Raw genomic sequence first — 72089 nt, forward strand, 5'->3', positions numbered from 1 at the left:
GTCAAGCAGGACCTGCCTTTCATGAACCTGTGCTGGCTGGGCCTGATCACTTGGTTGTCCTGCAGATGCCCTGTGAGCACTCTGAAGACCAACCACTCCATGATCTTCCCTGGTACGGAGGTCAGGCTGACAGGCCTGTAGTTCCCAGGATCCTCCTTCCGGCCTTTCTTGTAGATGGGTGTCACATTGGCAAGCCTGTAGCCTTCTGGGACCTCCCCTGTTAACCAGGACTGCTGATAAATGATGGAGAGTGGCTTGGCAAGCTCCTCCACCAGCTCTCTCAGTACTCTCGGGTGGATCCCATCAGGCCCCATAGACTTGTGGGTGTCCAGGTGGCTTAACAGGTCCTTAACTGTTTCCTGCTGGATTACGAGGAGTTTATTGTGCTTTCCATCCTGTCTTCCAGCTCAGGGGGCTGAATACCCTGCAGATACGTGGTCTGGCTATTAAAGACTGAGGCAAAGAAGGCATTAAGTACCTCAGCCTTATCCTCATCCTTGGAGACAATGTTCCCGGCCATAGCCGATAAGGGATGGAGATTCTCCTTGCCTCTCTTTTTGTTGTTAATATATTTGTAGAAGCATTTTTTGTATATATTTTGTATATACCACACCTGTTCCCCTTTCCCTTGGAGCAAACATCTTCTACTTACACAAATTCATGTCAAACTAAGTTATATTTTTCAAATTAGCAATTAATGCAGAATTATGCAAAACAGAATAATAAATAATCTGGCTGTGCAATCTATTCTTCCATGAAAACATGGGAGACTTCAGTGTCTACCTCTGTTTACAATTAGCACATCAGTGGGAAAACAGACCCTGTTATCAGTTAATGCACTGCAAATAAAGCTGTCAAGACCTTCAACAGCTTTCTAAAAGAATATTTAAGGTGAATTATCTCCAAGTTAATTGGAACCTACCAAACTCTAAATGCATACCTTAATGCTTATAGTAAATGTAACCCTCAAATTTAGTGTTAATGCAATAGGTAACTTGCAACGTGTGGATAACTATTTGAAAAGATTCAGAATTAAAGTAAACTTCAAATTTAAGAAACTAAATACAGAGCTTTACCATATGCCTTCTGTGAATTTTATGGGAGTAAGAACTGGAAAGAGATCTGAGTCCAGTTCCACACTTCATGTCCAAGAAAAAAAATCTCATAGCATCTGTTCCTGAATAAAGGGTTTAAGGTTTTAAAGCCTTTATATTTTTTAAGCCACAAGGTACCAAAAGCCACTGGACTGCTCTTGAAGTCGCATTGCCTCAATCAGCCTTACAAAATGCATTGCTGGTAACAGTAGAGAAATCAGCTTTCAGTACTCAACTCGCTTAGAAATTTAAAATACTGAGGGGATTTTTATTGACCTAATAATTGTTTACCAGTGTGCAATGATCTTTATGGATTTAGTTGTGAGCAGTGGCAAATCTAACCCACAGTGATATTTTGCACTCTCCTCCTTCTCATGTAATGGTGTTCTTCACAGGCAGCACATTGGTAGAAAGGTGTATCAAAGAGAGTTAATATTATGGGGGATTTTTAATGCATTTCTGTGTGTGCCGTGTGTCAGATCATCAGAAATACCAAGGTACACAGTCTATAAAAGTGCATATACATATTCATATACACATGTGCAACCCACACATATATTATGGTCAGGAAAAGAGTATAATAATAAGTGCTTCTAAAGTTCCAGACTGCAGTAGAAGAAACAGGTTGCCATATCAATAACTTTTATAATATCTGTCAGTGAAGTAACCATTCAGAAAGACTGTTATGGTTTTTCATCAAGTGTAACCATTCTCTCATGTGGGTCATAATTTCATCTGTGTAAAACTTTCACTTTTTTCATCACGAGTTATTATTGCATATCCAGGGTTTTCTTTTGAATTCAAGAAGTGAGCTTTTTCATCTTTACATGAAATTTTTAATGGCAAGTGACTCAAGAGGAATTTGCTAAGCTGAAAATTAAGCATATCAAATTTTCCTTCTGCATAATAGTTACCCAGACAGTTGTGACTGAGCAGAGTACAAACGTCAGGATAAATGGCCATATTGCATTAAGGATTGGCTGGCACCTAAGTATGTCCTCACCTGGGAAAAACATCTCTCTAGATCTAAACCTTTTGGCTCCAATCCATTTCTATATTCTGTCCTGCACTTATTCAGAAAAGTCATTGATGCCTATGGCAGTTCTGCCTAAAGATGTAGGCAAGAGTATCAATACATATTTGTGACCTTACAAAGATTAATATATCGTTTGGTTTGTGTTGGTAGCCCATGCCTTCAAAGCTGTTTCTTGCTATGAAGCAAAAACACTTTGATCTGCAATTATACATCTTCTTATATAATCTGGAAAATGTATGCTTTATTGACAAAGCTAGAAGGAACTGAATACCAAAAGCGTAGCAGGAAAACAAGCCTTCATTTTTTTTATTTTTAAATGTATTCAATGCAGTTCAGAAACAAGTTTAATATAACTCTTATTTTACAAAGTTGACAATTAAAATATTTTAAAAGGACTTATTGGCCTTTGATACATAGTTTAATACGGGACATGCATGCTAACAGGAAAGTCAGTTTTGGATGACAGTCATGTAACAGTGGAGAAGTGAGTTAACAAGAAACTTTGCAGAAAGGCTTGAAAAGATGGCATGTCCTTTCACATCCCTTCATCCAAATGCAACTTCTTTATTCTTCTGCAACTTCCCCTCCCATATCCACTTTCTAAACTTTAAACCAATTTTAGACATTAAATTCTTTAGAAATACAAATAATATACCCAATAAAATACATTAATTATGATGAATGATAAGGGGAAAGAAAATCTGGCATAGTTGTCTATGTGGTAAGGATTTTTAACATGGAAGCAATCAAAGACACAGAAAAGTCTTTTCATTACTGACATTGCTGAACTACACCCACCGTGTTTACTTCTCTCCCTTTTTCCGTCCATGCTGGTTTTGCTATTCTTGTTCGAATCAATCTTGTTCACATTGTCAGGGGCACTGCAACTGTTAGCAACCGCTGCCAGGACTCCATTCCTCTCATCTTCAGCCTCTTCATCCTCATCCTGATAGGAAACAAACCAGCAGGTACCTAAGTGCATGTTTCACCACCTATTTACTTCAGAGCTGCAGCAAATAGCAGGATTTTTCTTACGACGCCTGCTGTAGCTCACCACTTGATTTGAAGGGCGAGCACCTACACGCACAAGACAGCTCCTTTCAGCTTTCAAGGCCTCTATTTACAGGAAAAAACACTGACTTAACATCTTACTGCAAAAGCTTTCGTAAGACTGTTGAGCAAAGCTGGATTTGTTCAAATATGGCCCACTAAGCTTTACTCGATAGAGCGGCAATCCATGAAACGCACAACAGTAAGCTGCCTTCTGCTCAAGGAAAATACTGGCAAAGGTCACTGTCTAGAAAGTGGGTAAAGCAAAGCCCCAGTCTGGAGATGGAGAAGGTGAGGGAGCTGCCAGACCAGCTAGTCAATGTCTAAATTAAATTCTGCACCCCAAATCAAGCATCCCAGGATAGAAGACACTTTCCTTCTGTGCAGTTGGCTACTCTGTTCCCAGTGCTGTGGGATGATAATCAAATTATTTAAAAAAAAACAACCAAGGAAACAAAAAAGCACAAAAAAAGAGGATCATAAAGACAGACAAGCCTCACAACTAATTCAATACTAAACAGCTCATACTACTTTCTTTCAAGTCCTGAAATCCATGCTTTAAGTTCAAAGTTATGCTAAGGTTAAGAGCATTTTTATGTGCCTCACTGCATCAAGGCAGCTCTTTGGAGAATGTTGCATAAGCCTTCTGGTGGGTTTTGCTTCTTTGATTAGAAATGGCTTGGAGCCATGTATGAAATCTTCACCCTTTGAAGTCAGCAGGTTTTCTGTTACTCACTCAGATGACACAGGAGTAGACATTAGCTTCAGCTCCAAACACAAACTTTTTCTTAAAAGTTCTGGCACATTTAGTTTGGTTTGGGATATTGCAGAGATACCAGCAGATCCAAGCCACAAAAATTGTCTCCAACTTTGTATCTAAAATAAACCTAAATTTGCATAGTTGGAGGAGGGGTCATTTTAATGCTGGCAGGTCTACACATAATTTTAATTTTCTCCCTGTACTTTATCACCTTCCAAATCAGTGAGTGGAACACAAGCAAGAAAATTACAAAACTTTATTTATGAAATCTAGAACACAGAATCTCTTTCCTCTAACCAATTCACTTTTCCATTTGCATCATGGGAAGAAATAGATTAGATAAACTTTAGAAAAGTTTTAAGATGTACAGCCCTATGTATAGCCACAAAAAATTCTCCTTTAGAAATATCAGAGCTATTAAAGTCAAAGAAAGCTCATTAAGCCACCTGAGTGATCTCCATGCCACTGCAGAATTGCTCTTCTGCCCAGGGTACTGGTAGACAGCACATTTCTTGGGCCTTTCTTCATCTAAAATTAGTAATGTCCTTGAAAATTAAAGTGTAGTCTGGACGATGTCCTCAGACTGCTGTAAATCAGTGAAGCAGAACAGATGGAGCTAAAAAGGAGATTATTACTGCTTTTCATTTTCAATTTGCCAAGAAAATCCAGTATATTTTATTTGAGAGAGATAAACGTAGCTCAACACAACGTGTCAACCTAAAAATACACCGGCGACAAAACCTCGCTCATCCTCCACCTAGCCTCCCGCAGCTACGTGAGAATTTTTAAACCAATGGCAGATAAAAATCTGCCTATAGAGGATTAAAAGGATCAATCCATAAAATTCCAGTCTGAACCTCAAACAATCCCCAGGGCAGTACTAAAACTCAAAACCTGGAGTTTTACTTGGGGCCTAACTCTGTTATAAATACCTAGATCTTCCGCTTCAAAAAGCTCCCGCAGCCGCGGGAAGCGCTGGGGATGGCAGAGGACCCGTTGTCAGCAGCGTCTGGCACTTGAAACAAGGCACCGGCGCGACAGCCTAATGAATGCGCTCGGCGCTTCAGAAGTTAATAAAATAAAGAAACCTGCCAGAAGAGTCCTGACTTTCTTCCACTGCTCTCATTTTTTAGAAAGGGAAAAAAGAGCAAAACAACATCCATACTTCAAAACTGGCAGGATTCGGGGCATTTTTCAGTGTAAAAGTCTATTTGTCTCTCAGGTAGGGCTGGCTAAAACTTCTACAGAATCAGTTTTACTGCAGAGCATGGAAGGACATTGCGTACGTGCCATTTTTCTTTTCACACAACCACACGTGAACAATTCTCAGGAGGCTGCTGCTTTATTAGGCTGTTCTTAACTCCTTTCTACTCCCCAAGAGGCAGTTATTACTTAAGTAAAAGACACTGTACCCTGTGCATATATACTTGAGTCTGTTTGCAGCGTTACAAGGCAGGGCTCTCGCAGAACTGAGACGAGTTTACAGCAAAAGTGCTGTACCACATTGCTTGGAAAGGAGGAGGCTAGTCTAGACGAGAACCACAACTGCTACTTTATAAAAACCTGCAGTCTTATAAACTGGGACTATCAAGGGACTTTTCCAACTCGCTATGGAGAACCAAATGTAATGGAAGACTAGGCTGGTTTACATTATTTTAAAAAAAAAAAAAAAAAAAAAGTGTGGCGAGTGTTCAACTGCAGCTCTAATTTTAAATTTCACACTGAGTTTTCTCTGGATTCCAGCTGTCAGTGAGGAAGGGGCAGCTGGCACTAAGGAGGGCTCTGCTTGGGTACAAAATTGGTAACATCCAGGAAAGGTAAATCAGCTGAAAAGCACCGTACATGGCACATGCTACTGTGGCTGCTGTTTATCCTAACCCAGGTGTTTGCTGACATCTAACAGCCAACAGAATTGAGGAGAGCTGTCGCTTCCATTGAATAATAAAGCTGCTCAAGATTAAAAATATTCAACCTAGAGTGTTGCACACCCAGAGCTTCTTCAGTGTTCAGAAAGACTGCGCGATGCTTGCACAGGAATGCCAAGCAGGCTGAACGCTGTCCTTATAACCTTATTTTCAGTTTTCAAACCTTCCTCCTTTCTGACCAAAAGGGAGACGTTTAGGTGAAAGACAGATGAAGGCCAAGGAGGATTTCTCTGTTTTATAGGAGAGCACAATTCCCACCTTTGTATAAAAGAGAAGAAACTCAGGATTTTGGAGAGGCAAGCTCTCCGTTTAGGCAGTTTGTTACGCAGTTGATGGGAACGGCACGTTTTGTCCTACCTCCCTTACAGCAGGTGGTTCCTCTGCTTTTACCATTAGCTTTGAACCTGTCTCTGTGGGTCCTGGTTCACACGATGTGAGACGCTGCAAGCGTGGGGATATGATGAGCTCTTCCACCAGTTTATATCCTAACCTGGAGACCCCAAAGGCTTCTAAAGAACATGATATGCCAGTGCCCACCTACTTTAAAGAGCAAACCAGAAAGCAAACTAGTACAACTAATTGCTGTACAACGCAGAGGGTTACATTTTCAATGCACCTCCGACATTTATTGCCATAATTCTGAGTGCAAATTTTGTATCAGCTCTCATATGGGGATAAAAAACTAGGAAGTAAGATTTCTAATTAACCAATGTCCACAAGAGAATGCGTAATGACAAGAACACATTTACAGTGACAATACTCACAGAGAAATTTGTTAAGTACCTGCTAGACAGTGACATGAGATTTTAGCTGCTACTTCTGTCCTTGCAATGTTTTGGTTTTTACAGTGAGAAATGACAAATACAAGTCAGGTGTGCTCTCCATGGCACCCCGCTCAGTAAGTGGTGCTCGTCCTTGGCTACAGTGGGAAAAGGATGACAGGCATTTTCCTTATTCTGCAGAGTCTTGAGTTGACCTAGGACCAACCAACTGCCCCTTCCCTTACATGCTTGTGTCTGTGCCGGTAAGAAGTGAGTTAGACTGGCTTGCTCACTCCTGATGCACAGCAGAAGGCAGGAAACATGCCTGAAGTGACAGATCATCCCTTTCAGTAATTAAGTCCATCACAAAACTGTACTCTAAGTCTTCCTTCCTCATTTCAGGGCTGTATCTCCACTTACTTCCACGCACATCTTTCAAGTCCATGAGTTCCCATGTCTGCCCCATCTGCAAGCACTAGTACATGTGCCCCACATGAAAGGGCATCTGACACAGGCAGGCAAAGGCAAGGGTGGTCATACATGCCCTTCACAGAGCCAAAGATACTCTATTATCCAAGCACTGAACCACTTTACTTTCTTACCCAAAACTCCAATAAGCTTTTTTTCCCCCCCACTTCTCTACCAGCAAAATGACAACCACTTACTTCACAAGATGGATATGCTCAGAGGGAATTGTCACTGATGCTACCTTGCCAAGAAAAATTACTTTCAGGCTGTCCACTCAAATCCTCATTCAAAACGAGTGTTTGCCCATTTGGAGACATTCCCCCATTAGATGTTGTCTTTTAAAACCCACTGGGTGGCTCAGCTTCATGTTTGTATTTCAGTCCTTCACACACATAGATGTAATGACAGCTTTGAACATATCCACGTGAATTTGCAGAACCTCTCTCTCATCCAAACAACCAAAATGCCATATTAACAGTAAACCATCTAGGCACAAAAAAACCCACAACTTGGTTGATCTTCATTATTTTTAAGCTTCTCCAACTCAATATCCTGTTTCTTGAGCCTACCGAGAAGCTTTGCTTAGGCATTTGTGAAGCTCTGTTAACTATTTAAGCCAAACTAGAACAACCTTTCTTCTTCTGGCTGTTTATCCCTACAGCACTCGATCAAACTTTTTCCTGCTTTCTTTTCTGTTATTCTCACTTTCCACATCTGACCTTTTTCTCTTCATCCAGAAATTTCATAAGGTGCTTTAAATTGTCTTTTCTATCATGCATATTAGATTCAGTTCCGTAATTAAAAGCTGCAAGATAATTAGCTTCCAACTTGCTTGTGATTTCTTTTTCACTGCTTATGAAAGCAGTGCGAAACACTGGAGATAAAAGATGTGACAAAACTTCTTCATAAACCCATCCTGACTATTTCAGCCAGGTGACAACCACCAATGCCTATGTCGATTTGACCCCTTTTTATTTTAAATGTATTTCACAGTATTTCAGAGTTGTGACAAGCTCATCAGAGCAGCAAAAACTGCTGCTACAATAACGATGCAGAATAGAAAGTGAATCCAAAACTGAGCTTCAGCTGCAGCTGTTGAAAGAGAAGGTCTAACTGGAAGTCTGCAGGGATATGGTACACCTAATATGTGAACCTGCCTGCTAGTAAACTGACTCATGTACCATGCATGTGCAGAAGGTGTCATAAATGGAATGTGATACAATCTTTTTTCTTTTTTGCTGTATTGCAATAAGATCAAGTCACCAAGCTCAGTCTAATTTTTGAACTGTAAGTAAGTGTATGCTATTGTTGGGGAGACAAGAAGTACCTATGATTTTTGTGATACGTCTAAGCACATTCTTTGATAAATGGACATAAAGTACATGCCAAAAGAGAGAATCATTGTGGAAGGCTGTTTCAATTTGATTTCTTCCAAAAAGTTCCAGGTACACAATAATACTTTTTTTTTTTCCCCCTCAAGGTTATTCTGTTTTCACTCTCTTTATGCTAAAATAGAAAATTCCTTAATTTACCACTAGTGCTAAGTAAGATAATTCATTCTCTTTAGCAGGTGTAACTAAAGTCTGTTGTGTAGGTCAACAATCAAAGAATTAAAATACCTTTGGAAGTTCCTTTGAGCTGAGTCGATGCAGAGTGTAGAAATGAGCCACGGCATACTCTAAGAGTGCTCCAAAGATGAAACTGAAGCAGATACCAAGGTATACATCAATTGCCTTAATAAAGCAATTAGCATTTGGGAGTGAAGTCCTGGCTCCCATCATCAATGTTGTCATAGTGAGGACTGTGGTAACACCTGTGGAACACAATAATGTAAGTTCTCATAAAACAAGGATGGCAATGAGGCACTGTACTGCTAGAAGACGGGTTTTCCTGGCTCTGTGAACTCCTAGTAGGCCACAGCATTTAATGTGTCATGCTTTGGAAAGAGTTCTACATGAACTTGTGATTTTGAAGTTACGCACTTAAAAACACTCATGAAATCTATTTGTAAAGCTGAGAAGATTGGAAATTAAAATGAGAGGTATTTTGGTGTCATAGAATGTACATTCATGACTAACTCATTATTATTGCAATACTATGCAAATGCTCCTTTTAAATCATCCAGATGTCATTTTGCTCGGTGTAGTTGCCCACTGGCCTCACTTCAACATGAAATCTTTCCTCCTTATTCTGTAGGAGTGTTTTTCCCCACACCAACTGCAGTCTGATGAGAACAGATCTGCATTCTTTCCCTTTCAGAATCTCCTTTATTTGAAATTAATTATGTTTCATCTTTTATAATTCTCTTATTATTCATGAGCTAATCGGTATGCATCATAAACCCTCACAAAAGCCTCACAATTCTGTCTGTGCATGCCATGTGTTTGAATATGTTGAAATTGTTTTCAAAATGACTGAGTTTTCCTTTGCTTTCAGTAGCCTCCCCTGCCTCCAAGTCTCCTGTAGCTCCCGAAGACATTTTCTTAGTTAAAGAATAGCAAGGCTTTAAGCAGAATCTGCATGATGTACTGCAGATGGCAAACCAGAAAAGTAATTCCATAAAACTCAGAAGCGTTTGCAACTTCTGGAAATGGATGCCATGTACAGGCAATAAAGAAAGCATCTTAATGATCCAACTCTTGTTTTGTTTTTTCGGCTTCTCACCTATGCAGATTCTGGCTGGAACTGATGACTGGCTTATCCAAAACGATACCCAGGAGAGCACAACCAGTAGGATTGATGGTACATATGTCTCTAGTATAAAATACAGGATGTTTCTCTTGAGTTGAAAGTGAAACACTAGTTTTGGGTAATGTCCTGTGGAAAGAGCAGGGGAAAAAAAAAATCTTGTGAAGGTGCAATTCATAAAAAGTTCTTCAAATTATCAACCTCTATTATTTTTGTACATTTTTATGCAGTAAAAGCATAACAGGCTTAAAAAAAAAAACACACACACACAAACACAGTGCTGAAGAATTCCATTGTGAAGACTCCAAATTGAACCGAAGGAAAAAAATCAAATATATAACACCCAGTCACCATACCAAGAGTTTCATTAAAGTTGTCTGGAGTTGGAAATTCACTGAGGATTAGTGAAGGAAAAAATAAGTCCATCAATGTGGGGAAAGGATGTTTCATTATGTAACACAATGCAAGGAAATTTTAAATCATCTATGTATTTACTTGTAGTTATTCATAAGAATTACCACAATGACCTGCTATATAAACTAGCATAATAACAATTCCAATTTTATGAAGTTCTTATCTTATGGGTTCTTACCTTCAACTGCCTCACATATCTGGATTATTGTGCCTTTTTTTTTTTTTCCATTTATTCTTACTCAAGAGGTGGATCAAAGGTACCTTCTCTGATACTGCTGACCTAACTCTCATATTGCACTTAAAAACAAGCAGTGTCTTTGAATCTTCACTATCTATTTTTTTCTTTACATTCGTGCATTGCAGTGTTTGTGTCATTCTGAGCAGTGTCACTGTTGTAGCACAAATGGTATGCTTCTAAGCGAGTGACGTCCAGAAGATGTAAGTTCGGGCTTACAGGGTCAAATACAGAATTGGGTTTCATAAGGGGACAGCACACTGGTAAGCAAAGCCTGAATTTGTTATCCAGCTCACTAACTGAGCAAAATTCAGCTACGTTTGGGCAACAGAAGCGCAGGATCTGAAATTGTTACCAGTCCAAAGGATCAAAGTAAGGCAAAAGCCTACACTTAAATGTGCAGAACGGACTTTTTATTCAGAAGTTCAAAGTTCAAAATGAAGTGTTAAAGTGTGTAAGTTTTTAAAAACATTATTTGAACAAAATTCTTGTACCAGAATATCAGTGAGAGACTAACACTTGAATATACAGTGGTCAGAGAGCTTTGGCTTCATCTATTTTAATCCAACAAATTACGATCTCTAGGACCTATGTTTGTTTCCAGTGCCGAGTGCTGCGAGTCAGGTCAGAACTACAGAACGGTGAATGCACTTTAGCAACAACAATATATGCATAGGCAGGCTATTTCTGCATCTCTCAGGTGTGCTGTGAGACATGGAGTCAAAGAAAAGAGTATTTTTAAAAGCTTGAAGTGCAAGTAATGGATGCCAAGAAATGTCATCTTGCTCCCAGCCTAGAAAAATGGATGGCTGAATTTCCATTTTTAAAAGTATTGTATAAATTGCATTCAGAGAACAATAAGGTTTCATAGAACTCTTAAAATCAGAAAGAATCACTAGATTATGCAGTCCGACCCTAATCACAAGCTACTAAATTTTCCCAATTATTCCTTACTTTGAACACCGTCACTTTGATTGGAATAGGGTCCACCTTTCACACAGACGTCTAGACTTAATCTGAGGGTACCAAGACATGCAGTATCCACCATTTCTCTCAGTAAGCGGTTACAAAGATTAATATCATTCCAGCTGTTAAAAATGAATGCCTAATTTCTAATCTTAATCTGATTCAAGAAATCTTAATTAAGCTTTCTGCCACATTGACTCTGCCTTGTCACTAGTAGACTAAATAGTCCTTTGGTAGTCAGGTCTTTCTCCTCCTGAAGGTACAAATGCAAAGAAGAACCCTAAGTACAGTGTAAGTTCAACATACTGAGTTGAAGTTTCTGACTGATAGAAAAAAGGATACAAAGATGGACAGTAGACTTTAACTCTCCATGAGGCAGGAAAGGCAATTTATACCATTATCGTCATTTTTATGTGAAAACGGAAACATTACATTAGTGTACCTCTACAAATACTGTGATTCTTACCAACACAGCTGTTTCAGTAAAAGTCATTTTGCCCAACAAAATTCATTTTAAGTGTAAGCAGACCAAAGTAAACACTCAAAAGTTAGGAAGTGCAAAAATTACAGTTGACTTTGCAACATTACTTCTGGTTCTTGTAGAATGCAGAGAATGCACTCATCTTTGCACTAAATCAAGCACTAGTGCTATGGAAAAACACCGAGTCTGTACAATAGAAGACTACAGCATAAAGCATATTTAGGGAAAGAGAATTAGGGCTGTACAGGCAATTGTAAATCTGTGGCTTCCTAGTGTGCAAGAGCAAGCATTTAAAACCTTAATAAAAACTGTTAAGGATTTTATTAATTTTGTTTGCAATCTTCTAGGCTGCTGTTTAACTAGGACTCAAAACAGATAGTTTTAAATAGAAAGACAAGATTTTCTCTACAGGGTTTGTACCCCAAACTGTCATTACTGTGGCATGACTGCAGCTAGCACGCAAAGGACAATGGCACAACCACCGTGAGCAAGGGAAGGGTGTCAACCCAGAGCTCGTGTGAGCATGCAGAGAGTGCAAACCATCAGCAGGAAACTGAATCCTCCACAAAAGTCGTTCATCTTGTGCTTCTGTGCTGACCACAGGGAAGAATGTGGTGCCATGCACCCAGCCAAGGGCAGTGAAGAGACTGGACTATGCTTCCTGCAGAGTACCACAGGCACTTGGGGGTTCCTGTGGTTCAGCCTTACAGCTTGTTTTTGAGAACGAAGACCCTGAAAAAGCCAACACATAATAGCCATATAGCAATAACCCCTCCTTGTTAGCACCCTACAGCTGTATCTCCCATCACCTTAGTATAAATGTCAAGTGTGTACGTGGGAAGTTAGTTCAAAACATCAAACTTGAAAGTCATACTTTGCCACTTTGCTGCAATTTCCAAGTGTAGACAAGCCCTTTGAAAGTTCCTGTATTCTTTTGTGTTATTTTTCCTGATGCCAGAAATTTCTGAAGCAATATGAACAACAAAGAGAAATAGAGATGTAACAGCTTATAGCTGAGTGGCTTTTTGGGGAACAAAGAAAAGGCATTTCTCTAACCTTAAGGCTTTCTGCTTGCCAGAATCCAAAGACACATTATGGACATGATAATAATAGTGTCAGCATTCCTCTAAAGAGTTCAGAAGAGCTTTTATAATGGAAATTTTGAAGCAATCTATATATAGAATTCATATGAGCTCCTCCTGTAATAAACTGAAGGAAGAAGTACTCAAGAAAAAGTATGCAATGCATACTTATGATGCTAAAGAAAGGAGCAACGGGACAAAATGAAGATAGGGAAATATTACAGTCCTTTTTTCATCTACATTCCACATGTACAAAAAGTTATCATCTTTAAAAAGAAACAGATTTGCTACTCCTATTATGTGAGTTGCATATGAGGTAGTAATGCTGTATCTCATTGCCTTTGACTTGCACATCTGAGGCTATGGTGCCATCCATCAGATCAAAAGTGAAACAGGTTCATGTAATCCTAATCCTGGTTTTACTAGAGTTAACTCAAGTACAGCTAAAGTTAACTCCTCAAACACTGCCAAGTTTGCCCCTTGCTTGAGTCTTACTGACAACAAAATATTTGCATTAAAATGAGAAGATGCTTTTCCATTCAAGTTTCTGGTCCATGATGCATGGCACCTCAGTGTGTGACTGCTCACACTAAGTTTGATGATGTGATGGAAATAATCTCTGAGCAGATAGCTAACTCTGCAGTAAAGTCACAGCGTCAGTGCTTCCCAAAGTATTGAATTACTGTGTTTAACGGTTTCTCACATGAATGTGAACCTAAACAACTGCCAGTATACATACTCTAAACCCACCAGAAGGTGAGGTATTCTACTTAGGTCACCTCACAGCAAAAGAAGATTAAGCAGAGTTACTTGGGCTTTATAGACTTTACTAGCAGGTAGAAGTACAAAACCAGACAGTAGCTCTAATTGTAGATGAAGAACAAATCTAGATAGCAGACTATAGTCTCCATATCTAACCTAACTCTCTCTTCTGCTTTTAAAAAAAAAAAAAAAAAAAAAAAGAGAGTACCCTGGAAAGTAGAAAGAGGTGAAAGAAATTAAGTTTCAGTTGGTTCCAGCTGACTACTTTTGTTTCAGTATCATAAAAACTATACTGGCACAGACTCTTTCCCAGTAGCTGAGCAGGTGTAGGTCTAACGCAGATCTTGCTGAAGGCAAGACAAGCTAGTTTATTCTTCTTTATAACCTGCCTTTGAAGCTTGGCTTTTGGCTTCTAAATACAATATTCTAATTACAGCACTGCCTATCTGACACTTCGTATAGATCTTGCCATAACACTGGTGATTTTTTCAACACTGACTATTGCTGCACTGCCTGAGAAATAGATATAAACCTAAACAAACAGCCTTCCTTATCACCCTAGGTCATCCATTTTTTTGATTATCCCATTTTTCTATGGTGTCTGTTCCCAGGCGGTGGCAGAACGCTGCATCTCTGTTCTTTCCTGCTGCCCTCGGACCAGTGGACCGTCACAGCAGAAGCGCCTGAAGGAAGGGCTGATGCTCTACAAACACTGTCAGCAGTTCCTCACTTCCACTCTAGTCTTACAGGATGGAGCATCTTCACCACAGTTACCTTCTGTGGAGTTTTTTTATTAACTCCACTCCAGTAAGACTGCTCCACATCACTCTTTATGTAAGAAGCACTTTGGTATCCTGCACAGGGGTGTGCAGTCAGGCACAAAGAGCACATTCTTCTCCATCATGAAATATGTATGCTAACCCCTTGGGTGCCAGCTAAAATGTGTCATGTACATCTCGCACAAGTGCGTCAGTATAAATCTACCAATGCATCATTTTCTTCTCTTCTTGCACCTTTTAAGGGCACAGTATGGGAAAGCTTTAAATAGAATTTTACTGCTGAAAATGTCATTTTCAGTATGCAATTTTTACTGCTTGTTCACAATGAATACATGCATTAAGGAATGGGTAGCGCTCCCACTTTTACCAAACAAATAAGTTGTGCAACTGAAATGCAATTCTCTGACTGATGCAGGATGCTAAGTGTGTCAATATATACGGTTAATATGTTATTACAGCTCATTTGTCCCTCCCTCAGAGAACAATCAGTCTCCTGTTCTTCACAGTCAAGATCTTATAAACTACCTCTTTTCCTACTTGTTCTTCAGAGGTGAACTAAAGGAAATGAAAGATCAGGCTAGGATTCATCTTCACGAAAATGCTTTACAAAAAGTGAGCTTGAAATTCAAATTTCCTAACAATGAAAGAAACCGTTTCACGTAGTGTTTGTGTGCAGATATATGTATCCATTTAGCTTACCTGTTAAAAAAAACTTACAAAAAAAATATGCCACAGGAAGTTTTCCAAGTGTTTACGTGTATTTCTGTCTATACTACAAAGAACTTCCTGAAAGTTAACAAAAAATGCTGCTTCTTAATATCCCTGATATTCATTCCATTCATTGCATTTCCACGTTTTTATGCTAATGTAACTTTTTCAATGTATTTTCCAAAACTGTTTTCTTTCTAAACTGTTCTACATTGCCGAAGTATGTAAAAACATAACATGTTTTTATGTATGTAAAAACATAAACAAAAACAACTCATGACAGAAAACTTTTCAACATCAACTCACGTGGAAAACCTTGCTTACAAAGAGTGATTGTATGAGCTCAGACAGGTGAGTTGAACATAACCTGGTAACAGGTATATAGGCATATGTAAATGCTTGAGTCTTAGGTGAGGCTGACCAAAGATTCACCAGGCAAGATGATACTGAATACCATTCTGAGATTGTTTGTAAGCCCTGTATGACAAAGAAGATGTTCTCAGAAATAATAATTGGAGAGCAATTACAGATTATAAAAGAACTGATAAAGGGAATGAGAGAAGTTACTCAGTGTACCATACCTCAAAAAAGAAGAATTGAAAATCCTAGAAAAGTTTGACTGTTAACTAATAAATCTCCTGAGCCTTGGGAAACTGCAGATGGGCCTGTAGGACAAAGTAAGTTAATGCCTCTATTTTGAGGGAAAGAGAATGACTGATGAACATATACTTTGTATAGCAGTCTGTTATATTTGTACGTTCTCATATACCCCTCTGTACTTTAAATATAGTTTATATATTTTTTGATTTTCAGGTCACTGATTATAAATGAGAACTACTCATTACTGGCTTAGTCACGACCTTCCACCCGAGCAGACAATAATGTGGAGTGGCCAGAGGTCAGCAGTTTCAACACCACATAGCCAAACAATGTCTGACGAGACCTCTAGCCCCAGGAGGCTAAAGCAGGATTTGTGATAGACATCAAAACCCTGGCAGTGACTGCAGACAAGGAACAGCAGCCAGCTCCCTTTGAGTCTTTTTCAAGAGGGCTAGTGTCTTGCCTTTGTGCATCAAGGAGAGGAGATTGACTTGATGCTTGTGTCTCTTTTTCCCCGCTCTGTTCTGCCAAAATAATACCATTTGACTACGTCATTTTCCTGACTTCACAGTTTTCTAAGCAGGGCAGTGCACTGAGAGCCCTCGCTGCCTGACATAACCCTCCCTGCCTGCTGGGCTCAGGCTGAACACTCCGTGTCAGACTGGACCTGAGCACACTGAGCCTCTCCCTTCCTGCTGCTGCTGAAGACTTGGCAGGAGGATTGCAGCAGGGAGAGCAAGACCTAAGAAGAAAGGCCAGAAGAAAAGCTATCAACAGCCAATTAGCCTCAAGTGTTAAATGACATTTTTGCTTCTTTCTCCAATTAAAAATGTTAGTTGAGATTAATTAGTTATCACTTGCTGTGAAAACAGAAGCAGTAGGAACACATGGGGACTGTCCTGTGCCCACTACTACTCACTAACAAACGTAATGACATACCAAGTGTCTTTTAAAAGAGACGAGCGTTAGCACAATGAAAAACAAGATTAGAGTTCAAAACTATCTCAACAACTATCAGCCTGGATAAAACAAGGTGCAATTCAACAAAAGCAAGTACAAAGCCCCACACTCAGACAGGAGTTACTAGTTCCCTAAACAGAGCACATGTGGGAACATGTGGCTACAGGGCAATAAAAGAGGTGGAGTACTAGAAAGAATTGCAAGCTTAACAATGTCAAAAAAGCACAACAATTTTCTGCCTGAAAAGCAAGTATCAACCCAGAAAGGATCAAGAGGAACAGAGTTCACGAGATGCATTAAGGAAACCTTCCCTCTATGAAGGATATCTGATGGGAACAGGGTACCCAGTTTCGGGTTCTGCACATCAGCAAAGATATGAGAAATTTGATGGGAGAACAATAGCAAAGACACGAGAACTAGGAAACTGTTTATACGAATTAAAAAGAAGGAAAGTGTTGGTCCGAGAAAAGATATATCTGTCCTGAAATTGTGAAAGGGCTGCTGAAAAAGAGCAGGAAATTTTTCTTCTATATCCACATAATGGGTCTGAAATGCAGCAAGGGAGCTCAAGATTAGACATGAGGAAAATATGCGTGTAATAATCACCAGAAAAAAATCATCTAGGGAGGGTGAAGCAGACACTTTGGAGATTTGTCTAACTTCTAGAAACATCTGTCAGGAAGTAGGCTGTAGATATAGATGACCTTGCCTTGCAACATGAGAATAGATTAAACGAATTCTTAAAGTGTATTTCAGCCTTATTTCTACGATTATTTACACAAAAAGCTAGACTGTAACAGTCCTTCGTTGCTTTTATGTTTTTCCAATAAGAAAGGCAAGCTTTTTATATCACTATTTATTACTCTGAGAATGCAGGTGGTGTTGGCTAGACAGCTGAAATAAAAACCCAGCAGCCACCAAGGCACACACATTGTTTTGGGGTCGAAGAGAGTATAACGTATGCAGTATAAGGACTATAGTTAAGAGACATGCAGGAAGTGGTTCTAGCAATTAGTTTACCTATGTCCAAAATGAAATTGGTGCGTACCAAAACAAAATCAACACCAAACCCTATCCAGCAGCCTAGCTAACATTAATCAAAGTGACTTACTATTACATGGTTACAATAATGTGATTACTATTAAGTGATACATGCTGTCCTATAAACAAGATTAATCCACAACGTCCTTTTCTTAAATTTACTGAAGTTACTTATGCAGGATTTTTGCTGACCACATTTTAAATTTGTCTCTCTCAGTGGCTGTATGTGAACTTGGGATTTGCATTGTTGTACAATATTTCACTTGCACAGCAGCTATACTGTCTGTTCAAGTTCACAGAGTATCAAATCCTGACTGCTTTTTTGGCTGTGTTAGGAAATACTAAAACACAGCTCTTCTCTTGTATCTTTAGCTTTAGCCTTGTGAATAACTGTTATTTGTAATGTAATGTAATCTTATTTATAAGATATTCTCAGATACCTATTAATGATGTTAAGGAAATGCAAAGCATCACTTTTCTAAATTGATTACATAGTTCTGTAATCTGGTTGCTTTTTTCTTTTAATATGGGCTACAGTAGGCACTGTTTTCCTGAAAAAGATCTGTAGAAAACAGCTCCTAATTCATAATGGCTCAATAGAAAATTAAGAGGATTATGAGATTTCATTTTAAAAGTACTGCTTAGCACTTGATAATTTGGCTTTCTTGAACAGGAGAATTGAAACAAGCAGGTGTGGGAAATTTTAATTGAATTAAGTTGCATGTGTTAAAATGTATAATTAAAAGCGGCTTTTAACTTTATACATATGATTACTGCTAAAATAAAGGGAGGAAGACAGGATCATTTACTGAAAAGAGGAACACAGTTCATCTGATCGTGCCTCTTCAGTTATAACTGGAAATTGGTTTTATTCTAGATGGTAAAGATAACAGAATTTTTTTGGCTTTAGAGTCTGGATTCTATGATAGAAGGTGGTAAGAATTAAGCAAGTTTCCTCTTCCTCTTTCCTGTATGGTCACCAGGTCCTAATACCCTTCTGGGTAAAACAGCAGCAAAGGATTATTCTCCTTTGATTGAACCTGACGTTGCTTACTCAGAAGCTGTAAAGAGGAAGAAGGCAAGCAGTTATCACTTATTTAAGTAGCAAGATACTCTGTGATCCTGGAGCCTGCTAGTATGTATTTCATTTCTACTTTTATATCCATTTAGAGAACTTTGACTTTTACCCTGAATTAATACCTGGAATTGGAGCATAAAGTTTCTCTGTGTTGGATTATTAAAGCAGAAATACCGAACAATGGCATAGAGCAACTATATTTCTGTGATTCAGAATTAGTAACACATCCTCTGGTGAAACTACAGCTTTGAAGGATGTGTGTGTCTTCATTTAAAGATCACCCTTTCAGTTGGCGTGTTGACCTGAGCAGAAGAGAAACTGAGTATGGAGTGAAGAACAGCAATGAAGGACCGAAGAGTAACTCAAAAGAGCATAAAGCAGGTTTGGCAGGTCTTGAACTCTTTGAAAGCTCTTTAGAAATCTCTAGAAAATGAACAGGAGCAGACTTTTTCATGACTCAGTTTCCTCTGCAGTTAGAGGAAACTTTCTACAAGTTTCCTGAGATCAGCAGAAGAGAAGGTCTGTGAAAATGCTTCTGACCCTTCCTTGGGTAGAGGAGCCTCAGGTTGGGCAATCTGCGCTCTGCTGCCCACCAGGCTGGACAGAGGCTGCCGCAGATAAAGAGCAACTCCAACAAGCACTAGCCATGAAACCCAACGTCTTGCAGTTGTAAAAAGACCTAACATATTCACGGAAATTTCCATGGCTGAATAGAGGCTTTTGACTTGCGTAATAAAGCCAGAGCGGCTATTTCCAGGAAGGCTGGGAACTGTTCTAAGCTGGGTACCCAGGGTCCCTGGTGTCTCTCCAATTTAAATGCCCAACTTACAGGCTATTATTCCTTCACAAGAGCTCTCCCTGACATTATGTGCAAGAAGCAGTACCTCTCTTGTTTATCATTCTTTAGGTGATGCAGAGCTTCCAATAAAATGCTCAACAACTGTCTACCTTTACATTAGCTGGGTCTCTACTGGTAACATCTAGAAAAGTATGTATGGTTTCAAGAATGTAGTCTAGCAGAACATGAAAACTGTCATCCTAAGAGAAATCAATGTGCTCAGTTCACAGAATCATTAAGGTTGGAAAAGACCTCTAAGATTGTCAAGTCCAACCACCAACACAACACCACCAAGCCCACTAAACCATGTCCCGAACCGCCACGTCTACACGTTTTTTGAACACTTCCAAAGATGGTGACTCCACCACCTCCCTGGGCAGCCTGTTCCAATGCTTGACCACTCTCTCAGGAAAGAAATTTTTCCTAATATCCAGACTAAACCTCCCCTGGCGTAACTTGAGGCCATTTCCTCTCATCCTATCACTAGTTACTTGGGAGAAGAGACCAACACCCTCGTCGCCACAACCCCCTTTCAGGTAGTTGTAGAGAGCGATAAGGTCTCCCCTCAGCCTCCTCTTCTCCAGACTAAACAACCCCAGTTCCCTCAGCCGCTCCTCATAAGACTTGTGCTCCAGACCCCTCACCAGCTTCGTTGCCCTTCTCTGGACACACTCCAGCACCTCAGCATCCTTCTTGTAGTGAGGGGCCCAAAACTGAACACAGGATTCAAGGTGCGGCCTCACCAGTGCCGAGTACAGGGGCACGATCACTTCCCTACTCCTGCTGGCCGCACTAGTTCTGATACAGGCCAGGCTGCTTAAGGCTGCTCTGTTTCCAGAGCCATATTCCAAACTGTCCCTAGAAAGTGTTAGAAGGGTGTTTTTACCTGTCTCATATGCCGCTTCCGATACTGAGGTAAAGTGGTCTTCTACTGTATATTGTGCCAGTCGGAGTGTGTCCAAACCTCGAACTGAATCATTTCCTCTAGTCCAGTAAAACGTGACATCATTGATGTTATAACCCCCTGTAGTGATACACAAGCCAAAGTGTTTATTTTACAGAAAAATTAATTTGTCTTGAGCCCACTTATGGTTCAGCTGATTCTTATTTGTCTGTCTGAAAGTACAATTAGACATAAACAATTCTGGCAGAACATAATGCCTGTTCACAACAAAACTCCCAATAAAATGCAAAGTCTTATAATTTAAAAGCTGATTTTTTGGAGGTGGTCTTTTTTATATCTTTCGTTCTAGTATATATGACATAAACTAATAAAAGAGATTAGTACCACATGGTATTCTAAAGGTAAAAGCTATTAAGCTTTAAAGAAATACAGTTTTTATGAATTACAGCACTGCCAGCATTTGCACTAAACATTCAGTGTGCCCTTTGTTACATCCCAGGATGCTGTTCCTTGATGCAGTGCATTTGGTCCTCATTCCCATAGAAACAAAGGGGTGAAGCAGGGCTGCTGCGTGCTGGAGCTGTGCTCTGAGCTGGGCTTGGGTCATCACTTGGACGACATTTTGGCTTCGGAGCTTGGACGCCTCCGAAGGACGGCAGCTCGCGTGCTGATGTTTCTGCAGGCTCAACAGCGTGGCACGCTTCAGGGGCCCCAGGAGATTTCCTCTTAACCTTCAAGCAGTAATTAGAAGCCGAGACGGGACATGAATCATCTATCAGAAGGCAACTGTATTTCGCACACATTTGTCAATATGCGGCACAACCATAGCTAAAATACCTCTGTAGCTTCTTTCCCATTATATTAAAAGGCAGGCAATTTTCAGACTAGTGTATATGATTAATTCAAGATTATGTTAATGTAATTTACATGTTAACAGGGAGCGTTTGAACATCTTTTCCTTTAGCTTACTTAGATCAATCATTCTCGCATTTGACAGACTTATATTGTGCAAGTTAATAGCTAAGCTTAGGGGACAGAAACATGAACAGATGATTATTTTTAGACTCCAGCCAATTGTAAGTAAATTAGAGTGTGAGACAATAATGCAATACATTGCACAAGAGTATATGCTGCAAAAAGAACAAAGCTCTAGAATCATAGAAAAAGCCATGCATTAAAATAAAAAAGAACATTTTAATATTCTTAAGTTAATGGCTTTGGTTCTCGCAATGACAAAAAAGAACTGATTTCCTACAGCCCTTTAGTGTAGGAAAAACAGAAGTTCAGAAATTTCATTTCAAGGAAACACTGCTGGTTACCAATTAAAATAACAATTTCACCTGGAAGTTCTTTCCCTGACCATTCTTTAAATGTAAATCTTGCTTTCACTATCACTGGCAGTTTTCTTAAAAGGTATCATGACCAGGAACCTTGGCTCACATTACCATATTTATAGCAATGCAAGCCAAAACACTGCTGTGTCAAAAGACGAAGCCAAAAGTATGTGCATCCAAGCTAAGTTCTTGATTCCCTAAAACCACACACTGGGAAATCTCCCAGATTTGGGAGACGAAAAACAAAAGTAACATTTCCTACAAATGATTGCATTGTCCTCAGTCAAAACAAAAAGATTCATAGAAGCAGTTTTTATGCATGACTCCAAGCATGGATTCATTTTACTTTCCTTCAGTATCAATGAACTGCAGATATTTCAATAAAGTCCAAAGAACTAGAGAGTACCACAGTAAATTCTTATCTATTTTATACAAGATATTGAGTCTTCCAAGTTGTGTGAGATGGGAGAAATTCTCGATGCCCCGATGGGTGATAACAAGCATATCTCCAAATGGAGGTTGTTTTGCTTGAATAGAACCATTTTTTGTTCCAAGGTATTTTCATTAGCTGAACAGTTAGTAGGGTTTATTGATCCTTCCTCTGAAAATTCTTTGAAAATACTAATTCCAAAACTCTTATTTGTGAAGAATTTTCATGAGGAGAGTCTTCCCAATAGTCAGTAAAATTAAAGAGCACAGTACTCCCTCTGTGCAAAGTTATTCTTTATTCAGGGGATTAATATTTTACTAATTATAAAATGTTTTAAAAGTTTATAGAGACAAAATCCTTAAGCCATGGTATTTGGTTTCTACAAGTAATCTCTCTTCTCTTTACATGGCACTGAGTTTTCATTCTAACTAATTCCTCAAGCCCAAAATATCTCATGCCTGTACTTTGTTGATACAGTACGAGCAGCTAATGTCAACAGGGTTAACTCCAGGAATAGTAAATTTGGGATTAAACATTCATAATGCCTAATACAAATGAGTTTCTTTACCTTTCTGTTGCTAATTTTAATTTCCCCTGATTGTCAAGCACAGGTGAAGTGCCTTCACATGGCTCTTCACTGAATAAACGCTAAAGGACAAGTTCGTAACGGAAATAATATTTCAGAGATGGGCCCAAAACATGAATATATATTTGGACTGGAGGCTTGTGTGAGGGAATTAATGAGGAAAAAAAGCCCACAGCCCAGTGTGAATGAATGGCGATGTTCCCTACCACATGAACCCCCCAGCAGCACCAACCGAGACAGGAACCCTCCGGATCCCCAAATGCCACATCTGCCGTATCAACAGAGACTCAGAGTGGCATCGCTCTGTCCCCTAACACGTGCCTGTAGTACCTTCTGAAGTGTTACAATAACAGGGGAAAAAAAACAATAGACATTTTGGCTGAAACGTATTTTGCTGTGTAGAAAGCATTAAGTCAATAAATGTTATTAACTACTAATAGCAGAATAGCACATTGTAAAGGCCACTGGAGATGCTTTACTGCGTAAAGCCATTAATTGATAATATCATGTCATGTTCATCTTTACATTAGTAATCACTTAATAAAAGGCTTAACATTTTGTTTCAGATCAAATATTTGCCATATATTTTACGTTTTATTTAGAAGTGTCGGTATTTGTGTGGATGTGTATGTATGCTTGCGTTCACAATTCTTAATCCCAGGTAATGGTATTTGCAAGCAGTATTCTGGGATGATGTCATTATTCATCTATAAATTGACACAGCTTATCTCGTGAGGGGGCAAACACTATTTCCAGCATACCCAAAAGAAAGTATTATAGTGCACTGAAGAAAAGGGGCCACAACTAAAGGCACACTCTTTCCTTGTGCATTTATTCCTTCTAGCTTTTTTCCTCAAAACTAAACACCAATGTCATGGGAGCATTTGTGAAGACATTACTATGTTTTCCCCTTGGACAGGAGACACTTGTGTGTTGTTGAAAAAGCAGATGGAATAATTCTGAAAAATGCTTATTTTTAATTATATAGGGAATTCTCCTTTTTTTAATCCTGTCAAATGAATTTTAAGTTCCGGTGGGACATATATTTCATTCTGGAACTAGAGAAAATACTAAATTACTCATTAAGCAATGCTGTTGAAGGAAATCCATACACATTGATTTACTAATATGCTCTTCCCAACAAAAATAATTCAGAGATAAATCCAAATTCTAATTCAATCACTATTTGTTAAACATATCTTATAAAACTGCCGATTCTAGAGGGACTCCTATGTGAGGAAGTTTTTTGTGTTGATTTCCTTTGTGTTTCTGTTTAAGATGAAACTTTGCAGCAATCTTCTAATTGGTCATTACCAACAAGAGATAAAGAACACCCACACACTTCTGAAATGGCAAAGAACAAAACTTGCCAAGTACTGAAACACCTTCCAAAAGATTCTGAACTTGTATTGACCTATATTTGAACATATATTTTTCATCTTACAGGATCTGGTATCCTTTTACATTATCCCATGCAAAAGTATCTTGATAGAGTCTTATCATATAAATAATAGCAAAAAGTTAACTATAAATATGCACATTTGGGTAATCTCGAAACAGAGAGATTACCTTTGCAATTACCTTTTTTCAGTATGAAAACAGTAAATTAAGTAAATATTAACTCTATGCCTTATAAATAAGCCTTATTCTAATTTCTTTCTTTCCTAGAGGAATTGTGCCGGGGGGAGGGAGGGGTGCGGGGCAGGTACATACTATCTGAAAAAAAAAAAAATTCTCAGTTGCGCTGGAAAATGTCTGCTCACAGAACTCCCCCTGAAGACCAACAGAATAACTGCAGGATGCACTGCAAAACCAAGCCTATGATAATTTCCTGAGATTTTGTTTAATCATTAATAGCACGGTAGTATTTCAGTACTTACATGCTATTTTCAGTGAAGCCTCATGCATTTATTTTTGTATACAGATACTATTGTAATTCAGCAAGGACCGGTCACATACTGTCCCTTGGCTGCTTTGAAAATTCCAGCCTCTTTGATAACAATATCCAGTAGTCCTTGGAAAAGATCGCATATATTTTTCTAATTGTATAAAAATAGTAAGGATTAATTGTCTTACAGCTTTCCAGTTGCAAAGTACACGTCTGCTTATCCATCGGATACTTGGTCAGATCCATGCTGCACGCAACAGTTGTGGTGATCCTTCGGGGGAAAAAATAGTATTGCTAATTATTAATGGGATAAAATTGTTCATCAGGGAAAACAAAAATAAGCCATGTGTACTTCTTGAACTAGTATCTACAGGTAAATATCTATTGCGAGGAAAAAAAAAAATTAGTATTTACTGGTATCTAGTGTGTAAGAGTAATAGCATCCGAAACAGCAAACCACTCCAGACTAGCTGCGTTTAGTGGCAGTCTAAAATGGCCAACCCTTGCTCCCTTCTCACTTACAGCATGCATTTTCCTTTGTTGATATTTTGCAATACATTTTACAATTTTCTGGCATTTATCAACATCTGTTATAAAGGATAATCTGCAATAAATAATGCAAATCAATCATTACAGCTTGCTTTCCTCTGTGATGACTTCATTGCAAAACAACTGGAATGGCAAAATGCAATTCCTGTATTAGCTAAAGGATCTACTTAGGGAAGAAAATGAGACTTATCATTAAATTTAAGAATTTAATCATATTGGTCAATAATATTGCATATTCGTAAAACTACAAGACCGTGTGTATTCGACTTTTGCAAATACACCAATTTCTTAAGCATAAAATTATGCTAACCTGGAAAGTTTAAAATGTAAGTAGAAGCCAAATATAAAGGCTGGTAATTGGTATATACATACCGCAGAGCGTACAAGACTGTTCCATTAGGGTATATTCTTATGAGACGATTCTCAACAGTGATATCATGAAGAAAAGACTTTTTTGAATCAACTATGAAGGTATCTGGTACCCAAAGCATTTCCACAAGCCGACCATCTAAGCTTAAACTCTTATTACCATCAAAACAGAGTCTCTCATCAGTCCATCGCTGCCTTAGAAATATGGTAGCTGTGTAGTCCTGAAAGAGGAAAAGCAAAGTCATCACACAGAGCAAGCCTGTATTATATTCTGTTTTACAAAAGTGCATGGAAACAGCTGTTGGGCACCAATAGCCTGTGACTCTCCGTGTCCCGTTCTTAAATGCTGGCACTCTGGTAGCAGTTGTACTGGTTCTTGTACTGCCGAGTTTTCCAGCACTCGATGTGAGGTTGACATCATTAAGAAATATTATCTTGAGCAGATTTTGTGCTTACAGTCATTGGAATTTTACAGTAAAAGCTGATGACCTAAGTCTGGGGCTATAAATCAGCTGAAGTCATCAGAGCTTTGTTAAGCAGATAATCTGGCTCTGTAAATCTTTACATTTTAGAATAATTCATTGAAGTGGTTGCAAACATCATTTTGTTCCCGTAAACTACTAAAGAATGCATTTTTAAGAAAACTTTGGGAAAAGTTGTATAAATTCAGGTAGAAAAAATGACAAAATAAATTCATGAAATAGGAAGAGAATCATCTTTTAGCATGATTTAATCCTTTCAGCATCACAAGGTAAACAGTGGTGCTAAATTTATTGAGACCTTGGCCCAATTCACCTTCAACTCAAATACGCCTTGTAGTCTTACGTTATAATCACACTATTTCTTAGCACCTTTTTAATCAACTTTCAAATTTATGGTGTGTTTTTATCATCATGATATGTTCATCTTAAGTTCTGACCTTACTTCCTCCATTTTGAATACCTGTGAGTACTTACTGAGTACAGAAGGATACTAATATTCAACTTCTCTGGAAGCTTGAGTAGTGAAATGGTGAGGTACATTTATATACACATATACACACACACACACTTTTACACATATATATATATTAAAAACCACATTTTCTGATATTGCATATCTGATTAATGAATTTTGCCTTTTATTTCTATGTACCAATGGAGGATCTTTAATTAGAAAATTATACTCCATTTCATAGTTTGTTCAAAAATAAATTATACAAATGCAATGAAACACAGCTGGAATAAATTAATGTGTGACAGTAACAGTAAAAGACAAAACCAATATGAATTCAGCTGCGTCTAATCACAAGGAAAGGGAGTGGCTTCAAAGTCATGTGAATATATCTTTAATTTTCTGAAATGCATAAAGATTTAGACATTTCATCTGGAAAATAAATACTGCTCTACATGCCTTTCATTAAGATGTAGCAAACTTCTGTTTGTATCTCCGAGAAGTGTGATTTGCATCTGCAAATCTGCGTTTCTATACTTATTATAGCGCTATAACCACTATATATAGTGAAAAATAAAACTCCATCTCCTAACACACATTGACCACACAAGGAGAAAAGCCTCAAAGTCACATTGCCGGCAGCTGTAAACACGAGACATCAGCTTATCAACAAGCAAAACAAAAAAGATTGCAAATGCTACAATACCATATTTATTTCTGATATTGTATCAATGCTTGCAATATCCAGACTCATTCCAACTGACACAGGACCATCTGCAAAAAAGAGAAAGTCAGAATCTAGCACACAGTTCTTTAATACTCAGTGTTCAGGAAACTGGCTACAAAATCTTACACAATACGATCCATTTTTTCCTGAACGTTTATCAGCTTTTTTAAGTGGAAATATGCCTCACAGATTATAAAAGAATTTTAATGACATTATAACCAAAATACAGCACTTCTAGACTAACAGTATCTTGGTTTTAATAAACATGCTTTATTTCCTAAATATTTCCTATTTTCTATGATTTTTCACCACCCCACTCCCCCCAGAAAAAAGGTGCTGGGGAAAATGTTGCACATCAAGGCGTGGAAGGTACAATCCCCATGGTACATCACACCCTCCTGCTCCGAGGTGCAGAGCAGTGGAAAGAATTCTTCCAGTTGAAACACCTGGTCCATCAGATGTTAGTGAATTAAGGAGTTGCTCCCAGCAGTGTCACATGGTTAATAACCAGATGGGATATCTCTGTGACTTTATTTACTGCCTGTTTAAGAACATATTGCCTATATTGTGTCACTGCATTTTAGCATCTTGCTTTTGACCATAAGCAGCTAGCTTGTGATTTGAATACTTGCATTTATAAAGGAAAGTTAGTCCTTTCATTCTCCTTTTAATATTAGTATCATCTGAAGATTTATTCAATGTGATTAAACACCTTACCTAAGGAGTTGTCATGATGTCATTGTACTGTTAGTAGGCTCAGACTCTCGTTTCCTTGTGAATGTGCATTTCACAGTGTCAGAAGGAAGATCACCAGCTGTGCATTTTAAAATGCAGAATTTGTACAGCGCTTTCATGGAAACATGACATTATTCCTGGTTGAACATGTGCAGAATAATTAAGACTACATGTAGAAGGAAATTCATATTAAAGAAGCACATTTTTCCAAGTAATTGAGAAGCAAGAGAATGCAGTACTGAGAAATGCAGAAATACTTTAGCTATAGGTAGCTGATGGTGCCAGTACGTCACAGGCACGCTGCCGAAACCCCTGCCCGGCTCCTTGCAATGCTTTATGTACATAGCTCTTATATGCCCCCAAATGGCATCTAGAGGAAGATGAGATCCAACTCTACCCCACTGAGTAACACTAAAGAAAAAAAAAAAATGTGCCATTCTAAGCGGTATCGGCGTCTTAGTATATAGTTCCCACTTGTAATGCACATGTTAAAGTTGGTAAACACCTGGCACTCATGACAGAATCTATAAATGCTTTGTTCTGGACTCAGTTGAAAGTTCCAATGTAAAGTTCCAGCTTAAAGCAGGACTGTAAGCTTGCAGCCTCCCCTGATGGTAACCTACACGCTTCTTATATACTGTAAATTGTACCTAGGGATTAGAAGAAAGCGCTCATCTATTGGAAGACTTTGGAGGTAACTTCTGAGCAAAATTATTTGACTGAAAAGTTGTCAGACCATCGACAGCTTCTTCTGTTTCTTTCCATTCTTTTCAGGTCTTGATACTCCAGGAATACATTTATGTTCTGTCCCTCCAGGGTTAAAAACTTGACCCTCTAGGAAACTCAGCCCAATTTTCTAGGGTGCAAAAACAGTCAATTGATAACTATGCTTACCATTGTACTACATCATTATTACAGGTACAATATCGCCAGCCTCAAAAGATCTGTCAGACCCTCAAAAAATCATTCAATTTAAAAATCTGTGTTATTTATAATCCTTTTTCTGATATTTTTTTTTTCCCCCCAAAGTCTTCCTACAGATTCCCAGGTATGCCTGACAGACCATATTATTGCCAACTGTCACACAAGAATTTGGCAGGAACTTCATCATGCAAGGTATATGTCTAATGATGGACCATCCTAAGGAGATGACAATACAGTGTTCAGCTGACTATGTGGGAATCATGGCTGGGAATAATCAGACTCTATCCTGTTGTTTCATATTTTATTGGTAGGAACAACACTTGATCCTTGCCTAGTTAAGGTGATACAGATTAGGGGAAATGTTCATTAGCAGCATTTCAATATCATCAGTGCTACTGTTACACGTCTGAGGGGAAAAGATGACTCTCCAGAAAGATTACTGAAATTAAATTAGGTTTAATTTTCCTGGAATCACAGCAACAGGACTGGGTACATTTCTTTCTTTTCTTTCCTGTTGGGTATTTTTCCAAATATTATTGAGTAACCCAACAGAAGTGTAGTGCTCGGTGACTCCCAACCACCAAAAGACATCTAGCTTAGATTAAGGAATACTTCAAGCTTAAACTAATTGTCCTAGCATGGAACTGCCTTGCAGTGCAAGTGCTAAGGAGTGGTAGTATAGTCAGGACAAAACCATCCTGCTCTGCTAGCCCTGACAGTCTTCATGGCCCCAAGTGCTTGCGCTGTGCAGCCAGACTGGCAAGCCAAGCACCCATGAAAACTCATCAGAAAATTACATCCCTTCAGATAAAGCAACATGCCAGGGAGGAGTTGTGCATGAAAAAAAAACAAACAATTATGGAAAGGATCTTTACCGTGCCCAGCAGGTCAAGAGAGGTGATTTTGCCCCTCTGCTCCACTCTGGTCAGACCCCACCTGGAGTCCTTTGTCCAGCTCTGGAGCCCTCAGCACAGGAAAGACAAGGACCTGTTGGAACAGGTCCAGAGGAGGCCACAAAAATAATCAGAGGGATGGAACACCTCTCCTATGAGGACAGGCTGAGAGACTTGGGGTTGTTCAGCCTGGAGAAGGGAAGGCTCTGGGGAGACCTTATTGCAGCCTTTCAGTACTTAAAGGAGGCTTACAAGAAAGATGGGAACAGACTTTTTAGCAGGGCCTGTTGTGTTAGGTAATTGTCCTAAACTAAAAGAGAGCAGATTTCAACTAGATATAAGGAAGAAATTTTTCACAATGAGGGCGGTGAGACACTGTCCCATGTTGCCCAGAGAGGTGGTAGATGCCCCATCCCTGGAAACATTCCAGGTCAGGTTGGACGGGGCTCTAAGCAACCTGATTGAGTTGAAGATGTCCCTGGTCCTGCACAGGGGGATTGGAGTAGGTAACCTTTAAACATCCAAAGGTCCCTTCCAACCCAAACTATTCTATGATTCTATTAACACAATGCAAGCTGCTGAGAATAGCTTTGCTTTACCAGTTAATTAAATCAGAACAATATTAATAGTTAAATGCTAATTTCTTTTTTGTGCAAGGCTAAATACAATTTATGGCACCTTACTAAATAAGCAGTCTTAATAACAGAATGAGTCTTCCCATAATTATCCACCAGGGTTTCCCCAAACTTCCTCTGAAAGGTCTCCTGTTGACAGTGTCAAAAACAGGGTGGTAGACCAGATGAGGCAGTCAGTTCCTACATTTCCATATGTTTGCCAGGCATCATATGTATAATGACAACTTCAGAAGAAATCTACTGATCTTCAGAGGAAAAGTGAAGTCAGTCTGTCCTGCATTAGTGAAAGGAATCTTCAAAACATGGCAAAGATGCCAAAGGGTGTGCCTCGTTACTGCAATGGGTGCACAATCTAATTAACATACATTTTAGATTTTACTGAAATTTATGTGCAAAGACTGTTACTTTATGCATCTTACAGATAGTCAGAGTAATCCCCTATGGGAAAGAAGCCAGAATGGTAGCCGTTAGCATACTTAAAAATTAAGTTTGGGTCACTGAAATGATCACAATCTGTTAAACTTTGTACCAACAAAGTAAACCACCACTGGGTCACGTACGTATCTGTAAGTCTAAGACCTACTACTTAAGTCAATGAGCACTATGATGAACTCCTAGTGCTGAGCTGTTGGTACTAGCTCTTTTTCATTTAGTTTAAGAAAACTTAAAACAATTCTGACAAAAATATCTCAAAAGGGATGACTTTTTGACAGAACACCTCATCCTTGCAGCAATACTGGATAAAATACCATGCAACTCTAACAGAACATTAGAAGGAAAAGCATCACTAGAATAATTTATCATGGTTTCATGAAAAACTGTCTGCCTGATTGCTGGCTTTGCTTTGGTTTAGAGTATTATGGGACTTTTACATAAAGTGATAATATTATGCTTAGATTTTTTCAGTGCATTTAACTTCCCACCACAAGACATCTTTCTTGACAAATATATGTAACGTGAAGAGCCTGGACAGATTAAGATAGGCTTTCTGACCGATCTCACCTGTAACTGTTGATACAAAGACATCAGAAGACAGACCCATTTCTAGCAGGAATCAGCTTCAATTCTATTTGTTCACATCAATGATCTTTAGACAGTGATGTATCTTCACTAGCACAGTTTGCGGACAAGACAAAAAAAATCAGTGGGGATAGTAATCACAACAGCTTGTTAAAACATTTGTCAAAAAAAAAAACGTGTTTTAATACAGCCAGATGCAAGCGATTAATGTGGGGACAAATAATGCAGGCAGTATGTACAGGATAGGAAACCATCTTGGCAAGCATTGCCTTTGAGAAAGATTTAGAGTTTGTCACAGATAATCATTTCAACGTGATCTTTCTGTACTATGCTTTGGCAGAAGCACTATTGCAGTGGGGAGCAATACACAGAATTAAGTTATCCTGCAATCTAGACTGTATTGGCAAGACTGTTATGAGATTGCTGTGACAAGATTTGTTTTCCACATTCAAAAAAAAAAGTGCAAACAGCAGACAGAGTTTAGTTGAGAGAGAGAGAAATATTCCAGAAGACAAAAACTCTGGAAGCTTCATATCAAAGCTTATAACATGAAAATTTAGGATCAGCATTTACTCAGCTTGTCAAAGAGCAGATGGAGAGGTGACTTGCCCAATGTCAGTAAGCCCATAGAAGAGGTATCCAGTAGCAAGTTGTACACATTCTCTAACAAAGCAAAGCAAGATCCCAGTTTATGAAAGCTAGAAACAACGTGAAACTTCAAAGATTTTTTTTTTTTAATAACTGAACTTAATTACTGTTCATCATTTAGAGCCTCTAAAACTCAGCATTGCCACCAAACCAAAAACAAAAACTACTTTCCTGCAGGCAGGAAGCTGGGTTTGGTGGCAATGACAGTCTCATAGTATCTCTTATTTCCATGGGAAAGGAAGGAAAAATCTACATTACCGTCTGTATATTGAAGTTTACAGTTCTTCACCCAATCCTTGATTTAACAAATCACATTTTTAAGGATTCAGTAGGGATTCAGAAGATTTTTTTTCCAATATACAACTGGCCATATATATTCTAGGCTTTTTGCCTTTTTCTGAAGGATTAGACATTGGATAATTGGTACATAAAACAGACTCATAGACGACAATTATTTGGCACTTCTTTCTCAGGTATTCTATAGGCTTGTCTCACTAATTCAAAGGGTCTTAGACACTGCTGACATCCTGATACCTCCTGATCTCTTTTGGGGTGAACTGTAAACTTCTGAGGACTAAAAGACATTCATCTAATTAAACTCATGGAACTTAATATAAACAATATTTAGGAGAAAAATATGTTGACTGGTCTTATGCAGAACGCTGGAGTCAAAGATTTAATTTGCTTTCTTGAATTTAAACCTTAATACCATGAAATGTATTACTCACTACAAAGCTAAGGAAAATAATCTTTTAAATGGGGTTTAGAATAACTGACTTAAGCATGACACTTCTCTCTACCACTTGAAAGCAGCTTCCATATTCAAATATACTTGGTTGTGACCTTTTCCTAGTCTCTCTCTTTTTAATTAGAACACTTAAATTATCACATTCAATCACAGAACAAAATCTATTTGTATAAAATTATTTACGAGATTTTATGCATCCCTTAACACCTCTATGAACCTGATCCAAGGCTCACTGAAGTCAGCAAGAATTGCTCATTAATTCAGAGAGGTTTGGCATAGCACCTGAAGTTATAAAATTGGTCTACGCAGTTTCAGCAGAAAACCTGATGTCGAAATCAGCTTGTATTGCTGTGATAAAGTGTCAGGGTTATGTAGCACATTTAAGGGAAATAACTGTGCATTTTTAAACTCCTTATGTCAGCCTTTCTATAGAAGACTTTCACATCTATCTAAAAGTCTAGAAAGGATATTATTACCTTAAGGGGTACTATCTACTAACACTAGTATAGGAGTATTTCATATTCCAGTCCAAAGAACAGGTAAAATCATTCTAGATTAGGTAATTTTTTTGATTCACTAATGGAACTCTCTGGGTCTATCTGTTCAGTTTATTAAGATTTGCTTGACAAACTGGCTCAAAGATGCTATAGTAGAGGAAAGAGAACGTTCTTAATAGTAACATTCAGATGAGGGCAGAGCCAAGTAACCAGCCCAGCTGGGATTCCTCTGTAGTAAACACTGGGTAAAAGTATCCCCATAATTTTGTGACTGGTATGTGCCACCCACAACACACAAACATAAAATGCTCGGTCATTTTTACTTGTCTGCAAACTTTTGACACACTAATCCTGGCTTCTTCTAATCTAGCTTTAGACACCTAATTTAGGTGCCTAGAGATGGGAATGACAGTCTGTATTGGGCATAAATGGCAGCATTTGGGTAGCAAGGGTCCGGAGGGGTGACCTGTATGGGAGGCGATGACTAAAGTAAGGTGAGATTAATCCAGGCTTAAAATCTAGAAACCCATTAGTTCCAACCCACGCAAGGAGAGAAGACAATTTTTGTGTTATGTGCAGTCCTTGGATTCAAATGAAAAATACCTTCCTAATCCCCTCCTTAATGACACTAGCTGAGTTGTACCTGCTTAAGTAATTGCCAGTCACCCATCAGCCCCAGCACAAGGATCAAACACAAACAAATAGGCAAGTGGAGGGCTTATTAAACTAAGAATTTATGAGCTGCCATAAAATTTCCTTGACTAGTAAATATTTCTGTTTCTCCTGGCTTTAGGAAAAAGGAATCTTCATTTTATGATCATTTGTTTAGATCTAATATTTTCTTTTCAGGACTAAAAAAAACTATTTTACTAAATATTAAGGGGTTCAGTGTCACTGATTTTGCAAGAGTATGATTGTACCTTGGTAGCAAGCATCACTTCAAAAATCCCCATTTCCTGCCTGAAGAAAAATTTCAAGGACAAATAACTTGGAAATTACTTTGAATGACATTATTCTAAAATTCAAGCTAACCTCTGGCCCTCTCACTCTTGATAAAAATCACATTTCAGTGTTCCATTACGACTAGCTAACATTAAGTTCAAAGCCCTGTAGATGCCAACAAATAATACCATCTAGTTTTATGACAAATTTCTTCAGGCATATTTATGAGTGCATACCTAACTGACCACACAAATAAACAGGAATATGCAGACTTTTGAAAGCAAAGGAATCTTGGCCAAAAAAAAAAAAAAAAGGCAAGGGGGTGTGGGGGGAAGCCTCTCCGCTTAAGGAGGCAGGCTTTAGGATATTATTTTTTGGTATTTCTGCATATCAACATAAATATACTAGGTTCCCATTTCACACAAATCTTTTAATGCACTTCAGACAGCAAACATAGATCTTGGGGTTAATATGCATATGCATCCTTTTCCGTTCAAGTTTCTAGAAATATGAGTTTCCCTCTCAGAGTAAATCAGCACTGATAGGTCGACACAGTTAGAGCTGTGCTGGCTTTTATAGTAGCTAATAATCTCCACCAGTACCAGAATACCCCAATTTATGTTTTTATCATGCATTTTTTCATTAACCCAGTCAATTCTAACCAACACTTTGATCTTCAGATCCACTTCTGATTTGCAAGTCTCTTACTATTAACAGGCAAATATCATACCAAAGAAGTTAAGGATTTGGGGGGATAAGGAACATAAAAAAAAAAGTTACACAAGAGGTATAAATGACTAAACTGATACTCTGGCTTCATTGAGTATTTAGCAGATGTACTGTAGCCATAGATATAATTCTGAGTAAAGCCAATTATACTTAAATTTCTTTCTCACAAAGAACAGATACAAGGTAAACCATCTGCAAGCAGATAACGTCCATAGAAATAAGCAAAATATTACATGGAACCAAGCTAAGATAACTGCAGTCACACAATTCGGTATAATCCACTGATTTCTTAAGATGAGGATTTAGGTTGGTTTACTAGCTCTACTTCTGAGAAAAGCAATAGCTTCTCCTGGACCTGAATCTCATCCGAGCTGCTGCCCACCTTGCCAGTAACACAGAGGGGTCAGGGCTGGGCAGATATTACTCCCCACCCAGAGCATACATGCCTCTATCACATGGAAAATGATCCCAGTTGAACCCAAATGACCTTGCAAAAAGCTGCAGGTCCAAAAATTGGGATGAACACTTCCTGGGCCATCCTAACCTAAATTATGCCTACAAAAAAATCATTTCTCACAAAACCACCAACTCTGCATTTAGAAACAGCATCAGTAAAATGTGTTTTTCAGAGCCTCATCCCATTCCATCAGCAGTGGGGCTAATATATATCCATGAAAGGTTTCTGAGACACAAGTGTTTGCATGCCTGAGCTGTGGCAAGCACACGCAGCGATGCTGGCACTGTCTGGATGTGCTAGATGGGCTCTGCACGTGCCATAGACTTGATCTGTGCCTGAGCTCCTCTGGGATTTCCAGGCAAACACAGAAAGTCCTTAGTATCCCTCTGAACAAAATTCCCAGGCAGAAAAAGAGCTACAGCCTTGCTGTATTACAACAGCTGAGAAAAAAAAAATTGTCTCACGTTAGAAAAGGGAGATTCATAACTCAGAAGTGCTTTACTGTTAGTCTTAACTACTATCGCAGGATTTTGCAATGGAACTCTGTTTGCCGTCTACCAAAGCACATCCAACATGGCAGCGCCAACGTTATCTCTAGTACTAGCATGAAGTAACACATGAAATAACCATATGTTCAGTGGCCATTAATATATTTTCCATGATGCATCATCTCCAATGAAAGGGGTTAGTTTATTTATTAGCATTGCTTTTATTTTGCTGATCATTTTCTTAGACAATGTAAATACTTTAAAGCAGTTGTATCAGCAGCTGAGACAATTGCAGTAAAACCAACCAGATGAAACGGTTATTCTCCCTTTCACTTAAACCTAAAATACAGATCTATCTAAATATTTTTATGAAATGGAGTCAGAAATTGCACATGATGCAGTGTCCTTATCGAACAGGCCGATAGTCTCACCAGGCATTTGGATGGCAAGAGGTAACAGTAAGGTTTGAGAAACTCTTTAGTCAATCATTTTTAAGCAGAATATAAAGGGGTATAAAAGCCTTCATCCGAAACCCCTAACATTTCTGAGCATCTAACTTAAGAACCGTTGCCTAGCGTTCACTCTGGAAGTTTATTTTCTGACAGACACGCGGCACTGAGCATCTTTTCAACACGCAGAAAATTTTCTGTTTCAGAGTTGTACAGTTACTCCGGGCAGAGATGTTCACCCTGCCTTGTAACTCTCCAATGTTGCCGAAATGTGCAATAGCCTGAACCAAGCAGGGAAGGTATTTGTCACCGAGGTTCCAGTTGCGTAACGTTGACCGCACTGCAGGGCAGTGGAGTCATCCTTGCTGCGGTAGACTATGTAGGTCTTCCAACCTGGCGACCGTGGCCTTCTGACACAGGGAACCGACATTTTTGATTCATTTTCCCTTACAGTTCTGCAGTGAGCCAGTTCAGTGACCTTTAAGACCCAAGGCAAGAAGCATTTATTGAATAATTCTCTTGCAGTCTTATAGCAGATGCACCAAATACTTGGTATAGTAACAAGATTTGCCTGTGCTTTTAGCAACAGTTTGATATATAAAGCTTTCTTATCATTAATCAAAAAATTTTATCGTTCTTATTATTTAGGAAATTAGGGAAAATTATGTTTTTAAATAGTTAAGGTATTACAGCTTATTTCACTGGGGATACATGAATAGCCAAGTTTCTAAGAATCTGGAAGTTTTGCTTGTGAATGCCTGGAATATATAAGTTTCACCTTGGGCCACAAAAACTATTAAGCTATATCTTACTACGTCATAGTACATCATGAATAATCAGATCAGTCACTGTCAAACATTGAAGAAAAAAAGTATAGCGAAAAAACATTTGCTCTCATTGCTGAGTTTCAGACACTGCATTATGTTCTGGCTCAATCTTATTAAAAGAGCTTTGCTACTTACTATCAAAAAACGGACGTAGATACTTGTTGTATCCTTTTATTATTTTTTGTATAGTTGGAGGTAGAATTTCATCTTTTCCTTCAGCTTCGGGAATTTGCATTAACCTAAAAGGAATGATAAAAGTGAGGTTTTAAAAGAATATCATCAGTTATAGCAGAGATGACATTCCAGAAAAATGCTGTATTAGTTTCAAGGTTAGTGATGATTACTGTCCATCAGATAACTTATCATGAAACATTTGTATGCCTGCATTTCACAGCACTGTAGGAAAAAAGTTCTAGAAAATATCAGGTTTTATAATCTGTACTAGTCTATTATTTGAAAAAAAAAAAACACTTTTATACCTTAAAGTCTATCATCTGTCTATCATTTCTTAACACTTCACCTGAGAAAGTAGTTCGCTTTTCTTTAATACCTTCTCTGTAAACAGGACACTATTGTTATAACCTAGGAATGTAGGAGGGATGTTGATTGTTTATTTCAGTATTTAAAGTTAAGCTTCTTTTTACATTATGAAATACATTCAATTTAGCTCCTGGAGAAAGACAGAAACCTGCCTCAGAGATTAGTAAATAAAAACTACTTTTTAAATCCTGCTTTTACAATACAATTTTTAAACAGTTTACTGAAATAATCCTGTTGGGCGAAACCAGAGAAGTATAATCAGAACGCAAACCACTCCTATGCTCAAAAACAGCTACAAATATGATCCACAGAAGTCAAATATAAATAAGTAACTACCAACCCCATTTTTGCCCTGGGGCCCCTGCAATAACCTTACTGGGAGGTTCCTAGGGAGGACGAGAAAAGGGAGAGAGAACGACAATTCTTCACTCAGACCATGTCAGGATTCATTTTTACGCTATTTTTCTTTCCTCCCCCCCTGCCCCTTCATATTTTATGGGTCTTGGGTCATCAAGGACTTTTACACGGTAAGTAACTGTCCTATAGCAAAAAAAGCTTTACTCTTAATTTCTGCCTAACCCCTAATGTGAGCACCCGAGGGTGCGAGCAGGGTGTGTTCACCCATCACAGATTCAGGATACGCACTTCGTAAATCAAAGCACAAGCGGTACCAACTGCTTATTGCCAACGATTTGGGAAAAGGGGAGGTGTGGCTTTTCCTTAATTATGAAGGTGATAAGCAAATAATTGATTGACTCAATGAAGCCCAGCCGGCTGCAGGCAGAGGCATTGTCTCTGCTGATGGAGAGCAGTCATCTATATATTCAGCAGGAGAGGGTCTCTCTATTTTTTGCCCTATGTGCTAAAAGGGACTGGTCACCAAGAGTGGCCAGCTCTACCCCTGAGCTTTCCTACAGCAGGCACAGGAGTTGTAGCTATGATGGCTCAGCCCTGGGGAGGAGGATGTAAGTACAAATCGATGGCTGGGGGAGCGCTGGTGTTTTATGGTCTCAGTCCTGCCAAAGCCTCACTGAAATTCTTCTTCTCAATTTCTCCCAGAGCTGCTCCTGAAACATCTGCTTGCTCTTTCTGATGGTATTTCTAGGTCTCTTGCAGTCTTCTAAAGCTTGCTTCCTTGATTTGAGTTTTACTAGATTTCTGTGAGAACCTGAGCTGCTCTGTCAGGAAATGGTGGGGTTTATCCGTTAGGAATAATCCAGTGTTTTAGATGGGCAAAACTTAAGTACCAAGACTATCTCACTGAGTGCACATGGCCAAATTGCACCATGGTTTTAGATGAGGTGTCCACTGCTGCTATTGCTGCTTACTTTTTCTGTTTGCCAGACTCTATTCCAACATAAGTAGCTGTTTTTTTATTAAGTCTTATAAGTTATATAGCTTAAATATTTGAATGATCCTATTTCCATTATTTTGTCCCTGGTTTTTCTTTCTTTATTGTTGTGAACTTTGTTATTACTTTACTTCACGTTAAGTGTGGTCTTGAGTAATGCCAGCATTGAACTAAAGAATATTCCTCCTGTAAGTCATGTCCTAAAGAAACAAGCATAGCCACATTGAGCTCAAATGTAAATATGAATAAAAAGCCCAGTTTTATGTTGCACAAAAGTGTTGGAATTAGAAATCTACTTGAACTTAATTCATTTCTTAATTCATTTCTTAAATACTGTACTAGCAACAGATGTGTCTGTGTTTTCTAATTTACATATAATTCTAGCAAAGTGTTCAATGAGCTGCATGAGTTTAATTTCACAGTTCTACTGGATTCTTCCTGAATAACTTTCACATATTGTGAAACAATAAAGGAAAACTTGTCCCTTTTCCACTGCAAGGGTATACTACTGTTCTGCTGGTCAGTATGCAATTGTAGAGTGGTCTGGTATGTTATCATTAATAGCTATGTTCTGAAATATATCTTAAATATTTAGCATTATTGTATGCAAGTCCTTCTCTTAAATCACTTGTGGTACCTTTTGACATAATTCTTGATTTCATTAATACATGATGTGTGCCCTCGTATCTTTTGTCTTTGATTTTATGGTTAAGTAAGAACTTGCTGGCATGGGAAAGCTGTTGTGCAGTAATTGAAGCTGTGAATTAATGGGGCACTATCTCTTGTGGGCTATTTTGTCATACAAGCTTTGAGAATTCCTACCATGGTAAACAAGTGTCTGAGAGGAACCTGATGCCTCTCAAATGTGTGGGTGGTGCCAGCACCTGGGTAACTTTGGGCATTCTCAGAAGCAGACTGCCAGTGTTGGGGGGCAAGGAACCTACAGATGTTATGTGCCTTAAGTGGTTTTGCTTACCTACGTTATAAGGGAGGATGTTTCCTTTCAATTACTCTTCAATTCATGTGCCTCACTCATCACTAAGCAAGAGTGAGCCCACAGCTGCCTACATGCTTGCAGGAATCTTTCTTCTAAAAAAAAAAAAACTGTCATATAGCCTTAATGCAGGGACCACAAAGAATAAAAGTAAAAGCTGAGAGTCTTTCCTCTTACACATGTACATCTTCTCATCAATTCATCTAAGCTGCTCTTTTACCCAGTATTTGTGTTTTTAAATTTAGCTAATTGCATAAGTTTTAGTTCCTGCATTTTCTTAATGTATTCGAAATACATTGGCACACATCTAAGCATGGAATTGCCTTGAAACAGCTGTTCCAGCCACTCAGGAGAGAGTAGGCTTTTACAGAATAAAAATGATTATGTATTTATTTGATAGCCTGGAATATCTATCTGTTCAGGGCTGTCAACATATAATACATGTTTTAAACTCTTCAGGTTCAGTGAGCCATGCTTGCTTTTATAAAGTCTGAATTCTAATTATTTCATTTCCTCAGTTATGGCTCAAAAATTTAGTGTTTTTATAGGCTAGGCTAACCTTGGAAGGTACAATAACTGCTTGTTATTTACGATACTTTCAAGTTAGTGTCTTAACAGAATTGACTAACTAGAGGGCGGAAAAGGGAACATCTGCTCTAAACAGCAGCATGTATCACTCCTTAAAACAAAAGTACAGTCTAAACATATGCATGGGAATATTTTTCCTGGCTATTTTTTGTCAGAAGTAATGTATCATGGAAGAGTCAGAAATACCTCAGAACTGAGAGAAGGGAAAAACAAAATGCCAAACACAGTCTGAGCAAGCTTTTGAAACGCACCCCTCAGGAAAAACTAGAGGAAAAAAAGATTTTTTTAGGCAACCCACTGACAGGCGAAGAGTTTACAGATGCAAGCAAAGGTGTTACTTCTTGTTTCACACCCGATGCGCTCAGCGCTACAGTCTTTGCAGACAAATTGCAGCAGAATCGCCCCAACCGCTGAATAATTCTCTGCTTCAAAACAGCCAGTACTGTCACGGGTTTTTGGTTAATTGGTGAGGTTGAAACAGCAGCATTACATTACCACCCACCAGATACAGGAACAGATACTCTAAATAATGTAAGTACTCTTAAATGCAGAGAAAAAAAAAAATCAACATCCCACTGAATTTTCTGGATCTGGCCCTACAAACTCAGGCTAGCATTCTTTAATTTGAAAACGCCCTTCCTGAAGAAAATGGGAGTCCTTATTGGGATCAAATAGTGGATTTTCTTGAGCTGATTCCTGATAATGATTTGTAGTTTAAGTTCTCCTGATTACTCTGATAAATTTGCCTCAGTTTTTTTCACTTAATATTTCTGGGAAAGTGACCATCCAGGCAACGCCCTGGATATAGATTTTACTATGTGTGTGTAAGATGTGATCATAATGTAAGTTAAGGTCAAGTGCTGAAAGCGAGGTTAAGAAATATCATTCAAGAAGGAAGAACTAGCAAGTAAGGTGGGGACTGATAGCCTAGTGTGACTCACGTGTGCTGTGATGGATCATGTCCTCTGGGTATGAGAGGGAAGAGAGGCTCTGGCTGTCTCTAAACTTTAAAAAAAAAAAAAAAACTATGGATTATAAGTACTTGGAGGAAACTCTGACCTAGTGTCTCCTGCACATGCTCACACATTAGCCAGAGCTTATACAAGTGGGATGTCTAAGGGGATGCTTGAGGAGCAATCCTGGCCCTTGCTCTGGTGCACCTCAGTCCTTGGATATTGATCAGAAACACTTCTCTGGTTTGGTGCCAAGTGGGATAGTTCTTGTTTTAAACAGCAGTTTCACCAAATCTTCCTGACTTGTGCACCAGAAAAAGGCATTTGTGTTCCGAAGCATGATCTGGGCTGTGAGCTAGCCAAGCGGCAGAGCTGCTTCTCAGCCTGTGTTTGGATCTGGGTGCCCGTCGCCAGACCAGCCTGACGCTGTGTGCTTGTGCCCAAGCTGTGCATGCGTGTAATCCCAGGGATACCACACAGGAATTAACCGTCTCTGCTTCTGGATGCTCTTAGCCACGGGAAGCTGTACGAGAGGATTCACAAAGTCCGCTCAACAGCAGTGAAGGCAATTATACGTACAGGCTGAACTTCTTGGGGAGTTTTGCTTCCTTGTCATTTAGATGCTTCTGAAATTGTGTTGGTCTCTTAGCAGTGCTTTATTACTGCAAAACCATGAATCATACGGTGATTATGGTGTGGCAAGTCACAGCTGATGAGGAAGGAAGGTGGAATTAGAGCAAGTGTGTGTTCTGGACAAAGATCTCTTGATAGCACTGGAGAAGGTGGGGGGAGATGGATGTTCTAAACTCCCTTTCAGGGGACTGTTCCACCTGCCCTCACAACCAAATGGAGGCTTTATCTAAACGTGTTCGCACACCCACTCAAACTAAAGCTCAGGCAGAATCTTATCTTGAGGAATTTATTGGGACACCAAATAGGTTAGGCAATTCTACACAGAATTGGCTAACAGACTTTAAGTGTTTAAGTTAAAGTGGTAATGACAATTGTTTGACCTGTCAATGCTTGCATTTTATTTTTTAGATTTACTTATAAAGAATATTTTTCCCTGTTTTTATAAAAGGAATATTTTAAGTGTTCCATTTCTACCTTAAAATCTTTGTCATGGCAGCTGCACTGTTAGCAGGATTACTTGTACACAGAAGGGATCAGCTTCACCTTCAACACAACTCAGCTTTCCTAAAGATGTCATGATTTCATCAATGGGGAATAAAAAGACAATGTTTTAACCAGATAATTCTCTTTAAGACACTCTCCTTTAGCAACAAATGCAAAAGATTACTTCACTACCTCAGGCTTGTAGTACATCTAGGTGGACCTTGTGCTTGTGTCCTTGGGTAAGGTACCATGCTCCAGGCAAGGACCATGTGCCCTTCTAAATTTGCTAAGCATCTGATATGATATTCACACTTTCTACACAGTAATCCTTCATTTGAAGGATCATTTGCTTAAATTAGATTACTTTCTTTTTTCCTCCATCAGTCTTCTTGGTGAAAAAAAATCTGTAACTCAAGGCAGCTGAGATGATTCGTGAAGGAGTTCAGTCCTGAAATTCTGTTACTAATATGCAGGACATTTAATCTTTGTAAGAGGCAAGATTTGACTGTCAAGTAGATTTGACTTTGACTTGGTCAGACATATTTCTAATTATAAGTGAAGTGAGTATAAACTAACTGATATTACACAGTGAAGAAATATTTTTAGCAAATATTTCTTACCCACACAGCATCAATAGAAAAAGAGCTCTGAGACTGCTGCATTTAACACTGCACATTGTCAGGCGTGGTTTCAAAAGTTCTTGTAGGTCCTAAAAAAAAAAGTGCAGAGGTAATGTTTTACCACACGTTTGCTTTTCAAATATACAAATTTCACAAGATTTTCAACTCTAAAGATATTGTATCTTGAGTATCTGCTGCTATAAATGTATTAGTAAGTATCTTCAACAATAAAAAAAACTTCAAACCCTCCAAAAAGACATGGTATCAGTAATAATTTAACTTACCAATAGAAGTTGCATTCCAGAATATTACAGCTCTTTCATTTTTGCATCTGTCCTTTAAATACTAGGGAAAGTAATTGTTTTGAAAAATAATGCAATCATGTGCAGGAGAATCAAACACTGAGTTTTGTCTCTGCTTTTCATGCTTGTAAATGTGCATCTCTGGCATATCGGTCCACTCCTGAATGGAAAATATGTAACCCACCTTAGAACACAGAGCTGTTTAAGAGCAGCACTTCTGGTACATGAGTAGTAACAATACCTATAATACATATCTTTGGCAAGCTTTTTGCTAATGAGGAAAATTGAAATTACATGTTTCTACCTCTAGCTATTAAAAAAGACACTTTGTATATAAATAACAATATATAACCATACACATTCATCAAAATGTATGGCTGCGGCAAGACATTTTCTTCTGAATGGGATTTCTTTGCTTTTGTCAGTATGATTCACATGCATAATGGTTATTTTAAGCAATCTGTCAGCTCTAATCCATTTCTGCATGAAAACAGAATCAATAGTTTAATGCAGTCATGCCACAGAACTGAAATCCGTGGGCTGTGCGAACTTTTCCTCCGTTTCATCAAAGCACTGAGATGTTATTTGTAAGACTTGCTTCAAAACTTTTTTAAAAACCTACATGACGGGAACATTACGTACCCAGAATTTGCAAGACAACTGTTAAATATTAATAAATACAAATGAAATATCTGTTGTACATTTTAAGAAGGGATGGTCAAACAATACTATTTTCAATGTCCAGAATGAGTTTTGCAGGAGTCTCTTGCACTTTAATTTCACAATGAATTACTAACAGTAAAGAATTTGAAGCTTCACAACTTGAAGCTTTGTTTCACCATCCTTTAGTGCAAAATGCTAATGCACTTTTTTACCCCAAGGTAACTTTTCTTTCAGTCTACAGTTCTAGTAAGAGCAACGCTAGTGGCATTTACTTAAATGAATGCAGTGTGAATGGTATCTGACTTGTATGTAACAGTGGTGAAGTGACAAAACAAGCTGTTAATGTCTCCAAAGAAAAATGAAAGCCCTTTCAATGGCTTTTTAAACAAATAAAAATTCTCGGCATCTTGGATACTTTAAGCATACACCAATCTGGTAAATATTAATCTCAAAATAAATCATACACTCCTACTGACTTCCTCAGAAAATCATGCATGAGACATTAAGAGAGCCTGTAATAGGAAGATACAGCACAAATGAGCAGATGGTGTTGTCAGAACATTGCTCTCTAAATGCTGATTCTGTAACACTCCTGGTGCATATCGTGGTATCTCTTTTGCATATCTCACTTTGGGTTCGGATGGATAATTTCTACATTCACTATCTTTATCTTACAGGAAGATACGCTAAAAATAAGTACTATCTTTCTGGTTTCCCCAAAAAGCTCTTACTGACTTTATAAGTACATCATAAAGCTTCTTTTATATTTAGCTTTTGAATTGCTACTATGAACGCCTAATGTGTCTGAAGGTCCTTTATAAACAGATTAAGGAAACCTATGGATATTTCTGTACTTGTTCAGTTTTAGTTTTTACAGTACTGAAGATGAAAATGGATGGGTTGGTTACTAATCTCTTTCTAAAGCAACTGGCTTACCTTCAGATCTTAACCAACATCCAATTTAGCAATTTTATGGGGGGATGGGGTGAGAATGTTGGTCTTCTAACACGTGGAAGGTCAAATCTGTTCTATGGTATACGGATTAATTTTGTATGCTCAGGAAGAGAGAGCATGGGAATAACAGCAAGGAGATAATCTCTTATTTCTGTGTAAGAAAGACTAATCAAAAGATCTAATTGCCATGTCAGCTAGCAGCCCACCACTGCAAAGGGACACTGTATGCCAGCCAAGGAATAGAATTGCGTAGCTACTGATGTCTTAAGCAGTTTCACAGATACTACTTAAGCTGGATATATAAATCACTGCTGCATGTGCACACACGCATTTTCTCTGCCGTCCTTTTCTATGGGGCTTACTGAGCTGGTCTGTTCCATTGAAAAACCTGCCTCTTGGCATGTTTGCACATCTGGACCTTTCCACACATTTCTCTATCAAATGCTATATGCTCACAGCAGGATTCTTTCCTGTGTATGTAGACCTTATTAAATATTGGTATTTAAGACTAGTTCAGCAGGACCCATAATATTTTCCTCTCTCCCAGAGCCTAGAAAAATATACATAACCTGTTCTCTGCATGGAATATCAAGCCATTTGGTTTTACCAGAGAGACTACATGCTGTCCAGATTTTTGTGCATATGTTGACACATCTTCATGTTCTAAACATACCATTAAGCAATTGAGGTGAAGGTAACAAATATCTGCTGCAGTTTCTCATATGATGACGCAACACTTTCTACTTTGAATAGGATCAGATTAGGGCTGTAAAGTAGTATCTAACATTTTGGCATTTCTCCTGGGAATTCAGTATTTATTATCTTCAGCATCAAAGGGAATTATGCAAGTTTCACAAACCTCTGAGACTGAAATGGGATGAGGCAGAAAGCTGGCAGAGGTAGTAGCAGCATCTTAAAATTTCACTGGAGGTGAATTGTGTGAATGAATCAAAGGATGAAATGCCTGTTATACTGAAGTCTCTTATCCACAAGTGGATGCATGGAAAAGACTAAAAATTATTAGGTAAAGACACTTTGGCATATGGCAGTGGCCATATGCCTGAATTCCCATGGCTGCTGTCGCAGGCATCTAAAACTGCATGTAGAATTATCTTAAAAAGTCAATAGTGGTTTTATAGATAGCACAAGCTGAATTAGCATTGCAGTTGCATTTTACTTCCGAATCCATGCTGTTGAATGACAGTGCCTTTAAAGTGCTTGACTGAAAAGCAGCTTGATTCAAAAAAGTCAAAGAAATTTAAACTCGATAACATCAAAGCGAACATCTTTATTGCAGCGCTGGACGCGTGGGGGATATCTCCTCCTAACATGCGTGCGCTGAAACAAAAGTTCATCCTTTATATACCTTAAAGACATGAATATTCAGACATTTTCAGAGAAATCACCACCTACTACATTTATGTAATGCTGGTGTTGCAAAACTACACTATGCATGCGTGGGGGTCTCGGGTGGTCGCTTGGGGAGTCAGCCCCCTACTCCTTTTTCCCTCTTATGGTCATGGGTGTCTCGAGGATAATTTCTTCTCCTTGGATGTTTGCCCCTTCTGCTGTCCAGCCAAGCAGTTCCTTCTTACCATCCTTGTTAGAGCACTCCTGCCAGTTTGTCTCTATGCTCAAGGTTAAGATATCCTCTCTGTTCTCTTTTATCTCTCAGTCCTTGCTCTTAAACTCTTCTTTGTTTTGGTATTCATGAGGCCTGCTTTCCTCCTGATTAACTGTTTACACATAGGTACAATGTTAGCATTGAGGAAATACAGCCTAAGGACTATGAGAGTAGGCCATTAAACATCACACAGTTATTAGGCTAAAGAATTCTATACTACAGTTAAACTAATCATGTAATCAATAACCTTCCATATATTGAGAAATTTGCAAGACTTAGCTGAGTAGTTACACATGCTAAAACCTTGTAATTGTTTTAGATCCTTGTTTCAAGCTAGAAATTCAGCCCAAGTGCCCAAGTATAACTACCTGCCCTACTTTACACTGTCCAGTATACTTGCAATGTCTTCTACAACTGCAGCACACGCAATGAGTTTATGTGTATATTCTTTACCCCATCCTCTGATTGTTAGATCAGTATGAAACAACCGGAGGGAAAATACTAAAGATGTGGTGGGAGTAAGTGAGTGGATATATGGAAGGTGGTCACAAGGTAAGATTCAGAAATAGAGGGACAGAGGTTAAAAAGCAAAACCTCCAGGATATGGCCCCATAATGCCGCTGTCACTTTCAGATCCTTTATTCATTCTTCAGTGCTGCCCTTGCTTTTAGCAAGTTGGCATCTGACACTCTACTGTCATTTTTGTTGGCTTCTCCAGTTCTTTTGGGCAGTCTTCCTCATTCTTATTTCCAACTTGCATAGGAAATAATTTATGTCCCTTCAGCTGTGCACGAGCAACAACTGAAAATAGACAGCAAGTAACTTTTGGTCATCACTCAGAAAAGCCAACTGCACATAACTGATTGACAGTAGTCACTGACAAATGGCATCTTGTGGAATAAAGTGACATACTATCTGTCTTTGTATTAATCTGGATGCCTGCCTATAATAGCCCTAGTTTTATAATACTTTTTCAATTTCAAAGTCCCTGAAACACAAAGATCATGAAAGAGAAGAAAACACAAAATTTTCACACATTAAGATTATTTTTCATGTTAAGAAATGTTAATAATGCGGAGAGTGTGGCTCCAGTGAAAAGTAATAAGAGGCTTTTTATGGGTCAAATTAGAAACAAGGAATAAAACCCAGCAGCAGCAAAACTAGAGGTCTAACTGGGGAATTGACTGATGAAAGTGGCCCAATGCATGTGTCTGCATCCTATTACAAGGGGCACCCTCTTATTTGGCTGACAAGCTGGCTCTTGGTGTACCAGCTAGCTCATTTCTACACCCTAGGCACATCTGATCTTGCCTAGCATGGACATAAACCATGCAAAGTCTCCTTGGGCAAGTAAACAAAGTTAATGCACTCGGTCCATGGAAAGTAGCGGTCTTGTCGTGTTTTCTTTGCAGAGACGGGCAGTACAGAGGCTATATGTGGTGACGGTGCTATGTTAGCAATTAAATGGCTATTAAGTTTCTACAGTTGATATATCCAGCAATAGTTCGAAGTGAAATACTGGCATCCAGTTATGCTCGGATGTTCTGATCAATACAGGTGTCACATGTGCCAGGTAATACAAACAATAGCTGAAAATATTTTGGTGAGAAAGTGGCACTTGGCAAGTTGCTCCAATCTGTACAACATCTTTCTCAAGGTTTGTGCTCGAGATGTTTCTGTCAAAGATATTGTTCAACAGAAGGTCTGAAGTACAATGAATTCTCTGGTGTAACAAAATGAGCTGTAAGTGAAACTTCACAATTAAACATTGCTTATATGTATAGGGAATTGTATGAGAGTCTGTAAAATGATCTTGAATAAATCTGTATGACAAACTGGTTCATTTATTTTTTTAATTTAATTAGCATGAAAAGATTTCAGACTGTATCAGTGACAACTCAGTGATATATTTCAATATTCTGAATAGTATACAAGTTAACATGTAAAATCACGGTCCTCAAAATACACTGGAAGGTCATAAACTAGGTCAAAGAAATCCATTGTTGCAGCCTTTTTTTAGTATCAGTACTCTAGCAACAAAAGGAGTAAGGACTAGCAATATGCCACTAATACTTATAGTATTAAGTATACAAATACTTTCTAATTGCTAGAGACATTTGTTTTTCTAGAAAGAGGTCTGTACTTCTCACCAAGATTCTCTGCATCACCAATTTCATAAACATCAAAGCCTTAGAGTAACTTACATAACAGATAAACATATGAAAATCCTATTACAGGTTGTTGTTTTCGCTCTCTGCATTTTACATAGATTAGCATGTATCTTGGGTTAGCTGGGAAATAAGTTAACATTAGCAACATCTCTGCCAGTTATAGTTTTCCTGGAAAATTAATTTCAGATTTAGTACAACTGGGTGTTTAGGATGACAATACCATTCTAGGAGTTACCTTCATGGAACAAGTGCCAAGGTCCTGATTCCAAGCACCCTAATACTGAACTGAAAAGTTTCAACAATGTATAGAAATTGATGTAGTAATAAACATTCACAGAATTGGTTTAATAAATGAATATGTTCATGTGGCTGCTCTAAATATAACATTCATTACAAGCTCTGCTCCTATCTATTGAAAAATCTACAGAAAGTGTGCCACACAGCCTATTTTCTAGTAAAAAGGCAATGGATTAACTTTTCTTCACCTTGTTTTTAAATAGGCTTTTAGATGACTGACACTCAAAAGTCCAGCAGATCAGTGGCATTGGAGTCAGTTAGATTACTGCTGCTTGTAATCATCCACATTAGTCAGAAGTTTGTGGGGTTGTTAATGGTTGCTTATATGTGTATATAGACTTTTTTACTTAAATTTTTGCTTGGTATATCCTGCTTCTGCTCTCTGTGCAGGTGGACCTCTACATACACCTGCAAATGTTTTAAGGGTCTACTACAGGTCCCTAAAATCTGAGACCTCTGAGACCTTTATGGGCTTTTAAGGGGTTATGTCAACAGCACAAGGTCCTCACACCCAAACCCATAGACAGTCAGGGATCACTTTCTGCCACACCAGGTTTTGTTTGTGTTTGTCAGCCACAAGTCACAGCCCACCCAGAGCAGCAAAGAGCAGAGAGGTGCTCAGCTGTGCATGTTAAAGAATGTGTTTGAGTCAAGTCAGAGGCAGGTGACCTTCAGAGGCTGCAAATGATGAATGAAACCTCAAAGGCACCTTAACAAAGGTTTTGACTTCCCTGCAAAGTGCAAACCACTTTCACATGGTTGACACTGATGGCTTGGGTGGTCTCCCACCTGCTGGCTGAGACCTGGCTGCTGCCTGGCTGAGCACTTTGCCCTTTAGAAACTTGGTTTCCACCCGCAAGTGTGGGTTGAAAGCAGATACAGTGCTACTGCAGCACCGATACCATACTTCACTAGTTATACGGACCAGGCTAACTTGTTTCTATAGCCTGTAGCAAAATGGAGCCAGCTTTGTTCGGGCACTATCAAAAAGGATAAGATTAGTATAAATAGTTGAAAACCCAAAACATTAGACAGAATATGCTGGCTCAGATTAAGACAGTAGCAATTTGATTTGAAAAGACAAGTAAAATTATGTCTTTCTGATGCCAGCTTAAATTACCATTTGTTATGAAAGATAAGAGCTAGAAAATTCCAGCTTTTAACCTGGAGGAGAGTCTCACCACGCAGACCCTGACATCTGTGAGCTTCACGTAAGCATTCTCATGTTGTAGATACTATCTGGGACCCAACTAATCTGCCCATGGCTTCCCTCTGTGCAGCCTCTGGCGTGGGAGAATGAGGGACATCTTGCTATATGTCACTGAACACCACGCTCAAGGCTGTGAGGGAAAAAATAACAGCCCTGCGGTAGCAGATTAGGCGTAATCATATCCATCTTTTCTCCTCCCTGAATATTTTGCAATGTGCCTCAGATTTGCAACAGAATCAGCCCCTTGGTTTGCGGTTTTTGTTTGCAACTGCAAAGGCTTGTTTGGGGGTGGGGGGATATAGCCTAGTAATGCCTTGTTTTCCATGCAAATTATTAATTTGAACCATAGATTTTTCCTGTTTAGACATGCATGAAAAGTCAAGACCTCCAAAGAAGGTATTCTTTCTTGGGACACTTAATCACCAAACAACTACTTGTCAGTTTGAGACTGACATCTGTAATTCCTTGTTGAATTAGTAAGTGGCCTGAAACCAGATTTAAAAACTAGCCATTTTGAGCAGTGCAACAGGATGAAAGTCTAGGAAGGAGAAAAATGAGTTTTTCAAGCAGTTTAGGGAGTTTTTTTACAGTCTAGGAAGCTTTTGCATTTGAAACAAACTAGCACAAATTAATGTAATTAAAATTACTCAGAAACATATATTTGCAGGAAGAAATGCTTTTAATTGTACAGCCACACAAAAATGTGAATGTTCTCAAAGTAGTTCAATGTCCTGGGCTCAGCTTCACACTTCTGTACCTGCCAAGGCTGAAGTCAGTGGTGTTAATCTGACAGACGTGGAACTGAGCTCAAAGTCTCAGCAGGAACGCAGTCTAAGAGGAGATCACAAGAGGCACTTTGAAAGTACGTGGCATTTTTCAATAAAACATGCATTTCAGATTTTTTCCACTAATACAGGTTTAACTAATCTTCCCATGTGGGTAAGTGTGTGACTGTCTCGGGATCTTCCTTTTCTTTAAGTATGTACTGCTTTAGCTTTATTCTGTAACAGTCATTAGAATTACCTGGAGTTGTGTCACGCTGAAGAGCAACCTTTAAGAACCCTATTTATAAAATTTGAATAGACATTGAAATTACGCATACAGGCAGATGATTTTTTTTCTTTAGAATTAGAAAACAGCTTGCTAGAGAAAGAAGATGTTTTTCTTCAAGTATTTTCTTTCATCATGACTCAATGCCCAACAACAGGTTTAATCAGCATAATCTAGTTTCATTCAAATATTGTACACTTTAAGTACAGGCACATGGATCTACGTATTTATCTGAGGCAAGATGTACAGATTTGATAGGGATTTGGTGGGGAAAAAATGGAAGCTGGCTCTTACATTATCTTGGAGAAGTTTCTCCATATGCCGTTCACTTTAAAAACAAGTTTTTGCTGGCTTTTTTGGGGGGAACTCACTTCTCGGATATGACTTAATTTCATTCATGGCAATTTGAGTTATTCTGTCATATTTCAATCCAGCAGTATGTGTCTTAGCACCTCAAAGAAAAAAAAACCACCTAACTTTTTTAGAACAGCTGAGCAGAGGGGCAGGAATGAGGAGGGAAGGCAGGGGTACGCCCGGGCAAGGGGCAGTGCTGGGGACAGGCTCCCGACGGGGAGGGTGCCGCGTTCCCCGCGGGCCGACGCGCCTTACCTGCAGCCGGGGCCGCGGCGCCTCCGCGGCGGCGGGCGGAGGACGGAGCGCGGCGGCCGCCTCCGTGCAGCCTCGCAGCCGGACGAGCACTGCGAGGGCGCCGCGGAGCCGCGGGTTCGAGCCCGCCCACGGCCGGGGGTGGGCGGCAGTGGGAGAAGGTCCCCCCCTCCACTGTTGGTGCCTCTAAGCAGCGTTGTCCCTTCGCTGCCACTCTGCCTTTTCTTAGTCTCACTTACACCCCTTCTCAGTTCCGAGTGGGTTTGGGGGAAACAATGCTGAGGAGAAAAGCAGCGAGGGATCCCTGCCTGACAAAGATCAGCGGCAGCGCTTCCCACCGCTTCTTTTTTTGTTGTGCCCCTCTAACAAAGCTTGCATTAAACCTGCTTACTGCCTTCTTTTCCTTCTTGCAGCTTGTCGCACCCTAGCCTCCCTGGGTAGAAACATCCACCCTTGTTCTCTATTTGATATGGAAAGGTTCTGGGCGTTTTCAGGTAACACCACTCCAGCCTTTCTGGGAGTGACTGGAAGAAAAATGTTAGGTTTGCAAATGTTACTTTCCTGGCTGACAGTTCACTGCAGGACGTATCTGCAGCTTGCAGATAGATTGAAGTACCACTCTCTCTGGAGAAACACCATTCCACACAATGCAAGATGAAGGAAACCTCCCAACCTGGGCTGTGTTAGGGGAAGCAACTTCTGACAGAGTTTAAGATCTACTGTCAGAAATTGTTGCCTGTAGCTAGGATATGAGGAAAAGTAAAAGAAATCCTTTCTGACAGGGTCACTATCACCAGCACTAAAATATGGTATCGCTGGTCCGAGCTGTGGAGGAGGAGGAGAAAGAAGATCATTTTGATGACTTCAGGTTCTACTAGTGCTGCTTTTTGGGATGAAAGAGTTGACAACTGTTGAGGAAGGTAAAGGCTGAGAGGTCCCAACCCTGCATCTTCTAGTTGCAAAGACCCCCAGATTTTGTTTCCTTCCTCTAGCACATGCTGGCCTCAGTTCATGTAAGGAATAGGCATGTGGTGTTCGATTTTTTTTTTTTTAAACTTTATCTTTAAATTAGTTACTGATGAGTTGTTATAAGAGGCTCTTTGATGCCATGTGACTGCTCTTGCTGCTCTAGAAGCTCCCCCCAAGCTACAGAACATGGGAAGGTCTGAGGCCCAAAATAGGAGAGGAAAAACACATCTCTTCATGACAAAAAATGGAGCTTGCCTTTCTGCTACTGTTATTGCCTAAAGCTCTTATTTATTACTGCATCTGTGGGCAGGAGAAATTAGAGAAACACTTCCATATTCCCTGAAAATGGTGAACGTTGATCCAAATATGTCAAGAAAACGTGCTGTACGCCTACTCTGAGGTACCGCCCCTTCGTATCTCATTTGAACAGTCTGCCTAACTGTGCAAAGTGCATAGTGTTTATCTTTCAGTTGAGCAGAAACCAGTTGAAAAAAACCCCTGATTGTTTCTATTGCAGAACAGCTGCAAGTGGGAGAATCGGCAAGTTTGGTCTCATGGCATTTCATAGCATTAGAACTGAAAAAACAGCTTTAAAGACAATTCTATTACCAACTAGCATAGAAACAATGCTGATGTTTATTATTCCCAATAGTATTCCAAACATAGATTATATCTAATGGACAGTATCAGAAATCCTTACATTTCTAGGGATCTTTTTTTCTACATATGTCTTAAAACCTATTTCAAGTTCCCAATAATTGCAGGCCACAGTTTAAACAGGATGAAAATATTCTGTCTGAAAACTCAAAGCATCAACGTTCTGTTGCCTGTTTAAGTTCATAGTGCTTAGATGGGGAACTCTGAAAAACACCTGTCTGAATTCAAGCCTCTGAGGCAGTTGAGATGTATCTGAAAATCTTGGGCAGCGCGCATTCTGCTCTCCATAGAAGAGACCTGAGTGCTGGCAGTCCCTGGGATTCCAGATCACCTGAAACAGCACCTGGGCCATCAGCAACGTCTGCTGGAGACAAGCAAGTAAAAGCCAGTGCTAAAAATTAATTACCATGGCCTGAAATACTAAGGCTCTCAGTAAAACCTGTTAATATAAAACTAAAGCGTACACTGGTTTCTTAAGCTTATACTGGTCCTTCAGAGTGCCTATGGTTCTCATTTTATCTTCTGTTGGGGCTATTGCACACTCAGTGTGGGCTGCACTAGTTTATCAGCAACTGGCTAATAAGAGTCCGTCCCCATGCACAGAAGCAGACCTGTTCCCCCGAGAGCCAGCTCCTGCCCAGCCTCTCCCCGCTTTGCGCTCTGTGCAGCAGTGGGACCTCTGAGCCCACCACCTGCCCTTGAGCTAGTCCTGGAAGGGGAGGGCTCAATTATTAACCCAAAGCTTAAGTCTTTGAATAGAGCCATTCATGGACTGGGAAAATCAGCTGACTCCATCCCCAGGCTGGTAAAGAGTAATGGAATTGTTTCAGAGAACAACTCGCAGAAAAGACTCCTTGAACACACAAGGTTTGGATGCCTGTGGTGAGAATCATTCAACTCCTCTGTGCGTTTAGCCCTCTGCATCTGTCTTGGAGCCCATGTCGAGTAAGTTGTTTTTTCCAGTAGATTTTCCTCACAATTTGTAACCTCGGAGGGTTACAGCAGCACTGATTAAACAGCATTGTAATCTGTAATGGCTTTCAATAGCTGTAATGTCGAGAATAATAGAAAACACAGTGAACGTCTAGTACCCCAGGGATTGCTGGAGATATGTTAAATTCTGATCAGCAGGCTGGCTGTTAGATTTTAGGTGCTTGAACTGCTTGCTCAACAACACATAGTCCTTATAAAGAAGCCAATGTTTAACGTTATCACTTAAGTATCATATTGATAAAGTACTTGGCAATGTGGTGTGTCATAACCCAAAATGTCCCCATTTTTAATTTTATTACATTGACATTTAATGGAAATTATTTTGGACATATAAATGTAAATGCAAATGCTTGGAATACTGACCAAATGAGTTCTGAATAAATGCAGTATTGAGTGAGCACCTGAAAATGAGACCAAATAATACAATTTTGTATCTAAGTTAAATGCAAAGCAAAAAGTGAGAAAATGCCCACTGATCTATAGATTTGATTTAAATCTTGCCATTCTAATGAGGTAATGGGTAATACCAATGTTGAGGACTTTCAAAATCTGCTAATTGGAGAGAATAGATTTGAAGTTACTACAAACAATTCTATGTCATTATTCAGTGTCCCAGTGAATGTAACGGAAAGGGTGAAAGTAACACCATAAAATGTGTTCCATCTTTAGAATTCTTCAGGGGAAAAAGTTTTCTGATTACTGTAAATTATCTGGGAATCAGAGGATGAGTCAGTTGGTGTTCTAATACCTGGTAAGGTCTACTCTAATAGGAATGCTTGTCCATGAAAATCTACATTCTTATACCTACTACAGACTGCATTAATAGTTGCATTTTTAAATTATTATAATAATACTCGGTGACCTGAGGGCTACATACTCTGCACCTGTTACAGATTATCTGAGCAGAAAAATAATGAAAATATAAAATGGTTCATATTTAAGAGTTCATATCTTCCCTTTCTATATTTTGTTGCCTGGTCACACAGCAAATTCTTTGAGCATTACCTGTAGCACAAGTCACACTTACATAAAACACAATCATTTTTTTTAAGTATTGAATGTCTTCATTTTGTTTTAGACCCATCTTGGGTTGACATTTTTTATCCTCTTGATAAGCCTTTGCTTGCCAAGTGAACTTCTTATTTCACTGCTTGCTGCTTTTTTCACTGAAGTCACAAAGGATTAATGGGTTATTTTAATGTTCATCTGACCTCTTGTAGATTTACTCATATGCTGAAGTACATTCTTACTGAAATTGGGGCCTCCTACCCCACCTCTGTCTGGAACACTATGGCTCTGTTACCTTGAGAGATGGTATTATAAGCAGCCAGGATGCATCTTACACCTGAACGGCTTCAGCTTGGGTCGTGGCTTTTGGGCACTATGCTAACCTTTACTCTTCCCATGTGCTGACGAAGCACACCAGGGTGAAACTTTCCCAGGAGCAAGGCACCTTCACCTGAAGCCACTGTTTCTTTAAAGGTTGTTTTGAGAAGCACGTATTTTTGGCTGTATCACTTGTCAGTCGATTCATAACAGCAAGGCTGCATTTGTCATAGTTTTGTTAGCTCCTGCTGTGCTATTGAATATGTCCAGGTGCTGGCTTTAATGAAGTACTTATGTTTCCATTATGCCTGGAATAATGTCAATACTCAAGAATTAGATTAAATTAAAGCGAAAGCTGAGATGAAGACAGTGGATTTGATGATCTTGGGTAATTGATTTTCTTTATATGATGCTGTCAATGCCTGAAAGGCCAGGTGGATTAACTGATTCTGTCAAGAAGAGGCAGGCTTGAGCTAGTCTTGCATCACATACAGTTTCCCAGTTTATTATCAGTAGCTCAGTGGAAATGTGTAAGCCTATGGCTGGGATGTCTCCGGCTGTTCTGAGAGACTTTGTTTCATAGGGTTCTTCTTTACTGAAGAAATGCTCACTTTTCATCATGAGCAGAATGTACCTGTTCAGCTATCAATAACAAAAAGCCTCCAACAAGTGTGTTACTGAGACATCAAAAAGCAGTTTGCACAGTTCCCATTGCCCCTTGGAGCTGTACGGACATTAGTGATACGCACTGTGAGCTCTCTGGCCTGGCCACGGGGTAAAATAAATGCACTGGACTATAGTTAGTCCCAGTTGTAGGTGGGACCAGGAGGAGCTGTGGGGGCACCAGGCTCATTCTTACCTGTCCAGCCAGACAAATTCGCTGGGTTGCTCTTGTGTAGTGCTAGAAGTAAAGCCAAATTGCTGGAAGGAGAAGGTTGACTCTTCACCAGAGAGAAGCTGGACTGGTTACTGGACCTTTCCTACGCTTCCTCATGAAAGAAGTGGTGGTCAGAAAAATGCCACTCTCTGCGTATTCTCCTGTCTGTGCTCAGCCTACCTAAAGGTGCAGCCAGTGTTCATGAATGTAGTGATCATCTTTTTATCATCCACTCTGCATGAGGCATACTAAAAACTGTGAGAATAGATCAAAGTTCTATTTCTTAAGTCCTACCTGCTATGTGATCTGAGCAAGACTAAAAGAATTTGTCTTTTCTGTGAGTTTCAGTACTATATCTTTTTTTCCCCAGCCTAAATAGGATTGCATTGTGCTGTAAGTATGTACCACAATGCTTAATCTATTTATTGTTTAGTTTATTCCACTGTACTCTATATCAATATTTCTTAGAGAGATAAAGTTTAGGGAGACCTTGTGTAAAAAAAAAAAAAATACTATTAACGTACTCTTAACAGTTTCAAAAGCATACAGAGGAAAGGCAAACATTGTTTTCTATAGTTGGTGTGCACTACTACATAATCTAACTCCTACATGTGTTGTTAAATGTAGACTTTAATGTGCTATTTATTATTAAGGCTTAGTAGCTATGTATAAACACAAAGGATTCACCAATATTTCTTCTGAAAATTAGTTATGAATATGGAGAAAGTTTTTCTCACAGGTACTTGTCAAGCTTTCACTTACTGTAAAATCATGAAAGGAGAAAAACAGCAAGGCATAATAGCCTCTTAAATGCCACTTGAATTATGATCTCTTAAATTTATCAAATTTAAATGTAATGTTCACTTAAGTCTGTCTTATGAATGTACCATGTATGAAGCCCCACTATGTCAAAATAGTGGCCCATAAGGAGTATTCAGGCTGATAGCTGGTGAACTTATACTTTCCACAAGTTCATTTGAAGCAGGGGATAGTAAAATTATTTTTTGGTTGGGAATACCTTTTTCTAAGGCAGCTGGATTTAGAGCAAAATTTCCAGAAAAAATAATTTTTACTTTGAGTAACTATGCACTCAAAAGAAACTATCTGGCTTTTTCTAGGAACTTTGCTAGGGTAAAATTGGAAGTGTCCAGGCAAAGGTGGTGATGGGCATTTTTCACTGGTTTCCTCAGTAGCGGTTCGCAGGACACAAGCAACCCATTCAGCATTGAACAACTGCTACAGTTTGCAGTAAGCAGAGTGATACAGTGCAGGCAGGGCTAGAGGAACACAATGGTGGAAAAACCTCATATGAAACCGGTCTTCAAAAGACAGAACATCGTAAGACTTTTTTTAACTTTTACCACTGGTACATATTTTTAAATCCTGCATTTCTGGAGGTATTTAGATTAATAGTTTCAGATCCTAGTAAAGAACTGGTTATCCTGATGTTCTGGCCTTCTTCAGGCTGACTCTGTTGTTTAACAGGTGGAGGTCATGTGCCTCAATGCCTGTGACTCTGAAATTGCAGATTATATGGATAGTTGACAAGGGAATGGAACAAACACAGAATATCAGACTAGATTTCCAGTCCAAAGCCCAAACATCCATGTTCCAAAAACTTCACATGAGGCTGACATATGATAGCTTAACATACCTGAACTTTGGGTCATGAAATAGGATTTCCTCATGTTCCTATTAAGTCAGGAGTAAAACTTTAATCTGGGTAACAACAGACCTTAATTTCACAGAAAAAAATGTTATCTATGTTATTCTCAAGGCTAAAGAGTTATAAATTGCAAAAAGATCATGTGAGAAGTATGCAGTTATGCTCAAATCATTTTTTGTTTTCCTCAGGAGCATATGGGGAGTTGTTTTAATTCGAAAGATATAATATCTGTCTGATCTATTAAACTAGAAGAAAAAAAATAATTCCGAGAACAGAAAATGCCAAAGGCACTTTGAAGAGTTATAGATATACACGACATACAAAAATTTCCTAGTGAAAGTTAATGCAAGTCAACATCTACAGTGGTCTTAAATGCCACATTGATCCAAAATCACATGGTAATTGATGGAATGGGAATCATTTGGCTTCCATGTCTCTTCTCATGAACTCAGCAAAGAATTCTGTTCAAGCCTACTCAACAAACAGTCCTTGGGATGTGAAGTGCTGAGGCTCAGAGCCTCAACATAGCACTGGTTTTTGAAAGTTTTTGTGTGTGTTAGTGTATTGCAAACACTAATCTTTTTCTAGCATGGTTTTTATCATTCTGGGGTTTGTCGTTCTATAGTAGAAACAGTTTCTGTCCTGCATTTTCTGTCTCTTCTCTTTAAGTGTATTATACTGAAGGCTTGGAACTTAAATTAGAAGCTATTCTTTAATACCTCAACTTATGAAATTATTATTAATCTTCTGGTCTGATTTATGTTATCATAAAGCACAGTACCAGAGTTGTATACAGTCAATTTTACGACCTAATTTGCAGGCTGTAGGAATACTATGGCTCCGCATTGAAAGGGGAGCCTGGAAAACCGATGCAGTTGGGCCAAATGTGCTACACTTGATGCTTTTTCCTGTGACTGGGCTCTTTAAGGGACAGATAAGTTCAGGATTCTGCCTTTCTTCTGAGGAGAAGGAAGATCTGATCTTCACTAAAAGATCTGATTTTCTTTCCATGTTTATTTGCATGAAACTTTGAATAATTCAAACCTGAGACAAATTAATAAACACACTCAAAAGTAATTAGTTAGGAATTTACAGCCCACTATATTGGCATATATGTGTATATATGCCATATGCTTTATTTCCTTAAGAAACTAGATTCAAAAAGAATTTAAAGCTGCGGAACTAGTGAATTTTAACAGTGCAATAAAACAGTTAAGGCTTTGTCAGATCTGTAATGACAGTATGATTATGCAATGTCTAGTCTCTTGACAATTGTCTTGACAATGCAGAATTAAGTGTCGTAATCTTAACGGCTAATGTGCTGACATTTTTGAAGAAGCATCAGGTTAATCTCTGAAGTAAAAGAAAACTTTTCAGGAGCTTTTTAAAAATAAAAACAACGTAGAAAAACTTATTACACTTGGTACAGCTAAAATTTAAAAGGGTAACTTTAAGTTTTAGTTGATCAGTTCTGCAATAGATGTTCTTCTGTAGTACAGTGACTGAAAGATATATCAATTAAAAATATTTTGGGAAGCTGTGAACCTAGAAATTTTAAATTTAGCCTACTGGAGGTGAATATGGAATATTGTCTGCTTTCTGTGAATAAAAATTACTTAAATGAGGTCATCTACTGCCATCATGTAAATTAGCAAATTTTAAGGATACACCATTTACAGTATAATACAAACATGAAATTGGAGCGGTTTGGCCTAAGCTGCAATTCTAGTTTATTCTGTTCTGCCCATTTCCATATGGGCTATTATTTTTCTGATCAACTTGTAAGACAGAAACATGAAATGACCAAAAAGTGACCAAAATAACGTTGTAATAGCTTGCTCTTATTCATAGATTACCTCTCTTTGACGCTGCTACGTATCTGCCTGTGTCTTACCAAAGAGTCCCTAGTGGTCATTAGAGCAAAGCAGAGATAAGCGTGGATAGGAAATCAAGTCTGTTCAGGCACTTTTTTGTGCCCTGAAATTTAATAATTGATTAGAGAAATGGTACAGACTGCAGGGATGAAAAGGGACCTGGGCTTAAAATAATTGAAATCTATCACTTGGCATTTCTGAAGTTGCAGGTTTTGTACCTCTTTACAGATGTTGGCACATAATTAAGTGAATGAGAAATCATAGTTGATTCCAAGATGAATAATTAAAACATGTGCTTTGGTCTGCTGATCTGATTCAAGAGTTATCTTAGAAGTAAGATTATATATAGTATTTAAAGCACGGAGGATAATTATTTCTAAAGTGTACATTATGCCAGCAAAACTTCTAGTGTAATATTTTAATATCAAATATATACTAGACAGTATTGGTATTTGATGTATGTGTTTCTGTATATTTATACAATGGAAAAAGAAGAATCGGTCAGTTCTGACTTACTTTCAATCACTGTGTATCTATGAAAAAGACGTACCAAAGCTGTATGTTAGTAACTAAGACAGACTACTTACCACTGTAGTTGCTTGTCGGTTCCTGTTGTCCTCCCATAATCAAAAGGAGCCTGAGCAGAGCACAGCAAACTTCACTGGTGCAGGTACTTCATCTTTTTATTTCTTAAAAGTGCAATGCTGCTTATGGCAGTGACACACACGGTGGGTGGGAGATGGGTTTACTACTCACTGAAAGCAAATTCAAGACCATTTGGTCCTTTCACTTTTGAAAGGAGGAAGATGCTGGTATTAAGGATGATTTGCTGTTCCCGCTGAGGGTGGCAGTGTGGTACCATCCTCAAACCCAGGGAACCCTCTTCTGCTCCAGCAGCCTGAATTTGAAGGGCAATCGTGCATCGGTCCCGCAGTTCCAGCCTAGCCCGGGGCCTGCGCAGGGACAGCCCAATCTAACAAGGTCCCGTTCAGGTGGGGTGCATACAGCAGTATCTGTAAATAATTTTAAAGTTATTCATGAGAAAGATTGGCCAAGGCAAGTTGTGTGGGGTTCGTCATTACCAGGGATGGTAATTCCAGCTCTGGGAAAAGATCAAGTGTTTTAGCTTTTAAGGAAAATGCCGTTCCTGAGGAGCTGATGGGCAGAAGGGTTTTGCTGACTTAGTAGCCGTGGAGAATCCAAGGTCAGCATGCTGGCACACGTGGCCAGCTCCTGTAATGTATATGGCTTATATAAAACACTGCCATGCCTGTGTTTAAAAAGGTTGATATACCTGCAGGAGCTGGACAGATGATGAGCTACTGACACAAAGCTGCTCAATAACTATGGATTGATGTTGAAAATACGTGCAGTAACATAAAATTTGAATCTTTCTCTACAGTGTTGACTGCTGATGAGTTCAGTTTATAGCCAATGTTACTTACGGGTGCAAGGGCTTATTTCAGTCAGGAGCTTCATAAAACTTTAAGTATTTCCTTGTAGCTGTGTTTACATATCCCTTATTTAATCAGCTGTCTGTGTTACGTGAATAATTCTGCTTGTTTGAATGTTGATGGGTGTTCAGGTAGTTCAGAGTGGGATTTCTGTTTTGTAAACACTATAGGAAACTGTGGCTTAGTTATGCAATACAAGCAGTTAACATGTTGTTAAAACTTTCTTTAACTTAGAATGAAAAAACTGAAATTAACCTTTCTGCCTGTATTAATGAAAAGACTGCCTAAGCTTTGGGGAAAATTCCATCATTTAGATTTTAGTGGCTATCACTTGAAATGAAACTCACAACTACAGGAAGCTCCACCACAAATCTCATTTTATTAGCGTAACTTCTCTCCATGATAGCATCTCTATGATTTAATAAAATTGGGTTCTTTTCCAATAAATTCTTGTGAGAGTTCACATTGAATGAAACAGTGCATTTGCATTTGTTTAATTTGAAGAGAATTTGAGACAAAGATTAATATTAGAAATTGGTAAATTAGTGTAATAAACCTGAGTAGGTGAAATATGACACACTGAGTATTCAGGGCCTTGTATAGGCCCTTTTCTTCAGTGATTTAATGTAACTGAAAATTCAAAGTAACAAAACTGCAGCCTGGAAATACAGCAAGAAATTTAACCCCTGCAAGGAAACTTAATAATGAAAGTCAGGGGAGCTATTTATTTGCTTAAATACTGCCAATCAAACATTAATTGAATTTTAAACAGCTACTTAACTCGATATTTGCTTCAAGTTACATAGATCTATTTTTAATTAAGACTTTTGACAAACTGGTCTAGATTTACTGTGATAACAATTTCTCTAAATATGAACTGAATTCCAACCCACAAGCGGTACTTTACTACTGTGTGTGAAGGTAAACACAGCATACTGGCATAAAAAACCCTGGAAGTTGCATAGTAAAAGTGTTCACAGCCCGAAGGGAACAGACTAGGAATAATGTTAAGGTTAAATAAAAGAAGTGTTTGCATGTAATCAATATTTGTTTATATTGTTAGCCTTAAACCAGGTCTTCAGCAATATTTCTACATTTATACATTACATAAGCAAAGTGTTGCAAGTGCCAATGCTGTTTATGCTGGCCAAGTTGTGTTTTTTAAGCATTGGAATTATTAATATACCACACGCAGTTAAGAGATTGAAGATCTTGAAGCTTTCCCACTATGGTACTGGGCAGAGTTAGCCCAGTGTCACCATACTGGAAGAAAGCTCTGCTGGAGGTTGGAGGGTTGCTAGCACATCAGGAACAAGATTATAAGATTACTTGCCGTACATTTATTTAACCTAACATACTGGTGAAACAATTTTTAAGTCAAAAAATTATGGCTGAAAAACTAGTTTATATGGAGTACTTATTATTTTTAACTGACATGCCCAATGTCACCATGGCACTCTAATTTATTGCCTCAGTATTGACAGTCTTGTATGAACATCTCTGGACACTCTTGTTTTAAGTGAGCTATGTTATTGTATTCAAACTACAATATTCATATTCTAGTCTCTAGAATGAAAAAGAAATTGAGAACTATGAACACTTATGCTCCTGTTTCTGCAGTGTGATGTAAATGCACATAATTCAATTTTACTACTTTTTCATGGAGCATTAGTATTTTGGCATAGTGCACATCAGTGTGCTGCAAGATTTGTTTAGCTCATATTTGAAACTTCTGAGTAGTAAGCTGGCATTCAACTACTGACATGTTTTTTAAGTATCTCAAAATATTGTGTTTCATTCTGTTTAGAAATGCTTTATTTGAAAAAGTTTCTGCTAACAACCTCTCTCAAAGCCTTGCGTCACCGCAGATATTTAAGTTTGGATAGGTCAGGAAGCAGTTTCACCTTGCAACAGCTACTTTGTTTACTTTTACTATCATCTCATTAAAGAAAATAGGATCATATTTGCAGTAAAACGCTTGAAATATTTCTAATTTGTTTGCATCTGCAGCTGTATTTTCTTTACTTTCAATTTGCTGTGGGAAGAGGGGGGAAGCATCTACCACTTAGTTTCCTTTCAAACCAGACTGTGAGGCTTTTAAGCTTAAGAAGTAATTATATTTTTATGAGGTACTTGAGGATAATACAGTAAATAAGCAGTTCCCAGTCTGTGACATAAAAGCAATAAGCCTTTTAAGACCTATCAAGTGCAGCTCTGAGATGCCATGATAATAGTGGGAAATTCTATTGCAAATGAAAAGATTTTACAGAGTAAAGTAAACTTCATGTAGTCCATGCAGGTTGCTTTCCACAAGTAAACCGGAGAAGCTTAAGCAAGTTTGTATTTTGGTTCTATTATTATACTAATGTCCATGTTCAGAAAACGCCAAGCCCAGTATCTCCCCTCCAGTTGGCCGGTTTTAACCTACATCAACTTTAAGCGATGAATTTCAGTGCAGGTTATTGGACTGAACTAGACTGAAGCAGCAGCAGACCCAGAGTGTTTCCAAAGCTCCCACAGGGCCAAATTTAACTCAGAAAATGCATCTTACGGGACAAGAGTGTCATGTCATCCCTGATGCGGTTGTGCTGGTGCTTACTGTGGTGACCAGCACGGAAGAAACTCTTCCAATAATGCTTTGCCATGGGACTTACAGCAAGAGTATATAAAGGTCCCTTCCAACCCAAACTATTCTAGAATTCTGTATCAGACAGTGTGTATGCATCAAAACATGTAGAGGATATTTATACATGCAATGGCACAAACTAAGACAGACAAAATGTCTGGGCAGTTCTCTCCCATGCGCTTCTGACCATTTGCGGTGCTTCCTTGGGCAGCCCTCAGCCCGGGAGGGTTTTATAGCATGGAACTGCCCAAGGACATGGACCAAATGGCCCCGGGATGCTTTATGCTGTGCCAAGTCTGGGATTATACCCACAGTGCAGAAAACAGTGAGCTATAACAGTTTAACCCAGGGATGCTCATTGACCAAAGGCGAGGTCTGGCTGGAGTCATGGGTTAGTGAGGGATGCAGAGCATGCAGTGGGCGAGCTGTACAACGCTTGGGTTGCCCCCATAGGCATAGCCCAGATGGCTGTTTTGTGTAGCTGCAGACACTTGCCCAACCTTGGGCAAGCCCCTGTCTCTGAGTTGCCCTGAGGAGTGATTTAAATTCTGGAGGGGTATTTGTTTGATTCCAAGAAATTGCATAAATGCCACTCTGATAAAAACAATGAATGTATTGGTGATAGAGAGGCTTTAAACAGCTGTGAACAACCGAGGGAGGTACAGGCAATCCTGGAAGGCGCTGTGCTTTGGAGATGCATTTCAAATCTGATCCCACTTCTCAGCCTGAAAAAAAAAAAAACCCATAGGCCTAATAGAGGCATGTGGTCATGTCGCAAGAAATTACAATATTCCACTGTACCATCTGGGCAATGCTTTTTGTTGCATTTATCTCTTCTGCAGAGGAAATAAAGGCCTATAGAAACCCTGAATTAGGAGACTAAAGAAACAGGCACTTGAAGAACAGCTTAATCCTGTGGGGTTTTTTAGCTGCTGTTAAGAATCTTGAACATGGCAGCAGGAATATCTTTTACATAAACTATTGCTGAACCGTAATGAATCTTGCAGCTTTCAAACGGTCATTTCACCAGTTACCTGGGTTCAGCCGCTTCATCCCCAGTGGCCATGCAGCAGCACCCTTAACGCGGTCAGTGTCCTGCGTGGTGGCACTCGGAGGTGACTTGGCTGCTGTTTGTTTCAAGTTTCCAGCCCTAGCCTGAATGATCGGTATTATTTTACTCTTGTGCTGGATTTTGGCTGAAGTCCCACGTTGCTCTTGAACTTGGATTTTTTTGAATTGCGGTTGAGGGAGTAAAATCAGGACACGGTGAGAAGCGCCCGAGGGATGGTGTTTGGCTGCTCAGCATTAGGATTTTGTGGTGCAGGATTTCTTTTGTTGCTTGTCTGCTCCTTGCTTTTTTCTTTTTTATAGTCATGTTAACGGTTCCTTAGAGAGTAAGGTAGGCTTATAGATTTCCTTATTAAAAGGGTAATCTAGGGAAGGACTCAAGGAGGATGGTTTATTCAAGAGTTGCTTTGATGATGGATTCACAAGGATGCTAAAGACTACAGAAGACTACCTAAAAGCAAGAAGGTAAAAAGGGATTGTGAGCAGAACTGGGTGAGTCTGGAGAGGCCATAGTCATTAGTGGACCTGTCCTTCCCTCCAATAAATTAATGGTAGGAGTGAAGTTGCCTTTATTAAATCAAACTTAAAGGATGGGTCATAAATATCCAACTTCCATTAGACAGAGGTAATGAAAATTACCTGGAAGACTTCTGGTACTATCTTTATTTTTTGGGAGACTTGTACAGATGTGTGTTTAAATAAATAATTTTAATTTTAGTACTGCATTCCTGCATTTTTGCTATTCCTGTGCCCCAGGAATTTCCAGACAGTCAGTTGGAAATAGGGTCAATCTGCAGAACTTTCAGATTCACACTGTGGGTTAATAAAAGGAAAAAAGTGGGAAAAAACATAAAAATCAACAGCTGCAACTGTCTCCTTCAAATAAAGAATTAATTACTACTGAGGACAAGAACAATATTCTGTAGTTTAAATGAGTGCAGTTACTGGAACATTAGCAAATACTTTAAAAACTAAATAAATACTGTCTGCAGTGAAAAGCTTTCTTCTTACTATTTCATCAAAGTAGCTTTTAAATGTGTTCTTATATAAATCTTGCTATATAAGAAATGGAGATAAACAACACTTTTCATAAATGAGTGCATTACGCAGTAGATCTTCAGCTTGTCATAGCTGTCCACTGCTGCTATCATTATCGTGTTTTGAAAGATAAGTACATTAAATATGTGCAAAATGTTTGCCAGGTCTCAGTTATTGGCAGTCATGTAGAGCAGTGATGATAGACTGCTACATAAATTATGCAATACTTTGATTAGTATACTGTAAATGCTGTCATCTTTAACTTACAGTCTTAGAATGTAACATCTGGGAATAATTGAAAGCAATGTTATTACTGTTTTTCTGAAGTAAAACAAGTCTTTATGCTTTAAATGTAGTTCAGCAGGATTTCATTCAGAATTTCCCACACACAAAATTTGTTACACCAATTGTAACAAATTGGAGATGCCCTAAATCCTTTCCAGAGAAAAGAAACAGATTAAAAACTAAGATGAACCAGCCTTATTCAAAAACACAAAAAGATAAAATATATTTTTATTAAAAGGACTACTAGGAAGTGAGAGAAGGGAGTAGTTAAAAGCAAAAGAGCAGCCAATAGAAGGGGGAAGGGAGTAACGGGAAGTGAAAGATTAAAAAATGAAAGAAAAATTAACACTGAGGCAGAAGCTGAAGGATGGCGATAGGAACTATGTAAGAAAAGACTAACAGCTTGAGGCTGGCAGTGTTTGTGTCTGTACATGCTAATGTAGCCCCTGTTGTAGTCAGTTATTCTAGGAGCTGTGTAAGTTTAAGTGAGAGGTTGCTTTGGGAAAACGCCTTTTCCTATTTCATATTGCTAGGCAGGCCTGTGTCACAGTGGTAGGTAATGCTTTTCCCTGAATTCCACACTGCTCTCTAAAACAGACTATAAAAATAAGAAGAATAATAATGAAAAGCAGTCAGAGCAAAAGAGAAGCAGAACAGTCTGGGGCTAATCTGCCAGCACTCAGAGGAAAAAACATTTTTCCCTGCCACAAAGAACCCTGTTGTTCCTATGTTAAGTATTTAATTTTGCCTGCATCTAAACCAAGCTGTCTTAAAGTCTGTTTTCTTACAATAGTAAAGCATGTGCCAGTTGCTGTGGCACTGTGCAGTGGCACAGCTACAGGGAGGAGACGACCTCTGCGTTTTCCAGGGCGGCTGAGATTTCCTCTGCCCTTTATGGTTGGAAAAAAATCTAACCATGCATTCAGCATGTAGGAGTTGATGTTCCGTGGGAAACAAGCCCCTGAGAAATCCGAGCATTTTGGGAGATATTGGATATTAATGACTGATACCCACATATGTTCTTTTGGTAAATCTTATTAATGAATCTTCAGCATATACACTCTCATATAGGCTTTGTCACTAAGTGTTGAAAATCAATTTCATTTGTGCTGAGCTAGGAAACTTTTTTGTGTGTGAGTTTCTTTCCATAGCTACCAAAAGTTAGGCAAGTATCACTACACAGTGCATTTCCCTGGTAGGGCATCAAGTCAGGGAGATTCTTTCTACCAATATTAGAAGAATTTCTCCTTTATTTAACAGAAATGAAACCGCTATTAATATAAGCGAGCTGTTATTAACAGATAACTACTCACACAGTGCTTTCAATTATTTCCTCCTACAGTCACATACGCTCACACACTTGCACTTGTTACCCAGTGTGGAGATGGAGAGCGCTGGCATCTACTGTGTTTGCTCCAGCAGACCATACTCATAAGAGAAGAAACCAAGAGAGGAGCATAGGAGGACTGTCAGTACACAAATATGATTTAACAGGACCAAATAATGTGGATTTTTGATCCCATAGCACTCTTGCTGAGACTGCTTTGGCCTGTGACGAGAACTTGTGGACTTTAAGTTATGAGGAGAGTACCAACAACCACGAAATCCCAGAGAAATTACTGTCATCTTCAATGCAAGCTCAGACTGTCACTTGGGATTGCTGCTCTCAATATTGCAAATCAAATTTAAAACAGTGGATGGTTGTCTTGAAAGCAAGTGGAAAACTCCATTTTTGTCGAGTCAAGCTCAGCTTGCAAAGATGATATGCTTAAAGATCCTGTACATCTTTGTACGTCTGTGTAATTTCTTTGGTCATATGGAGTATAAATCTGAAAAAAAAAAATGTTCCAAAGTAATATATTTTAATAGCACTGTAGTTTAGCCCATAAGAGGATGAAACATCTCAAATCTCCAAAGTGTACTGACCTGGTATATTTTTACACTGTGTGGTATTGTTGCTTGGAGAAGTTCCTTGATTCTAAAAATAATTTCTACACAGTTTTCTATCTCCAAGGTTACAAAATCTTTTTAACCTAGGCATAATTAAGATTTTACCTACGGGATATATTTTTAGCATGCTAGATTCTGTGATGTAACATTGTTCCAGTAGACACAGCTGAGTTTAGAGGAAGTCTGCTCCATGTGAGAGAGAACAGTAGAAGTGAAATTAGTAACTTCTATAGGCAGTTCTCTCACAGCTTTTAGTGTTGGCCCAAAAATTTTACTTAATGACCCACAGGTCTTAAAAGATCACCTATCAATTTAGAGAAAGAAGTTCCATATAAGCCTTACTAAGAAATTAGAAATCTGAGTGAAGCTGGAAATTTTACATTCCCCAACAGGTTTGAAACTAGAATTATTCCTTGAATTAAGTTTTTAGACTATACTTGCTTCAAAGTCTTAAGTAGCAGACTGGAAACCATAAAATGAATGGGATTCATGTGCCTCTGAGTTCAGATAGTCTCACAGAAGGCTAAAAACATGGTGGGTTTTTTGCATGTTATATTTTAATGTGTAATTGTTTAATTTCGTAAGGGCTAGGTCACAAAAAGGCCTGATAAAAGTCTCCGATCCAAGTAACGGAACTGCTATCCTAAAAGTGCGACAGTAAGACCATGGCACATGTCAGAGAAATGTTCTGCAAAGTTTTTTAAATTAATATCTTAATATATCAACATTAAATTAATATTATCTCTTATAATAATATTATAATATTAAAGAGAGATATTATCGTATGCCCCGACTGACTCCCTTGACTGTCAGCAGTTTCCCGTCCCCTCGCAGGGCCCTGCTGGGCTGCAGCTGATCTCGCCTCTCGCTCCACGTCCCTTCCCGAGCGGGGCTGCGCGGTCCTGCCGCCGCCGTGCCGCCGCCCTACCCGGTCTCACCAGCGCCGCCCGCGGCGGCGTGAGCCTTCTGCTTCGTGGAAGTCATTAGTGCCATGGAGTGACACACCCGCTGGAAGCGCGGCCAGCGGGGTCTTGCACGGGTTGGTAATTGCCTTATTCCACGCGTCTGGTCCGCGAAAGAAAACTGATTTCGGAGCCTTTGTAGCCAACCTAGTTCAGGTATCTACATTGTGAGCGTTAGGAAGCGAGTTGCGCAAGAGCGTTTGAAACGCAATAGTTTCCTTGGAAAATAAAATCTTGTGCAGGAGTTCCTTATAAAGATGTGTTTGTCTAGTCCTTCGTGAATCTTTTCAGTTGGGAATATTTTTCAGACCTACATCTTTCCTTCTCCATACCTATTCACAGCATTTCATCCTCCTTCTAGCTTCCTCTTTCTAAAAGATGCTTTGGGGATATACCAAAGTATTTTGTATATACTGAAATAACTAAAAACCTGAAATAAGTTTTTTCTACAATAGTTTATTAAATAAAGTCTATTAAATCAATTATCTATTGGTGCTCTCGTACTCAGACAGGTTGAGGGTTTGAACAGTTAATGATTTAATGACAGGATGAGAGATACTGAGATATTTAACTTCAGGAAAAAAAATACTTTCAGGTTGAAAGGACTTGGCCGTCTGATGGTGCTGAGGGATGTAGAGGGGCTATTCCTAGAACCAAGACTGTTGGATAAGAATATACTTAGGCATTGAAGTAGATGAAGAGATGGTTGAGATTATATGGGAAAGCACTGACAATACAAATGACAGTTTAAACTGGATGCCAAGATGGAGATGTGTTCATGGAAAAAGGGGATGAAGGATGCTTCCTACATGCTGAATGATTAAAGCATACATTTTGGTATATAGAACAGCTCAAGGAGAAAAAGATAAATGTGATTTGAAATTATATAGGTGTATTTAGTAAGGGGGCAGATCTTATGTACTTTCATTACAGATATAGACTGGATAAAGGAACAAAGTGTTGAAGTTAATCACTTGGAGTTGGTGGTGGGAAAGGGAGGTCCACTGAGAGAAACAGAAGGATTGGAAAGCCATTTCTATCATGCAGTTGATACACATGAATCTATGGACCCCCAACTGATTCTCCTTTGTTAATATATGCAAAAGTTCTGTATTTATTAAAATTACAAGTTTTCCAGTTTACCATTGTGAAGCTTGATGCAGCTGGAAATAATAAGACTTAACCTTTTTTCCCAAATTTATAAATAAATGCAAGTACAAAAAAAAATCGGTTTGCTTTTAAAGAAAATATATACAAAGCAAAAAATACTAGAAACTGTGGAAGTAATAAATGTCAGTCACCAGTAATCTAAGATATACCACTTCCTAAAACTCAGGATGGCTTTTAAGTATCTGTCCTTTTTCTCCCTGTTTTTGTCAGTCTATTAAAGTGCAAAACTAAAAAGGAGAACATGAAACCTCCCAGAGATTAAAAGATCACCACAGTGAAATGCTTGTGTCCAAAGTCATGTAAGGCATACATAAATTCACATGGAGAAGAATCTCACCGTGAGAATCTGAAAATCTGAGAACTCCTGTCTCTATAGATAGTTCTCCGTGGTGCTATTGGACGTGCAGGCATGTACTGAAATGAGGTGGGGTGGAAAGAGGGCAGCAGGTTGCCACAGATGCAAAGATTTAGTAGTTTTCCTTCCGCTAGTAAGGGTAGTAAGTAGTCGGACGCATAAGTGGTGCTTAATTAATTTCCCCAAGCAAAGCCTAGTTTCTGTGGCTCTGTTGGAAGGAAGAACATGTTATGCTTCTAGAATGCAGCAAAGCAGGTGGGCTGAATTATCTTGGGTATATTTATGGCTATGGTTAACAAACACATGCAAATTAGAGATGCTTGGGATTTTTAAGATATCTCT

At 38.9% G+C, this 72089-nt stretch overlaps 1 protein-coding gene across 1 annotated transcript; it reads right to left on the bottom strand.

Annotated features, from left to right (window-relative positions):
• Positions 1 to 2642: 2642 nt before the first annotated feature.
• Positions 2643 to 43656, bottom strand: LOC309407059 (gamma-aminobutyric acid receptor subunit pi-like; the record flags this gene model as incomplete). The annotated part of the gene is made up of 9 exons (XM_082002469.1): positions 2643 to 3076; positions 8714 to 8907; positions 9759 to 9911; positions 20613 to 20750; positions 25057 to 25139; positions 25790 to 26007; positions 27426 to 27493; positions 37574 to 37677; positions 43601 to 43656. The coding sequence occupies 9 exons, from the start codon at positions 43654 to 43656 to the stop codon at positions 2765 to 2767; spliced, it is 1326 nt and encodes a 441-aa protein (XP_081858595.1). The 3' UTR covers positions 2643 to 2764.
• Positions 43657 to 72089: the final 28433 nt, after the last annotated feature.

Source organism: Phaethon aethereus, assembly GCF_964289735.1.
Source record: "Phaethon aethereus genome assembly, chromosome: 7".
In the NCBI taxonomy this organism is placed as follows: Eukaryota; Metazoa; Chordata; class Aves; order Phaethontiformes; family Phaethontidae; genus Phaethon; species Phaethon aethereus.